The 72,089-nt window shown below is 40.5% G+C and overlaps 1 protein-coding gene, 2 long non-coding RNA genes and 1 pseudogene across 3 annotated transcripts; 2 read left to right on the top strand and 2 right to left on the bottom strand.

Moving 5' to 3' along the window:
- Positions 1 to 19,174: 19,174 nt before the first annotated feature.
- Positions 19,175 to 23,039, bottom strand: LOC134808738 (uncharacterized). Its single transcript, XR_010152281.1, has 3 exons — positions 22,915 to 23,039; positions 20,635 to 20,799; positions 19,175 to 19,483 (listed from the first exon to the last, which is right to left on the bottom strand). It is a non-coding gene; the product is annotated as an uncharacterized LOC134808738 (long non-coding RNA).
- Positions 23,040 to 24,016: 977 nt separating this feature from the next.
- Positions 24,017 to 56,397, bottom strand: ERCC4 (ERCC excision repair 4, endonuclease catalytic subunit). Its single transcript, XM_510831.8, has 11 exons — positions 55,946 to 56,397; positions 54,110 to 54,290; positions 49,570 to 49,765; positions 48,106 to 48,313; positions 45,459 to 45,639; positions 44,064 to 44,192; positions 42,063 to 42,173; positions 40,622 to 41,219; positions 38,500 to 38,592; positions 31,528 to 31,640; positions 24,017 to 28,758 (listed from the first exon to the last, which is right to left on the bottom strand). Exons 1-11 carry the CDS (start codon positions 56,150 to 56,152, stop codon positions 28,025 to 28,027), a joined length of 2,751 nt encoding a protein of 916 aa, XP_510831.2. The 5' UTR covers positions 56,153 to 56,397; the 3' UTR covers positions 24,017 to 28,024.
- LOC107968793 (uncharacterized) lies at positions 49,716 to 69,950 on the top strand. The gene is made up of 3 exons (XR_001710232.3): positions 49,716 to 49,801; positions 67,590 to 67,978; positions 69,819 to 69,950. It is a non-coding gene; the product is annotated as an uncharacterized LOC107968793 (long non-coding RNA).
- LOC107968792 (small ribosomal subunit protein eS26-like) lies at positions 53,564 to 54,058 on the top strand (annotated as a pseudogene).
- Positions 69,951 to 72,089: the final 2,139 nt, after the last annotated feature.

Genomic DNA, 72,089 nt, shown 5'->3' with positions numbered 1-72,089 from the left:
CGGCTCACTACAACCTCCGTCTCCCGAGTTCAAGTGATTCTCCTGCCTCAGCCTCCTGAGTAGCTGGGATTAGCGGTGTCCACCACCACACCTGGCTAACTTCTGCATTTTTAGTAGAGATATGGTTTTGCTGTGTTGCCCAGGCTGATCTCAAACTACTGGGCTCAAGCAGTCCACCCACCTCAGCCTCCCAAAGTGCTGGGGTTACAGGTGTGAGCCACCGCACCTGGCCCTAATCAGTATTATAAAAGCCTGCTATGGCTATAATTCCCATCAGGACCTGGGTCCTGCCGAACCTCTGTATTCTCTTTCCTCTCTGGGTTGCTGGGCACTGTTCCTGGGATTCTGTTGCTTCCTCCTTCCCACGTCTACTTTCATAGTTCCTTCTGCCAGGAGAGCATTCTCTCCTTTGAGCTCTGGATTGATCTGACAGAAATTAATTTGTTGAAAGCCAATTTATTGAATTAGTTTTCCAGAATGAACCGTTGGCCAAAATTACCCAGTTTGCCTATTCTCTAAAGCCAAAAGTTTTAATAGCTTTCACTAGAAAGTTTAACAACTTTACAGGAAATTTTGAGTTTTGGTTATTGGTAGTAAGAATATATTTTTAGCCTTTCTTATAGAAAATTTTTGATTTACATTAACTTTTTTCCTCCAACATATTTACAATTTTTAGACATACTGAAAAATTTTACAGCAAATGTCTGCATACTCATTATCTACATTGTAAAATGGTTTACATTGATTTTTAAAAATAATTGCTTTTTTTTTTTTTTTTTTTTTGAGACAAAGTCTCACTCTGTCACCCAGGCTGGAGTGCAGTGGTGTGATCTTGGCTCACTGCAACCTCCACCCGGCAGGTTCAAGTGATTCTCCCGTGCCTCAGCCTCCTGAGTAGCTGGGATTTCAGGCATGTGCCACCACGCCCAGCTAATTTTCTTGTCTTTTTAGTCAAGACAGGATTTTGCCATGTTGGCCAGGCTGGTCTCGAACTCCTGGTCTCAAGGGATCGACCTGCCCTGGCCTCCCAAAGTGCTGGGATTACAGGCGTGAGCCATCACCTCCAGCTAGTAATTGCTAATTTAATGTTCTGATCATGATCTTTGTTCACTCATTTGGTGTCTATGCAACTTAAGAGGCTTTTAAGTTGATTTTATTGATTGCTTCTTTTAAAATTCCTATTTATGGTTAATGCATGTCAGATATAAAGTACTAATAATATGATTCATTATAATAATTCATTCTGATGAAATTAATTTTCTCTCACTCATGTATTCCAAATTATCCTTGTTAGAAACCAGAATTTCAGCATTTTTCAGGAAAGGATTATTTCAGTTAGTCCTGATATTTTTAGTATGGTTTTAAATTTACAATTTCAGATTTCTTTGGGACATTTTGCATTAAAATTTAACATGTTTAACACTGAATTCCAACTAAATTCAATTTTAAATTTGATGCATTTAAATTTAAGCCTGATATGTCATTAAAGGAACTGGCAAAAGATTATTATAAATGTTTATAGTTTGAAGGATAGAAAAAGACATTCAAAAGTATCACAAAAGAATTTAGAAGAAACTGAAGAAAATCTGACATGAAAGGCTAAAATTTTGCTTGGTAAATACAGCACTTCATATGAAAAAACCCTTCATTTTAGGCTTATTCCGACTTTGTCACATTTTTAAAAGTATCATTTTATAAGATCCATTTGCCAACGATTGCATTATCAATTGTTTTTAGTTAGTGCCCAGGAAAGTATATCTCACAGTCGGAAACCAACTTGAATATCCCAGTGACAGCTACTCAGTAACTTTGGCAAATTCAGTATATAGGTCATTTGGCAAACTGGATTTCTGCACATTGATTTTCTGTGAGTTGATCAGGTGATGAATTCACCAAGAACTAAGTAAGTGCTCTACACAGATCATTTTATTTTGTTTTCCTAATAAACTTAGGTTCTCTGTACTACTATTCCCATTTTACAAATGACAACACACATGCTTTGGTTGGGTGGGGAATTTAAGATACGAACTGGGCTGGGCGTGGTGGCTCATGCCTGTAATCCCAACACTTTGGGAGGCTTAGGCGGGCAGATCACGAGGTCAGGAGTTCGAGACCAGCCTGGCCAACATGGTGAAACCTCGTCCCTACTAAAAATACAAAAATTTGCCAGGAGTGGTGGCGTGGGCCTGTAATCCCAGCTACTCGGGAGGCTGAGGCAGGAGAATTGCTTGAAACCGGAAGGTGGAGGTTGCAGTGAGCCGAGATCGTGCCACTGCACTCCAGCCTGGATGAAAGAGCGAAACTCCGTCTCAAAAAAACAAAAAGATACTAACTTAGGCTGTGTGAGCCCAGAGTTTGTATTCTTAACCTCAGAGCTAACTCTCTAGCTCCCCACCAGCTCTCTGGCTCTCTGCTGTTGATGGCAGTATAAACTGTTACATTAGGCATTGCTTCTTCCAGGGAGCCTCCCCTGACTCCCAAGACTTAGATAATCCCCTCTCTGTTCTCAGTGAACTCTGATCACGGTACGTCCATGTTGCTTTGAAAGCATCAGTATGTTCCCCATAGTACTGAGGGTGGGACCATTAACTGTTTCATCTTGGGTAGCCCTGGCACCCAGCAGAAGATTCTGGTGTAGAGGAGGTGATCAGTGAGGTTGTGCCAGATGCCACCGGATCACAGAGCTTATCCACCCTTGCGTATTCAGACAGAGAACGTCAGCTCTTTTCCCTCATGTTCCTGTAGCTTTGGTGTGGGGTCTGGGCTGCCGGCTTTGGCAGACATACCCAGACAGTGACTTAACCAGTTGTGTGAGGCGTCTGTTCCCTGTGCCCCCGCCACCCGCAACTTGGTTTCTCAAAATGGAAGGGTGGACTGGTTGTAGGCTGCTGTATTATTCAGCATCACTTTCAGGAAGGCAAACAAGAATAAAAGAGGCCTGAGGAAAATGGCTTTTGCAGTTTTTCTTTCTCTTTTACATCATCCTATTTTCTTCCCTGTGCTTAAAACAATCTGTACAAACAATCCTGCTTGTCTCCTTGTTCTCTCCCCTGATGAGAAAGTAACTCTAGGAAAGCTTAGATCTTGTCTGACTTACTCTGTACCATATTGTTAGGGTCTAATACAATACCTAGCACAAAGTCGGTTCTTGGTTAATATTTGTTGAATGAATAGGCTTTAGGTTCCTCAACGTTATCTCTAAAGCTTCTTCTAGCTCTAATGTTGTGTAACCCTGGGACTATTCTGGTAACCTAACCCAAAGCATCTTATCAAACTGCCCTACATATTAGGGAGAAAATGATGAGGAGCAAATAAAAGTTGATTTAGTATCATTTGTTTGACATTACTACTATGATTTTAACTGCTTATATTTTTAAATTATGTATAATTTATAAATATTTTCAGAATAATTTCTAATTTATTTAAATTTAAATAAATAAGCTCTAATTAAAAATTATCTTTAAACAAGCAAAATATAGAAAGAAATAAAAGAAACACGAGGTTATAAGTTATGAGGAATATGGAAAGCTAGGATGGGAATCCCAGATCCCAAAAGATTGGAAATATTCTTTTATAAATCAGAAAACAGACAAGGGTGTTTACTGTCATCCCATCTTCCCAACATTGTATTGGAAGTTCTACAGTGTAATAAGACAAGAAAAAGAAATTAGAGGCTTAGGAATTGGAAGGGAAGAAATAAAACAGTCATAACTTTCAGGTAACAGGATAATCATACAGAAAAGCCAAAAGAAGCCACAGTTAAGGCATTAAAAATGAGATTTAACTGGGCTCCTTGTGCCATTAAAGTGAAAAATTCCATTGCATTTACTACACCAACAGCAGAGTAGAAGATATAATTAAAGAGAATAATTTTCAATGGTACTAGAGAATATAAAATATCTTAGAATAAATCTAATAAAAGATATCCCTAATCCCTACATGGAAAGTTATAAAACTTTATTAAGAGATAGTAAAGAAGGTTAAATAAATGGAGAGAAATATGTTCATGGATAAATATTGGGAATAGGTCAATGCTCCCTAGATTGAGCTTTAAAGATAATTGCAGTTAAAATCCCAACAGAGATTTTATGGAACTTGATAAGATAATTCTAAAATTTATTTGGAACAGTAAAGGGCCAAGAATTAGTAGGACACTTCTGAAGAGAAAGAGTAGAGACAGGCCTGGCCTTACCACATATCAGAATTATTATTATTATTATTATTTTTTTTTTTTTTTGAGACAGTCTCACTCTTTTGCCCAGGCCGGACTGCAGTGGCACTATCTTGGCTCACTGCAAGCTCCACCTCCCGGGTTCACGCCATTCTCCTACCTCAGCCTCCCGAGTAGCTGGGACTACAGGCGCCCACCACCGTGCCCGGCTAATTTTGTGTGTGTGTGTGTTTTTTTTTTTTTTTTAGTAGAGATGGGGTTTCACTGTGTTAGCCATGATGGTCTTGATCTCCTGACCTCATGATCCGCCAGCCTTGGCCTCCCAAAGTTCTGGGATTACAGGCGTGAGCCACCGCGCCTGGCCATCAGAATTATTAATAAAGCTGTAGTAAGTGTATTGGTGCAGAGAGAAATACATTCATCAATAGAAGATAATTAAGCCCACGAATAGACTGTATATAAAGTGGAAATTTGGTATATGATAGACACGGAAAAAGATAAAATTTTAGCTCTTCCATGACATCATAAATAAATAAAATCAACTTTAAAAACAGTATAAGATACAGTTAAATATTTTAGATATTACAGTAGAATGGACTTATTAAACAATTTATCAAATGATATCTTAAACAAAAAAGATTAATTATAAAAGAGTGATACCTTTTGCTATATTAAGAACTTTTGTTCATCAAAAGATACCTTAAAGAAAGTGAAAAGAAATAAACAAAGGATTAGCATTGAGAACATATTCAGTACTCCTTTTAATAAGAAAAGCATATCAGTTCTAGGAGCTGAGAAACGAAAGAAAAAAAAAGAAAAGCACAAACAGCTGTAGAAAAATGGGCAAAAACCATAAACAGATACAGCTCAGAAAAAGAAAGGAGACATGTGGCCAATCCAGTAAAAGAGATGCTTGGCACTGAAGGTGAAAATGCAAATCAGAACCATAATGAGGTACTATATTATGCACAACTGATCAGCAAAAATTAAAAGGTCTGATAATATCAAGTGTTGGGAGAGAATGTGGATCTGTCAGTTCTCATAGACATTACTGACCTGAGTGTAAGGGCAAGCACTTCAGAAAACAGTTTGGCCCTCTACCCTGAAGTTGAACATACATAAACCATCCAACCCAGTAATTTCCTTTCTAGGTACATACTTAAGAGAAATGTTTGCACACACTTGTATAAGTCATAAGACTAGGCACAAGAATGTTGATAAAAGTACTGTTTAGAGTAATACTGAAAACTTGTGGAGGAGAGGAGGCAGAGGAAGATGGCCAAACAGAAGCCTCCACCAATTGTCCTGCCCACAGGAACACCAAATTGAACAACTGTGCACACAAAACAGCATCTTCAGAAGAACCAAAAATCAGCTGAGCAATCATAGTACCTGGTTTTAACATTACATTAAGGAAAGAAGCACTGAAGAGGGTAGGAAAGACAGTCTTGAATTGCCAATGCCACCCTTTCTCCTTCCCCCAGCAGTGGCTGTGTGGCACAGAGAATCTGTGCACTGGGAGTGGGACAGCACAGTGATTGCAGGACCTTGCATCGGAACCCAGTGCTGCCCTGTCACAGTGGAAAGCAACATGGGGGAGAAATCAGCCAGAGCCAATGGAGAGAGCATTTAGACCAGCCCTAGCCAGAGGGGAGTCATCCATCCCAGCAGTTAGAACCTGAATTCCAGCCAGGCTTGTCACCATGGGCTAAAGTGCTCTGGGGTCCTAAATAAACTTAAAAGGCAGTCTAGGCCACAAGGACTGCAATTTCTGCACAAGTGCTGGTGCTGTGCTGGGCTTGGAACCAGTGGACTTGAAGGGCGCATGACTTAGTGAGACACCAGGTAGGGCAGCTAAGGGAGTGCTTGCACCAACCCTCCCCCAACTCCAGGCAGTGCAGCTTGCAGCTCTGTGAGAGACGCCTTCCTTTCACTTGAGGAGAGGAGAGAGAAGAATAAAAAACAGGCTTTGTCTTGCAACTTGGATACCAGCTTAGCTACAGTAGGCCCCCATTCCAGGTCCTAGTTCCTGAATAACATTTCTAAACACACCGTAGGCCAGAAGGGAACCCAGTGCTATGAAGGGAGGGACCCAGTCTTGGCAGGATTTATCACTTCTAGACTAAGGAGCCCTTGGGTTCTGAATAAGCAGCAGTGGTAGCCAGGCAGTACTCACTGTGGGCCTTGGGTAAGACTCAGAGACAGGTTGGCTTGAGATGTGACCCAGCACATTCCCAGCTGTTGTGGCTATGAGAAGAGACTCCTGCTACAGAAAAGGAAAGGGAAGCATAAAGGGGACTTTGTCTTGCAGCTTAGGTACCAGATTGGTCGCAGTGTGGTGGAGCACCAGCTGGGCTCTTGGGGTCCCTGATTCCAGGCGTTGGCTCTTGGATGGCACTTCTGGCACTTCCCTGCCCTGGGCCAGAGGGAAGCCCACTGCCCTGAAGGGTGAGTCCCAGGCCTGGCAACATTCACCACAAGCTGACTGGAGAGCCCTTGGACTTGAGTGAACACTGGTGGTAGCCAGGCAGGACCCATCATGGGCCTGGGGTGGTGGTGGCCATGGGGAGAGACTCCTCTGCTTGAGGAAAGTAAGGAAAGAGTGGGAGGGACTTTGTCTCGTGGCTTGGGTGCCAGCTCAGCCAAAGTAGAATAGAACACCAGGTAGATTCCTAAGGTTTCTGACTCCAGTCCTTGGCTCCTGGCATCTCTGGAGCTGCGTGGGGCTGCAGGGGAGCTCATTGCCCTGAAGGGAAGAACATCAGCCTGTCTGGCTTTGTCACCTGCTGATTGTAGAACCCTAGGGCCTTGAGTGAACATAGGTGGTAGCCAGGCAGTGGTTACCATGGGCCTTGGGTGAAACTGAGCAGTGAGCTGACTTCAGGTCTGATTCAGCACAATCTCAGTGGCAGTGGACACAGAGGTACTTGTGTCACTCCTCTCCCAGCTTCAGATAGCTCAACAGAGAGAGAGAGAGAGAGAGAGATTCCATTTGTTTGGAGAAAGTAAGGGAAAAGAATAAGAATCTATGCATGGTAATCCAGAGAATTTTGGATCTTATCCAAGACCACCAAGGTGGTACCTCTATGAGTCCGCATGAGCCACAGTGTTACTGGGCTTGGAGTGCCCCCTAATGAAAATATGTCTACAGCGAACAAAAACTTAGCTTACAATACCCAAGTCCCTTTGAGTACCTGGAAAGCCTTCCCAAGAAGAATGGGTACAAACAAGCCCAGACTACAAAGGCTATAATAAATACCTAACTCTTTAATGTCTGGACACCAACAGACATCTACAAGCATGAAGACCATCCAGGAAAACATAATCTCACCAAACAAACTAAATACGGCACCAGGGACCAATCCTGAAGAGATGGAGATATGTGACCTTTCAGACAGAGAATTCAAAATAGCTATTTTGAGGAAACTCGGTGAAATTCAAGACAACACAGAGAATTAATTCAGAATTCTATCAGATAAATTTAACAGAGATTTAAACAGTTTAAAAGAATCAAGCAGAAATTCTGGAATTGAAGAATGCAATTGACATATTGAAGAATGCGTTGGAGTGTCTTAACATCAGAATTGATTGAGCAGAAGAAAGAATTAGTGAGCCTGAAGGTAGGCTATTTGAAAATACACACTCAGAGGAGAAAAAAGAAATAAGAATTAAAAAACAATGAAGTACGCCTGCAGGATCTAGAAAACAGCTTCAAAAGGGCAAATCTGTTATTGGCCTTAAAGAAGAAGTAGAGAAAGATAATGGTAGAAAATTTATCCAAAGGGATAATAACGAAGAGCTTCCCAAACCTGAAAGACATGAATATTCAATTACAAGAAGATTATAGGACAGCAAGGAGATTTAACCCTAATAAGACTACCTCAAGACATTTAATAATCAAACCTCCAAAGGTCAAGGATAAAGACAGGATCCTAGAAGCAGGAAGAGAAAAATGTCTGGCAGCAGACTTTTCAATGGAAACCTTACAGGCCAGGAGAGAATGGCATGACATATTTAAAGTGCTGAAGGAAAATAACTTTTATCCCAGGATAGAAAAATATCCTTCAAACATGAAAAAGAAATGCAGACTCTCCCAGTCAAACAAAAGCTGAGGGATTTCATCAACACCAGACCTGTCCTACAAGAAATGCTAAAGGGAGTTCTTCAATCTGAAATAAAAGGACGTTAATGAGCAATAAGAAATCATCTGAAGATACAAAACTCACTGGTAAGTACAAAGAAAACACAGGATATTATAACACTGTAATCATGGTGTATAAACTATTCATATCTTGAGTAGAACGGCTAAAAGATGAGCCAATAAAAAATAATAACAACTTTTCCGGACATAGACCGTATAATAAGATATAAATAGAAACAACAAAAAGTTTAAAAATGGGGGAATGAAGTTAAAGTGTAGATTTTTTTATTAGTTTTCTCTTTGCTTCTTAGTTTGTTCATGCAATCAGTGTTGTCATGAGTTTAAAATAATGAGTTATAAGACATTATAAGACAAAGAATATACAACTAATACACAAAAAATAAAAACGAAGAAATTTAAACATACCACCAGAGAAAAACACTTTCACTAAAAGGAAGACAAGAAGGAAGGAAAGAAAGAAGGAAGAGAAGACCACCAGACAATCAGAAAGCAAATAACAAAATGGCAGGATAAATCCTTAATAATAATATTTAATGTAAATGAACTAAAGTCTCCAATGAAAAGACACAGAATGGCTGAATGAATTTTTTAAAAAGACTCAAAGATCTGTTGCCTCCAAGAAACCCACTTCATCTATAAAGACACACATAGACTGAAAATAAAAAGATGGGAAAAGATGTTCCTTGAGAATGGGAACCCAAAAAGAGCAGGAGTAACTATACCTATATCAGACAAAATTGGTTTCAAGAGAAAAAAAACAAAAAGAGACAAAGACGGTCACTATATAATGATAAAAGGGTCAATTCAGCCAGAGGATATAACAATTTTAAATATATATGCACTCAGCAGTGAAGCACCCAGATATATAAAACAAATATTATTAGAGCTAAAGAGAGAGATAAGCCCCAGTACAATAATAACTGGAGACTTCAACATCCCACTTTCAGCATTGGACAGATCATCACAGCAGAAAATTGACAAAGAAACATCAGACTTATCTGTACAATTGGCCAAATGGACCTAACAGATATTTACAGAACATTTTATCCAAGAGCTGCAGAATATACATTCTTCTCCTCAGCACATGGATCATTCTCAAGGACAGGCCATATGTTAGGCCATAAAACAAGTCTTAAAAAATTTTAAAAAGTTGAAATTATATCAGGTATTTTCTATGACCACATGGAATAAAACTAGAAATCAATAACAAGAATTTTGGAAACTATACCAATTCATGGAAATTAAAACTATATGCTCCTGAATGACCAGTGGGTCAATGAAGAAATTAAGAAGGAAATTAAAAATTTTCTTGAGACAAATGATAATGGAAACAACATACCAAAACCTATGGGCTACTGTGAAAGCAGTACTAAGGGGAGAGTTTATAGCTCTAAGCACCTACATCAAAAAAGGAGAAAAACTTCAAATAACCTAACAATGCATATTAAAGAACTAGAAAAGTAAGAGCAAACCAAACTGAAAATTAGTAGATGAGAAGAAATAATAAAGATCAGAGCAGAAATCAATAAAATTGAAATGAAGAAAACATTGCAGAAGCTCAATGAAATGAAAAGTTGGTTTTTTGAGAAGATAAACAAAATCAACACACTCTTAGCCAGACTAAGAAAAAAAAGAGAAGAAAAAAAGAGAGAAGACTCAAATAAATGAAATTAGAAATGAAAAAGGTGATATTATAACCAATACTGCAGAAATTCAAAGAATCATTATAGGCTACTATGAGCAACTATATGCCAATAAATTGTAAAACCCAGAAGAAATGGATAAAGTTCTAGACACATACAGCCCACCAAGATTGAACCACGAATAAATCCAAAACCTGAACACACCAATAACAAGTAACGCAATCAAAGCCATAATAAAAATCCTCCCAGTGAAGAAAAGCCCAGGATGCAGTGGCTTCCCTGCTGAATTTTACCAAACATTTAAAGAACTATACCAATCCTACTAATCCAGACAAAGACACATCAAAAAAATCAGACAAAGACACATCAAAAAAAGAAAACTATATGCCAAAACCCCTGAAGAACATTGATGCAAAAATCCTCAACAAAATGCTAACAAAATGAATTCAACAATACATTAAAATGATCACTCATCGTGACCAAGTGGGATTTATCCCAGCATGCAAGAATGGTCCAACATATGGAAATCAATCAATGTGATACATCATATTAACAGAATGAAGGACAAAAACCATAAGATCATTTCAATTAAGGCTGAAAAGAATTTAATAAAATTCAACATCCCTTCATGATAAAAACCCTCAAAAAACTGGGTATAGGAGGAACATACTTCAACACAACAAAAGCCATATATGACAGACCCACAGCTAGTATCATTGTATCATACTGAATGGGGAAAAGCTGAAAGCCTTTCCTCTAAGATCTGGAACCTGACAGGGATGCCTACTTTCACCACTGTTATTCAACATAGTACCTGGATGTCCTAGCTAGAGCAATCAGACAAGAGAAAGAAATAAAGAGTATCCAAACTGGATAGGAAGAAGTCAAATTATCCTTGTTTGCAGATGACATGATCTTATATTTGGAAAAACCTAAAGACCCTGCCAAAAAACTATTAGAACTGATGAACAAATTGAGTAAAGTTGCAGGATACAAAATCAACATACAGAAATCAGTAGCATTTCTATATGTCAGCAGTGAACATCTGAAAAAGAAACCTGTGCGGGAAGTCAGGGACCCCAAACGGAGGGACTAGCTGAAGCCATGACAGAACAACGTGGATTGTGAAGATTTTATGGACATTTATTAGTTCCCCAAATTAATACTTTTGTAATTTCTTATGCCTGTCTTTACTACAATCTCTAAACATAAATTGTAAAGATTTCATGGACACTTATCACTTCCCCAATCAATACCCTTGTGATTTCCTATGCCTGTCTTTACTTTAATCTCTTAATCCTGTCAGCCGAGAAGGATGTATATCGTCTCAGGACCCTGTAATAATTGCGTTAACTACAAAAATTGTACAGCATGTGTGTTTGAGCAATATGAAATGTGGGCACCCTGAAAAAAGAACAGGATAACAGCAATTGTTCAGGGAATAAGAGAGATAACCTTAAACTCTGACCTCCGGTGAGCCAGGCAGAACAGAGCCATATTTCTCTTCTTTCAAAAGCAAATGGGAGAAATATTGCTGAATTCTTTTTCTCAGCATGGAACATCCCTGAGAAAGAGAATGAGCACCTAGGGGTAGGCCTCTGAACTGGCCCCCCTGGGGCGTACCTGTCTCTTATGGTTGAGACTGCAGAGGTGAAATAAACTCCAGTCTCCCATAGCGCTCCCAGGCTTATTAGGAAGAGGAAATTCCCACCTAATAAATTTTGGTCAGACCGGTTGATCTCAAAACTCTGTCTCCTGATAAGATGTTATCAATGACAGTGGTGCCCAAAACTTCATTAGCAATTTTAATTTCGCCTCGGCCCTGTGGTCCTGTGGTCCTGTGATCTCACCCTGCCTCCACTTGCCTTGTGATAGTCTATTACCCTGTTAAGTACTTGATGTCTGTCACCCACACCTATTCGTATACTACCTCTCCTTTTGAAACTCCCTAATAAAAACTTGCTGGTTTTTGTGGCTTGTGGGTCATCACGGATCCTACCAATGTGTGATGTCTCCCCCCGACACCCAGCTTTAATATTTCTCTCTTTTGTACTCTGTCCTTTTATTTCTCAAGCCAGCCGACGCTTAGGAAAATAGAAAAGAACCTACGTGATTATTGGGGCAGGTCCCCCGATAGAAACCCAGGAAAGTAATCCTATTTATAATAGCTACAAATAAAATAAAAATATCTAGGAATTAACCAGAGAAGTGAAAGAGCTCTACAATAAAAACTGTAATATACTTACGAAGGAAATTGAATAGCATGCCAAAAATGGAAGGATATTCCATGTTCATGAATTGGAAGAATCAATATTGTTAAATGTCATACTACCTAAAGCAATCTACAGATTTAATGTAATCTCTGTTGAAATACCAATGACATTCTTCACAAAAACAGAAAAAAAAAAATCCTGAAATTTAAATGGAACCACAAAAGACCCAGAATAGACAATGCTATCCTGAGCAAAAAGAACGAAACTGGAGGAGTCACATTACTAGACTTCAAATTATACTACAGAGCTTTGGTAACCAAAACAGCATGTACTGGCATAAAAATATAGGCACATAAACTAATGGAACAGAATAGAGAGCACAGAAGTGAATTAATATATCTACAGTCAACTCATTTTCAACATAGGTGCCAAGAACATACATTGATTGGGAAAGGACAATCTCTTCAATAAATGATGCCAGGAAAACTGGATATCTATATGCAGAAGAATGAAACTAGACTCCTATCTCTCATTACATAATCAAAAATCAAATCAAAATGGATTAAAGACTTAAATATAAGACCTCAAACTATGAAACTACTACAAGAAAACACTGGGGAAAGTCTTCAGGACATCGGATTGGGCAAAGATTTCTTGAGTAATACCCCACAAGCACAGACAACCAAAGCAAAAATGGACAAATGGAATCATATTAAGTTACAAAGCTTCTGCACAGCAAAGGATACAAGCAACAAAATGAAGAAACAACCCACAGAATGGGAAAAAATATTTGCAAACTACCCATCTGACAAGGGATTAATAACCAGAATATTTAAGGAGTTCAAACAACTTCATAGGAAAAAAAAATCTAATAATCCGATAAAAAAATAGGCAAAATACCTGAATAGACATTTCTTAAAAGAAGACATACGAGTGGCAAACAGGCATACGAAAAAGTGCTCAACAGCACTGATTATCAGAGAAATACAAATAAAAACTATGATGGAATATCACCTCATACCACTTAAAATGGCTTTTTTTTTTTTTTTTTTTTTTTTTGAGAAGGAATTTCAATCTTGTCACCCAGGGTGAGTGCAATGGCGTGATCTTGGCTCACTGCAACCTTCACCTCCTGGGTTCAAGTGATTCTCCTGCCTCAGCCTCCCAAGTAGCTGGAATTACAGGTGCTTGCCACCACTCCTGGTTAATTTTTTGTATTTTTAGTAGAGATGGGGTTTCACTATGTTGGCCAGGCTGGTCTTGAACTCCTGACCTCGTGATCCACCTGTCTCGGCCTCCCAAAGCGCTGCGATTACAGGCATGAGCCACTGTGCCTGGCCTAAAATGGCTTTTATCCAAAAGACAGGCAACAAATGCTGGCGAGGATGTGGAGAAAAGGGAACCCTTGTACACTGATGGTAGGAATGTAGATTAGTACAACCATTGTGGAGAATACTTTGGAGGTTCCTCAAAAAAACTAAAAATATAGCTACCATATAATCCAGCAATTGCCCTGCTAAGTATATACCCAAAAGAAAGGAAATCAGTTTACCAAAGAGACATCTGCATTCCCATGTTTATTGCAGCACTATTCACAATAGCCAACATTTTAGAGCAACCTAAGTGTCTAGGAACAGGCAAATGGATAAAGAAAATGTGGTACTTATACACAATGGAGTACTATTCAGCCATAAAAAAGAATGAGGTCCCATCATTTGCAACAACGTGGATGAAATTGGAGGTCATAATGTGAAGTGAAATAAGCCAGGCACAGAAATACAAACTTCCTGTGTTCTCATTTATTTGTGGGAGCTAAACATTAAGACAATTGAACTCATGGAAATAGAGAGTAGAATGATGATTATGAGAGGCTGAAGAGGGTAGTGGGGAATGGGAGTGGGACTGGGGAATTGGTACAAAAATACTGTTATATAGAATGAATGAGGGCTGGGCGCTGTGGCTCATGCCTGTAATCCCAGCACTTTGGGAGGCCGAGGCGGGCAGATCACGAGGTCAGGAGTTTGAGACCAACCTGGCCAACATAGTGAAACCCCGTCTCTATTAAAAACACAAATTTAGCCGAGTGTGGTGGTGGGAGCCTGTAACCTCGGCTACTCAGGAGGCTGAGGCGGAAGAATCGCTTGAACCCGGGAGGCGGAAGTTGCAGTGAGCTGAGATTGCACTATTGCACTCTAGCCTGGGTGACAGAGTGAGACTTTGTCTCAAAAAAATAAAATAAAATAAAATAAATAAAAATAAATAAAAATGACGAACTAAATGAATGAGAGCAGGTCATGCATGGGTCCGTGATGTGTTTGATAAACCAATAATTATAATTATTCTGATTCTAGGCACTAGTGGCCCAATTAAAAACAAAAACACCTATCTTAAACAAACAGTAGTGTATGATAAAAGAAACAAGATGATAAACTAGAGGAAATGCCGGAAGCTCAAATCTGGACTACAGATGGAAGACTCAGTTTGAAGGGATACATCAAAGGTTTGGAGCCCCAGCAAAAAACCACATCACAAAAGCTTCTCCAGGTCAGCTCTCAGGAAAACATTACAAAGATCTACCTGGAACATGTCTTTCCTTTTATAAACCTTTTCTCCCATTTCAAAACTGCCCTCTGACACCACTCCTCGAAACCGGCGAACAGCCTGAAGATCCGAACAGCTGAGGACATGGGTTCTTCGCTTTTCAAGACGACTGAACTTTCTCATCTGTTCGACTTGGGCTATCTTTTTCCTACAAGGCATTAAATGTGAAATAAGCCCTTGCTTGGCAGTCTGCCATGGAGAAGTATACTTTTACAACTCCTGTAACCTATGCTCTTAGCACCCAGAACTCTGTAATACAGATCACAGTGCTGTGACACTTTGGTCATTTCCAGGCAATGAGTGTTATTTTCAAAAAAATATATCTAAGGAGTACTTTACTGTAATTCCATCATTGCAAATACAAAAGCTGGCTTTGCTTTTTGCACTCTTTAAGACTTGGAGAAAACTACAACTTGTAACTCCAAACTATGGGCTGGGCTTTTCTCTTCCAGCACACAGAAGACGCTTCATGAATGTTTGTGGATAAACTGACATTGTTTTCCAAATAATAATTTTTAATACCCCGAATGTCAAGAGAAAATACTTGTTGAATGAAACATTCTTCCGATAGATCATATTTACATAGCAGAAAATGACCTACAAAGTATGAATGTATATTTATGGAGGGATGTCAAAGGAATTGTTAAAATTTGGGACTGTCTTTGGAAATTAAGGACATGTGAGATCAGCCACTGTGGCAAGGACATGCCTTCAAAATAGGTACAGAATCCAGAGGGTCAAAAAATACACACACACAAACACTACACATACAGATTTAGTGACAGTGACTGAGAGGTTAGGAGATTCAGAAAAAGACTGCCTATATTAATGACCCTCTTGTTTGTTTATTTGGAGACTGAGTCTCGCTCTGTTGCCCAGGCTGGAGTTCAGTGGCGCGATCTCAGCTCACTGCAACCTCCGCCTCCCGGGTTCAAGCAATTCTCATGCCTTAGCCTCCTGAGTAGCTGGGATTACAGGCGGCTGCCACCATGCCCAGCTAATTTTTGCATTTTTAGTAGAGATGGGGTTTCACCATGTTGGCCAGGCTGGTCTCAAACTCCTGACCTCAACTGATCCGCCTGCCTCAGCCTCCCAAAGTGCTGGGATTACAGGTGTGAGCCACCGGGCCCAGCTGACCCTCCTATTAAGATGGCAAATTCTCCAAATCACTTGCGTATGTTGAATTTGTTTGCCAAAAGATGGCAGCAGGAAAATGCTGGCCTCACCAGAGACTGAAGGGAAAATGAAAGAAATAATTAATTCCTTTTGGATGAAGTCAGCAGTCAAAATGAAAGACCTTTCCCACAAGGTTAGCAGTCAGAAGTAGATATTCCAGAATATCTACAGCAAGAGGAAGGAAAAGCCTCCTTTCCCATCATTAAGGGCATTTATCTGAAATAGAGAGATCATGTACTTTTCAGAAGATCATAAGCAAGTCCATGCATGGATACACGTTCATATTTTCCCACTTGAAGTTATTTACATTAAAAAAAAAAAAATCCGGGCCACTCCACCCTCATGGCTGCCTGCTCTTTGATTAACCTGGCTTGCCCAAAGACTTTGTTCTTTCTTTTGTGCCATCTAAGCACACACGTATTCATTTCTCCCTAAATTAATTTGCTCCCTGGTGTGCTGGTTTCCAAGCTTTAAGTCATTTCATGTGTGTGTGTTTTGTGGCCACAGCCCAATGGCACAGCTCTTGCATGCTGTCATGCTGTTGGCTTGACTCAACTTGAATTTGCTGAAACCTAAAGGCAAAAACAGCCTTCTCCTGTCCTGTGGCCGCCTGGGGTGGGGTACCTTGAAGGTGCTTCTTTTTCCTTTGCTACTAGGTTGGTGTAAAAGTAACTGCGGGCTGGGCACGGTGGCACATGCCTGTAATCCCAGTGCTTTGGGAGGCTGAAGTGGGTGGATCACCTGAGGTCAGGAGTTCGAGACCAGACTGACCAACATGGCAAAACCCCGTCTCTACTAGAAATACAAAATTAGTCAGGTGTGGTGGCACATGCCTGTAATCCCAGCTACTCAGGAGGCTGAGGCAGGGGAATCACTTGAACCTGGAAGGCGGAGGTTGCAGTGAGCCAATGTCACGCCGTTGCACTCTGGTGTGGGCAACAAGAGGGAAACTCTATCTCAAAAAAAAAAAAAAAAAAAAAAAAGGAATTGAGGTTTTTGCCATTGAAAATAATGGCAATAACTGCAATTACTTTTAAAAAATGTTTTATTTATTTTTTTATTTTCATTTTTTTTGAGACGAGTCTTGCTCTGTTACCCAGGCTGGAGTGCAGTGGTGCGATCTCGGATCACTGCAACCTCCTCCTGCTGGGTTCAAATGATTTTCCTGCCTCAGCCTCCCAGGTAGCTGGGATTACAGGCACTGGCCACCACACCCGGCTAATTTTTGTACTGTAGTAGAGACGGGGTTTCACCATGTTGGCCAGGCTGGTCTCAAACTCCTGACCTCAAGTGATCCGCCCACCTCGCCTCCCGAAGTGCTGGGATTACAGACGTGAGCCACCGCTCCTGGCATAATAACCACAATTACTTTTGCACCAATCTAATACCCAACAGCTCCCCCACCCTCCTCCAAATTTGTCACAACCTGGGTTTCACCTATCCCGACTGCCTTCATTCCCTTTTACCTAGTGAAATATGGAGTTGAGTAAAAATAAATGTTACCTACTAACACACACTCTGGGAGTCTGAGATCAGCATTGGATGCTGTGACCTCATGATCCCTTCAGGCAGGTACTCTGTGTGTGTTTGCACCCAAATACAAGCAATAGATCGGTATGGATGGGGAAGGGAGGAGGTAACACTGAGCTTCATGATAAATCATAATAATAATTAACCACCACGCAGGATGACCAGTGCTCTCTTCATTGTTGCGTCAAAGGCCACCAGGCTATCTGCGCTGATACTGCTCAGCTCCTGGTGTTGTGGGTCACTCCCTATAAATTCCCTCCTGTTTCATTCTGGCTGCTGGATGACTCAGTTTCTTCTTCTAATATTCTCTCTGTATCTTCCCTTCTTCTAAGTATAGGCATTTTTAGCATTCTGTTAGTCGTTTACGGTTTCTTTACCTTAACCACTTACTTATTCAACCAATGTCTTCAGTTCTCATTTCAATGCAGGTGCCTACTACATCTTTTTTTTTCCTGCTAAACTATGTTTCTTCTAAAAAAATATTTGAAGTATAATTTATATACAATACACTGCATGTATTGAGTGTATGCTTTTATGATTTTGACATCTATACATTGCAAAATCATCACCGCTAAAATTGCAAACATTTCTATCAATTCCAAATGAGTTTCTCTGTGAGCACAGCCAATTTTTATCCTTACTCTGGAAGCTCTATTGGTTTCGAAGGGATGTGACCTGATGCAGAAGCCCAGGGCTTAACATGGGGTCACTGATAATATTCAAGAAATCAACAGAACTCTACTCAAAAATCTACCTCTTTCTCAGGGGGAAAATTCCCAACAAGACTTGGGACTTCAAGTCTGACTCATGCTGTGTCCTGGGGCGCAGACTCGGGCTCTGATAAGAGGAAGTCAATCTGTCCTCTATTTGTTTATAATGAGTCATGCTCGAAGTCAGGCATCTACTTTTTGTCTCTCCTCTGTCATGGTTAGGCAAGAATTGGAGGCAGATACACCCCAATTCGGAGTGCAGTGATCCTTAAAGTGTCCGAGGGCTCCAGTGTAGTTCAGGACATGGGACTTAATGGGGACCCCTACCAATGGAGGCCGGGAGCACCAAGTCTTGGAGTTGAGGTCTACCTTCCTCCCACATCTCAAGGGCAGATGTTAGTGAGTTACAGATTTATTTGCAAGAGGAAAGGGAAAAGGCAGCTGAGTTTTCAGTAAGTCCTTGAGTCCTGTCCACTCTACTCCCTACCCCCATCTATTAGTGACAGAGGGCGGCATGAGTCACAACTCTCAGCCCAAGCCCACACTGGAGCAATTAACCACATAATTGCTTCAGTGATGAACCTTCCCCCAGCTGCAAGCCGCCCCCGGGGCAGCGCTCTAGGCTGTGAGCCAACAGCCTTCAGTTGCATGAATTGTGAAGGCCTGGGTTTAAAAAGCCGAAGTTGCAATTCTTTTAGCCAATGCCTTCTTGGCTCCAATTTAAAATTCTTATACATGAGTCCTGATGGGAGCACGGAGGATGTTTCAACTAGAATTAATGTCACAATCAAGTCAACATAAAGTAGATTTATCTGCTGTTTCCATGCATTGCAGCAAAGTGCTCTGTTTTGAGAACAAATTACCATAGCAACTCAGCCGCCCCAGTTACAGTAAGCTCAGTACGACCAAAATAAAAATCCTTACCAAGTTGTAGGATTGGCGAGTGAGAGTTGCTGAACATCGACTTTCAGTTTCCAGATGACATTAGCCAGCATATATTTTGGTTTTAAAAAATCGCTGAAAGGGAGGCTTTAAATAATAACAAAATTATAAAGCCAGGTTACAAACAGAGAGGGGTTCTAGGCTGTTCCACCGTGAGCTTAAACACAAGCAAACTTCAATGCCAAACAGCAGCGTTTTTTTGTTGAAACAGAAGGCTGCCGAAAAGGCTCATTACTATTTATCGTGGCGTGCCCATTCCGTTTCACATGGAGGGGAGCATGATCAGGTTGACGCTGGTCTTTAAGAAGAAGCAATTCAATACAAAAACAGGTTTTCTGTAGGTGTGAAAGGAAGAAAAGCAAAACCACGTTCGTTTTTTGCCCTCCACCCCCATCCCCCACAATACTAAATTTTGGTTCTGCCTAATTCTCTGTTCTCTCTCTAGTGCCTTCCTTCTCCCACTTTGCTCTGCTCCCTCATCCTGATCACCAACAAGAAAATCGCCCCTCTGTTCAGCCTGCCCATCCTCGTTTTCTTCATCCTCACCACCCCCCATGGCTTCCTCAGACCCCCAGGCGGGCGTGTGCCCCTAGGTCTCCTGGACGCACCACACAGGATGACCAGCGCTGTCTTCATTGTTGCCTTGAAGGCCGCCAGCGCTCACACGGCTCAACTCCTGATGTTGTGGGTCACTCCCTTGAAATTCCCTCCTGTTTTCATTCTGGCTGCTGGATGACTCAGTTTCTTCTTCTAATTTTCTGTCTCTATCTTGCCACCTCCTAAGTGTAGGCATTTTTAGCGTTCTGTTAGTCGTTTCAGGTTTCTTTACCTTAACCACTTATTTATTCAGCCAATGTTTTCAGTTCTCACTTCAATGCAGATGCCTACTACATCTTTTTTTTTTCCCCCTCTTTTGAGACAGTCTGTCTCTGTCACTCAGGCTGGAGTGCAGTGATGCAATCTCGGCTCACCGCAACCTCAGCCTCCCAGGCTCGAGAGATTCTCACGCCTCAACCTCCCGAGTAGCTGGGACTACAGGTGTGGACCACCATGCCCGGCTAATGTTTGTATTTTTAGTAGAGATGGGGGTTTCACTATGTTGACCAGACTGCTCTCGAACTCCCGGCCTCAAGTGATCCGCCCACCTTGGCCTCCCAAAGTGCTGGGATTACAGGCGTGAGCCACCACGCCCAACCCCTACTACATTTTGTATTGAGTCTGTCCCCTGGCTCTCTGCTATCTCAAAATCAACCTGATCAAAACTGTACTTCTCCTTTCCCATCAAAACTGTACTTCTCCTTTTCCAAATCAAGTCCTTCTCCAGACTTTAACTTTTCTCTTCAACAGTCTCATCATCTCCTGAGCCCAGGCTTAAAAAGTAGGCATTATTTAGACTCTTCCCGGGCATACATTTCATTTGCCACCTTCCAAAGATTGTCCTTCCTTCCATTTCGAAAGCTGTCATTCTAGTTCTGGCCTTCGTTACCTGTTGCTTAGATTGTTACAACAGCTTCTGAGGTGGTCTTTTCACCTCCAATCCTCCCTTCTAGACAGCAAGATCTGGCAGAAAGATGACAGGTTTTGGAGTCTGAATCTGCAATGTGCTTCCACTGTGGCTTTAGTCACTTAATCTCTCAGTATGTCTCTTTGTCTGTAAAGGTAGCATACATAACCCACATGGCACTCTGTAAATTAATATTAGTTCCTTTCCATTTCAAAATCTCTACTGCCAGACCAAAATTTTAAAAGGCTTCTGGTTCATTTTTTCCTTAATTGAACATTCGCTTTTCTACTGAAATGAGAACTCCTCATCCTAGCCCTTAAGAGACTCCTACAATATGGCCCTCGTATTGCTCCTACTTAGCGTTCACAACTCCCTCTTTAAACATCATTATTCTATTTCCCATCTGTTTCTTCACTAATGTGGTAGACCGGGGCTGAAGTGCAGAGCCCTGCATCTGTCTGCTGAAATCCTAGCTGTTTTTTAAGACCCATCTCGAATTCTACCTCCTCTCTGAGGCTATTCCTGTTCCCTGCAGGGATATGACCTCTTCCTCTGACCTCAGGAACACTTATATCTCTCTTGTGGATTTTTTATTCTTCCACCTGCTCATTTTCTGCCTCTGACTTCTCTTCACTGCAAGACTGAATGTCCCTTGATGGCGTGGACTGTTTGTTATAGCATCACACCCGGAGAGAGCCCTCTGCCTTATGCACTAATGCCTGACGCTGAAAATAAACCTGCCCGGTCACGCTTCTCTTGGTCTACTAAACTATCTTCTCTCCTAAGCTTCTGTTGGGTGTCACCCTTCCCAGAAATAAAGTTGCACAGGGAGGCAAATCTTTTACTCAGTTAAGAGGACTCTTTAATTGACACCAAGTTCTGGAGCTCATAATTATAGGAAAGGGTCCCTAAATATTATCATCTGAAATATGCCATGCTACCATTTCATTAGACCTGGTTTATATACTATTTTCATGAAACCAGGAAACTCTTTTATTTAAAATCTTGAGTTGATTTTATTTACCTTTCAGGCCTCAGAGAGCTGTGTTCTTCTCACGTAGAAATATCTTAGTCACACAAATAGATCCTTGGGATTATCAAAAATTCCTTTTCTTTCTCATTCATGAATCAGCCTCTTTAACACTGATAGTCAACGGCTACACAGAAAAGGAACTCAGACTAAATATTCAGCTGAGCTTTTGTAAACGGAATGAGGATGAGTCCATTGAAAAATGCCAGCATCTTAAAATTTGTAGTTCTTAAAATTAGTATCTAATCAATTTATAGTTTTCAATATGTTAATGTATTAGTACGTTATACTTCTTACATATTTAAGAAATATATATATTTCTTGATTTTATATATATACATGTGTATATATATTACCCTCTTCTATTTTATAACTTTAGGATGCATGAGGCTGGAAACAGGGTTTTATCATTATATGGGAGCTTCAGGAGCTCATGCCGGCAATACCATTATAAAGGACAATTTTCAAAAAGTTAAAACCATAGGCTGGGCGCGGTGGCTCACGCCTGTAATCCCAGCACTTTGGGAAGCCAAGGCAAGCAGATCACCTGAGGTCAGGAGTTCAAGAACAGCCTGGCCAACATGGCGAAACCCGGTCTCTACTAAAAATACAAAAATTAGCCAGGCGTGGTGGTGCATGCCTGTAATCCCAGCTACTTGGGAGTCTCAGGTAGGAGAATTGCTTGAACCCGGGAGGCGGAGGTTGCAGTGAGCCAAGATTGCACCATTGCACTCCAGCCTGGGTGGCAGAACGAGACTCCACCTCAAAAAAAAAAAAAAAAAAAAAAAGTTAAAACCATGCCTCTCATACAAAAAGAACAAAACAGAAGTCAAAGATTTTATTTGACTCACTCAATGAGGAAATCATTAAGACTGGTTCAGAAGAAAGTCAAGGACCTGGAGATTTGGAATTTGTTGGTCAAAGGAGTGCAGAAATACATTTGTGAAAAAATGCAAAACTGGTTAATGCTACACTAGGCAATGACCTTTGCAATGCAACTGGACAAGAATCATTTGCATGGCCAACAGTTTTATTTAAATTAACCTCTATTCTTATGAAGTTGCAAAATAGCCTTCCTAATCAGTGACCAAGAGGCATATGGCCCTAGAAAATCAGAGGCAGCCTAGGCAACTGCTAAATATCTAGCTCTACACAGAGAGGAAACTCAGTATTATTGTATCTAAGTTTTACATACTTCCTTTTGACACTTTAAGAGAGATATAAAAACATACCAATTTGCAGGCCGTGCATGGTGGCTCACGTCTGTAATCCCAGCACTTTGGGAGGCTGAGGCAGGCGGATCACAAGGTCAGGAGATCAGGATCATTCTGGCCAATATGGTGAAACTCCATCTATACTAAAAATACAAAAAATTAGCTGGGCGTGGTGGCATGCACCTGTAATCCCAGCTACTTGGGAGGCTGAGGCAGGAGAATCGCTTGAACCCGGGAGCCGGAGGTTGCAGTGAGCAGAGATCGTACGTACCACTGCACTCCAGACTGGGCAATGGAGTGAGACTCCGTCTCAAAAAACAAAACAAAAAACCAATTTGCATTTTCTATGACATATTTCTATGACATATTTGTAGTCAGATACATAGAAGTGTATAGAAATGTCTCCCACTACCCCCCATAACCCCCACTATTTCATTATGGGCTGTACATCAAGGTATCAAATCACGGTTCCACCATTTACTACTGGGTGACCTTGAGCAAATTACTTAGCGTCTCTGTGTCTCAGTTTCATCATGTAAAACAAGATTAAATAATAGTACCTTCATGGCTTCGTTATGAGGATTAAATGAGACAATGCATAAGTGATTTTTAAAAAATGTGAGTTACAGTGCCGCTACTAAGAAGGGGTTAGTCTGCCAAAGGTTTATTCAGACACTAAAACATGTTGAGAAATAACCTGTCTCACACCTTGTCAAAAAGGGATACAGATCTACATTTTGAAGAAGCAAACGTAATTAAATCATTGAAATGAGCCAATCAGTAACCAATAATTAAACTTGTTTGAAAGATTACAATAAATTCCAGAGGTGTTGAAAGGATAATTCATTTCTTCCAACTCTGACATTAAAGGAACAAAAATGTACGAGGCAGGAGTGGCAAGGAATTCACCTTTGTTGAGCTAAGATATCCCAAGCATTGTGTTTACCACACACTCATTACAAACTGACAAATGAATATTTTCAGAAGAAGAGTTTTCTAGTTTTGTTTTGTTTTCCTCCTTAAGGAGACATGATACAGAATGAAAAGCAGAAAGGAAAAATAACTAATAGTTTCAAGTCTTAGAAAGTAGGTTATCAAATGAATTAAACAGCAAAAGCAGTGGTTCAAAGAGCATTTCTGCCTTAATCGTTTATTCTGCATAACAAAAACGAAAAAAATGAAACATTTTCAGGATTTTAAATTATTACTGCTGGTAATATATGCCCTTTCACTATGCATTGTTATTTTTACTTTGCCCATAAAATACTGAGGAAAGTACTGAATAAATATATATTTTATTAAACACACACAAATACAACTCTGTTAAAATTCATATAAATCAGTTATGTCTCACTCCCATCCAAATTCTGGTTTATACATCTTTAAATTAAAAAAACAACAGCATAGCGGTTTAGGCTACCAAAAGCCTGGTTGATAAGGATTATTAAGTGCTGAAGTTCAGAACTGAACCAGAAATAGCTATAAACCAAAATAGAAAACAAAATAATGAAGAAAAGTGATAATTCACGTCAAAGCCTGGCTTAATTTTAATATACTCCATCCTGAAAAAAGAACTTTCCTAAAATGTTGGTTTTTCAAGAGGACATTTCTAGGTTAAACTGAACACAAAAGAGAATTTCCCCAAATGAGTTTTCTGAGCCAAAGGAAAATCAAAATATGCTTGCAAAACAAAAGGAAAGACCAGTAATGCCTCTTTCCCCCTGCCCCACTTCTTCGGATTTGCTTTAGTGTAGGTTTTCCTACTGAAGGCCATTTATTAGTTCTATATTGTGGGGTTTCAATGCGACCAAATCTAGACTTAACCCTTCACATCCTAGTGGGTTGATGAATGAGACTATTTTCAGTCCCTCATGAGCTGGGAAACTGTATCCAGGATGTACTCAAACACATGTAGACATACTGTCTACCGAGCTTCAGCCTGAATTAGTAATAGCTTACTGCCAAAAGGATAATATTTATGACCACTACTAAAAATGATTTCTTGCACAATTTTAAGAAAGTATCAAAAGAGGCACCATGATTTAAATGAAACTTAAAATGATTTCTCACAATATCTCATTTGTTCACATTTTTATACAAAAAACTTGTAAAATAGAATAATGCTGATCTAGCTTTTAGAAAAGGTTTTAAAAGAGCCAAACATGAGTTCATAAGTACACTGGATATTGACTAGAGAGAAAAAAAGTGAAGTTAATAAAATTATGCTGGAAAATAAATACATTAATTTTGCAACTGCATGCATCTCTAGTTCCTTTACCAAAGATTCTTAGATTGTAAAAAAAAATTTGTACAAAAATCTAAGTAAACACTTGATGGATGTATTGAAAACTTTCCAAAACTGGAAATACATTGAAATATATTTATGTAGTTGGAAGAGGAAGTGGTAGCGAGAGGCTTTCACTTACAATGACCGTTTTAGAATTCATTAGAAATTACTGTTCATAATTCAAATACATACGAGACAGTGCACCTGTCTTCAAGCGTCCAGCAGATACAAGAGCAAAGAACAGATTTGGAGAGCCATGGGGCACTGGTATTAGTGCAATTTTTAATACTGTTATTTATGTTGTACTAGATAACAAGGACTGTTGAAAATGGTAGCTTTAGGAAGACCTTTTTTTTGAAAACTCAACTTGGAATGAAACCCCTTTCATAGAATATGCTATGGGAAGATGTTCCTTTTATATAATGAAACAACAATTAAAGGCAAGTGGAATTATACAAGAGGAAAAAAATAGAAACCACATACTGCAAGCAGAAGTGCTAGAATAGGGTGAAGAGACATTATAATAATCATTATCATTTGAAGTGGTAGGTCTATTTTAATATACTCTGAACTATATTCAATAAAACAATAAATACAAAATTGAATGTTAACGATAATGTAATCATTCAAATTTTTGTTTTCCATTCTAGCAGGTATATTTTGAATCCTGGGAAAAAATTAGCAGCCCAAATCTTTATTCCATCTTAAACTAATTTTTATTTCTTCTCCTTTTCCTTACTCTCCACATCATCTTACAGAGTTCTACTGTAACCAATCTGGTTCTTGATACCCCTCAATTCATTCTGGTTATACCCTTGTGTAGAGTTCAAAATCCATATATACTGTTAAGTACCAATAAATCAAGATGCCAATGTGAGAGGTTCAGTTCAGAAACGACAGTTAAAAATAATTTTGTTGGGTGGGTGCGGTGGCTCACGCCTGTTATCTCAGCACTTTGGAAGGCCAAGGTGGGTGGATCACCTGAGGTCAGTAGTTTGAGACCAGCCTGGCCAACATGGTGAAACCTCGTCTCTACTAAAAATACAAAAATTAGCCGGGTCTGGTGGTGCACACCTATAATCCCAGCTACTTGGGAGGCTGAGGTGGGAGAACTGCTTGAACCCAGCAGGCGAGGTTGCAGTGAGCCGAGATCGCGCCACTGCACTCCAGCCTGGGCAACAGAGGGAGACTGTCTCAAAAAAAAAAATAACAATGACAATTTTGTTAAAGTTGAAGACAATTTTGTGTTACATGATCCACTGTCTATTAGTTCAAATAGTCCAGCAAACAAAAAAACAGCTGATGTTGGTGAAACATTAAAATATGTGATATGGCTAGCAGAACTGATGTCTATATCAGCTCCTGAGGTAGAAAATTTACTACCCATTACTCAACATGTGAACAAAAGCCAACTTAATAATGTTTAAATATAAAAGTTTAAAAACTGCACAAAGATGCTGTGAATATCCTATTTGTACACTTACGTAAAAAGCCAACTTAATCAGGAGGTTTAGACTGAGATTTTTTTCTTTATGGATTTTTAAACGTATATATTTCTTTCGTATTTTTATATATTCCATACATTGATCTTTCATTTACCTACACTCCTTTTTATCTCAAGGCAGGAAAATCAAATCTTAAAAGCTTAGTGGGTCACTCATTGGCTTGTATTTGAGTCCTCACAGAGAGAAGTAGCCACCCTGGCACAGGATGGTGAGAAATGAGGAATCACAGGCAGGTGAGCTTAGGTTGTATTTTTCTTTTCTTTTCTTTTCTTTTTGTAATAGAGACAAAGTCTCGCTCTGTCGCCCAGGCAGGGGTGCAGTGGTGCGATCTCGGCTCACTGCCAATTAGGTTGTATTTCTAGAGGATATGATGCTGGTGTCTTAGGATATAAGAGCTGGGAAACGAGGAAGTCTGAAAAAACTCTGTAACTAGCCAGCTGGACTTAGGGATCTCTGATATTAGGAGACTGAATATGTGCAAAAATTGAGAATTCTAAGAGCTCCTTCATCATTAACTTTTGCAAACAGGTAATTCATTTTGCTTTAAAAATACTAATTTGGAACAATGAAATTATAGTATATGCTACATATGTTAGGGTCATTAGAAGACTAGTCAACCAGTTTTTGAGGAGACTGTCTTGAATTAGTAGTAGGAAGGCTCCATGAAATTTCCTTAGAGCAGACAGGCAGAAGTATGGAGCTGAAGAAAATGTGGTAGAGAGAACTGGTCAGGAATGGCAAAGAGATGTTTCTTCTCAGTGTTCCAGAAGGCTCCTTTGTAGACAAAGGGTCAGAACATGATTTCCTACACAAACATCAGTTCAAGCGTCCAGCAGACACAACAGCAAAGAACAGATTTGGAGAGCCACAGGACAATGGTATTAAGTGCAATTAAGACTGTTATTTATGTTGCACTAGATAACAAGGACTGTTAAAAATGGTAGCTTTCTTGTGCCTGCTCTTTTCCCTCCCTGCACCGTCCATGCCAGGCTTAGCATATTCCTTTCTAAATGAGATCTGTTAGGATCAGGTAAAGTTTCTACCTTCTGTAATCACTTGTAGGAACTCTACCTGATCCTGACAGATCTCATTTAAAAAGAAACATGCTAAGCCCGGCATAGACAGTGCAGGGAGGAAAATGAGCAGGCACAGGCAAGTTCAAGTGATGCCTAACTGCAGAGTTCAGAGAGGAATCCTGGCTTCTGGTCCACCGTACAATCATTAAGAGCATTGGAAAAGAATGAAATAGCAAACCAATAATTAATAATGACCTATGCTGTCTGGCAAGGAGCCACTGAAAAGTACAGGCATGGGATAAGAAAACAGCCATCGCTGTTCACTTTTTCCCTTTTCCTTTTGATACGACTTCTGCAAAAGAGGTGTGAATGAAATCATAAAGCTGTTTGGCATTTGCAGCATTCCCCAGAATACTCGTGAGCTCGTCTTGTGACAGGGCTGCTAATTCTGCGATGTTCTTAACGTGGTGCATCAAGGAGCGGCAGTTTTTGGCATTCACCCCTGGCATTTTTAACAAGAAGTCTTGGGGACCAGGATTATACTTTTCTGATTCGGGAAGGGTTTCGGAATCTGCTGTAATGGCCAGTGCTGTCGCCGCATCAGGCTGTGGCTTACTTTGTTTCAGCTCCTCAAACAACTCCGCCGTTGCGTGAGGAGAGGGGCACCAGAGAATCCGTAGTCTGGGGAAGTGAAGTGTAAGAAGAGTGAGTTTGGAACTAATGTCATTGCTGGAGATCTCCTGAAACAAGGCACCTCGGGAAGTGAGAGAGAAAGGCTTGCTAGGGTCAAACTCAATCAGAAGCACGGGACGCTTGTAGTAGCGGGACATGGAGATGCACTGGCTGTAGAGGCGGCCGTTATTTAAAGAGCCGATTAAATCACTGATACTCTTGCGCTCCACGCACATTTCTGGAGTGAGGATGTAATCTCCAACCTCTAAAGTCACGGGTTCAATATCAATGCCCCGACGATGGATCAGAGATGGAAGCTCACTTCGAAATTCACGCATATCCACAACTATGCTTTGCTGTGTACCATTCTGTTCCTGGCCACCTACAGAGAAAAAGTAAGTAATGTCACTGGGGAAGAACTCTCAAAGAAGGAATATAACAAAATCTAAAAATCGATGTTTCTGTTGTTAACTCTGATGGATGGTTACATAATTCTATATGGTAATGTTCCATATAATTTCTATATTTTCAAAAAGATTTGTTTATAAAGTAGAGGCAATTTCCCTTGAACGAAACCGAGCTAATAGGAAAGTTAGACTGTCAGTAGTTCCTTACTTGCGATGATTCATAAATCCACACATATCTGCTAAGGTCTCCCCTCTGTAGTTTCCTCATAGCCCATTATTATTGCACTGACCACATTTTGTTGGTCAATGTATTCCCAATTCCTAGGACAAAGCCTGAGGATAGAGGCTTAAAATAGCAGCCACAGGAGATGTTAAAAATGCTCACTGAGCAAATCTAGTGATTTAGGGACTATTGTATTTATATCAGTGAGTCCAGAGATGGGGAAAGGGAAGGAGCTGGGAAAAACATGAACATCTTAGACCACAGCTTCTCACATTATAACATGCACATGAGCCACCTGGGGTCACATTAAAAAGCAGATTCGGGCTGGGCGCGGTGGCTCACGCCTGTGATCCCAGCACTTTGGGAGGCCGAGGTGGACGGATCACCTGAGGAAAGGAGTTTGAGACCATCCTGGCTAACATGGTGAAACCCCGTCTCTACAAAAAATACAAAAAATTAGCCGGGTGTGGTGGCGTGCACCTGTAATCCCAGCTACTCGGGAGGCTGTGGCAGGAGAATTGCTTGAACCCAGGAGGTGGAGGTTGCAGTTAGCCGAGACTGCACCAGTGCACTCCAGCCTGGACAACAAGGGCGAAACTCCGTCTCAAAAACAAACAAACAAACAAAAAACCAGATGTTGTATTTAGTAGGTCTGAGATCTAAGGGGTCTAAGAATCTGCATTCATAACAAAATCCCAGGTGATGCTAATGCTGCTTGTTTAAGGATCACATTTTTAAGTATCAAGGGCTGCTGTAGGCAGAATAATGGTACCCCGCAAAGATGTCCACATCCAAATCCCTGCAACCTATTAATACGGTCATGTGCTGTACAACAACGTTTTGGTCAATGACAAAGTGCATGTAAGACAGTGATCCCGTAAGATCACAATACTGTATTTTTATACCTTTCTATGTTTAGATGTGTTTATACACAAATACTTACCATTGTGTTACAGTTGCCTAGAGTATTCAGTACAGTAACATGCTGTGCAGGTTTGTGGCCCAGGAGCCATAGGCCATACCACATAGCCTAGCTGTGCAGCAGGCTAGACCGTCTAGCTTTGTGTAAGCACGTTCTCTGATGTTCATGTAATGATGAAATCGCCTAATGACACATTTCTCAGAATGTATCTCCGTTAAGCATTTTGAGATCGGGAGATTATCTGGCTTATCTAGGTAGGCTGAAGGATTCTCAGAAGTGAAAGATGGAGGCAGGATGATCAGAGAAGAGAGGATGCTATGCTACTGGCTTTGAAGATGGAGGAAGGGGCTATAAGCTAAGGAAATCAGGTAGCCTCTAGAGGCTGGAAAAGGCCAGGAAAGGGATTCTCCCCTAGAGCCTCCAGGAGGAATGCAGCCATGCCGATATCTTGATTTTAGCCTTGTGAAACCCATTTGGACTTTGAACCTGCAGAACTGTAACATAATAAAATGTGTGCTGTTTTGAGCCACTAAGTCTGGGGTAATTTGTTATAGCAGCCATAGGCAACTAATATGAAGGCGTGGAGAACTGACCTCTAAGGACAGACTTCTATGTGTGGTACCCATACTGCCTTACATTCTGTCGTTCTTCATGAAATGTCAACAACCTGGTTGATATTTCAAAGAATCTTCTTTGAACAAGACACAGAGGCTCTGAGGCAATGTTTCCCAAAGTATGGTCCAAAAACCACTTCCATCAGAAGCCCCCGAGCTGCTGGCTCCATTTCACATCCACTGAGTTGGAATTTCTATGAATTGAGGGTTATGAATCTACAGTTTTAATGAGCATCTGAGGTTATTCTAAAGTCTACTAAATTCTGACACCCACTGCTTCAACTGTACTTGGCCTCACCGAAGGTTAAACCAACTCAATCGTATTGCTTTTCTCATGCCACCTGGCTGAAATCAGCTGCTGGCATAGGAAAATAGAAATTTGGGGAATGGGAAAATGGTGACTTCTGGATCACAGTGCACTTGGAATTCAGCAGGTCTTGGTGGCATGCCACAGTTTGGACACTGCACAGCAATGCGTACCAGACACCAGGTATCTGGGGAGCTACCAAGAAGAAATGAATACAGAAGGAGAGGAGGAGTGTATGCACCCCACCTATGTATACAACTAAGGGGAGAGGCAGAGGAGGGAAGGAGAAACTTCCTTTAACTACTCTGAGTTAAACTGGCTTTTTAGATTGAGATAAGAACCTAATCACCGTTTACCAAAGTTTATTTGCAAAAGTACATTCTGAGTCTCAACCAACCAAATATAAAGGAAATGCTGGAACATAACCCATTCTAAGCTGGGGTGCCTAAAACTCAACCTCACATGATTTGCAGATGACACAGTGCCTTCACTCTGGGGAGGACACATGGTTAGTGAATGGCAGAGCTGAGATTAGAGTAGGGAAGTACACATCCTCTCCTTGGCCCAACCCTCATTTTTAAGAGTTTGTTAATACAGACCAAGCCTTGGCAGAGTAACTCTGAACTTCACAGCCCCCTTTGCAGGCAGTGGAGGTGCCTGACAAAGTGCAGGACTCACCGGCTTTCCGAGTGTCAGTGGAAACATCTGCAGATGCTGTGCCTCTTACTAGGTCTAAGTTTGTTTCATCTCTGCCTTCTCTTTCTTCAGGGACAACCATGCTCGCTTTTTCCCTGTGGGAGAAAACATTGTCAACACTTTTGAAACGAATTTCAAAATTCTAGATTTTATTGTGTGTAAATTGTAGTATTGAAAATGATCTACATGATGATAGCAGTAAGAGAAAAACAAAAACAAAAACAAGGAATATATTAGAAGTAAATATGCCAAGACAAATGATGGGTAAAGGGAGTAGAAAAAGTCAGTAAAAAGTACCTTGGTCGGATACTACTTCTTGATTTTCCAGAGTAAAAAAAGCAGTTGTTTATTTTGACTTTATATTCAAATATTTAAGAAATAACACAAGCATGTCAAAAAATGCCACATGTAAAAAATGCCACCAAGAGATTCTTGAGACTGTTTGTAAGGTTAAAGTGTTATTGATGTTAAAATGTAAATCATTTATATTCAAACATTTTCAGGGTAATCATAAATAGGGGTGGTTAAAAATCATTAAGAAACTAAAAAACATATATGATAGAATTTTGATGTTAAAAACTCCAGGTGGGAGGTCCCATTAAACACCCTGAGTTTTAAAGGAAAATCAAGATCAAGATTTTGAAATAGATATAAGAAATCAAATTTCTATCAGAGATTAAAACAAAAAATCAACAGCTCAGGTTATGCCTTGGGAGCAGCATTCATTACTCACTCATGCATTTATTGAAAAACATTTATGGAGTGTTCCTGTGTGGTGCTCTAGGTACTTTGGATATAATCGTGATCACGCAAGAATTCCTGTCTTCAAGGTGGCTCATATCTTATACGGTAGATCTAGAGGACAGTACAGTCATAACTAAGATTTGCAATTTGGAACTACATCATGACAAGATCCTCAATAATCACAGAAAGAGTAAGCCAGGTTTGCAGTCCCTTATTTTTCAAAATTGATAAAGTATGTTATAATTAATTCTGCCAGGTATGACAGAAAAGATGTATAAGCTGAGTCTCTTCCCTCCTTGGGTTCACAACTGATGTCGAGGGAACAAAGCAAACATGAGAAGAAAAAAAAAACAACTGGAACTGAGGAACTGCGATAAAACAGACTAAGGTGAGGGGAACAGAAGAGGAACCATCAATGTTAATTAATTTCAACAAGGGTTAAAACAACCAAGATTTTCCCATTCATATGGTCTGGCTGGGTCCCCACCCAAATCTCATCTTGAATTAATAGTTCCGATAATCCCCATGTGTCCTGGAAGGGACCTGGTGGGAAGTGATTGAGTCATAGGGGTGCTTTCTCCCATGTTATTCTCATGATAGTGAGTGAGTCCTCACGAGATCTGATGGTTTTATAAGTGTCTGGCATTTGTCCTGCTGGCACTCATTCTCTCCTGCTGCCATGTGAAGAAGGACAAGTTTGCTTCCCCTTCTGCCATGATCGTAAGTTTCCCAAGGCCTCCCCAGCCATGTGAAACTTGTGAATCAACTAAACCTCTTTTCTTTATAAATTACCAAGTCTGGGGTATTTCTTCATAGCAGTATGAAAATGGACTAATACACCCATTAGAGGAAATGAAATCAGAGGGTTCAATTCTTCAACCACTCTGGATAAATATTTTAGAGCAGGGTATCGCTAGAAGATACTACTAAAGAACAGAAATTGTAATTTAAAATTTTATACTATTTGAAACAACCTATAAATGCAAATATATTATTAGTACAAATTTTATAACTAGATCACAAGGGGGCAGACAATGGTTTCAGTTCCATGTTTTTCTCATTATTCTCAATACCAGACTCAAGCGCTACCTGCTGAAAAGCCCTCTGCAATGGCAATGGCTCTGGCTGCCACTCATTACCACTCCATTCTCTCTATTGCACTCTGGTTAGGACAAAGGGCAGACCATTCAAAAAAATTACTGCTCTTCTGTTTTTCCTTAACATTCATTTGGTATTATTATGTTGTGTCCCCCACTTTGTTTCTACTTGTTACACTGGCTAAACTGTATATCACACATGGGATCATCCCAATTTCTGATTAATTTGTAGTCTGTATAATCTTAGGGGGTTAGAGTACAGATTCCGGTTCCGAAGTGTGTGGATCTGCAACCATTTACTGGCCACGTGACCTTAGGCAAGTCATTTCATGGCTCTGTACTTCAACTTCTTTATTGGTAAAATGAGGATAATAATTTAAAAACTTACCTCAAAAGACTGTTACGAGGATTACATAACATATGCAAGGCGCTCAGAACAGTGCCTGGCACCTAGTAAGCACTATATAAATGTTAGGTGTTATTATTACTGTACTTATAACGTGGTAATCTCTTCGTCTAATTATCCATGATTATACTAAAAAACTGAAGATTTGCTTTCAAATAATTCCACAATTGTTTCCATTAATAGCTACAGAAAACAGCTAGTTTACCACTAAATGTTATAACTTAACCACAAGTCGAATGTGAGAAAAAATATATTCGAGATGAAACCTGGACTATGAAGAAAATAAGCCTTCCTAACCAGTAATTCAGTTTAACAGAAATGTATCATAATTATAAACAGCCAGTCTCTTGCTTTCAACATGTGGCATAATTATCCAAGTTCCCCTATGTGACAGACACAAAACAATTAAAAAATTCAGATTCCTATTTCTGCTTAAAGCACCAAGCTTTCCTATGTTTGCTTTAGTATCTTCAATGGTATTTTTATTAAAATTTATTTTATTTTAATTTTTAAACAAATTGAGATGGGTTCTCACATGTTGCCCACGGTGGTCTTGAGCTCCTGGGCTCAAGTGATCCTCTCGCCTTGGCCTTCCAAGGTGCTGGGATTACAGGCGTGAGCCACTGCACCCAGTCTTCAATGTTATTTGAATACCGTGTACAACATAATCCTATGCCAACATAGGAACGTAGCACTGAACTAGAAGTCTCTTCCAATGGGCATGTACTTAAGCCCTCATGCTAGCCCATTTTGTGATCATATTTTCAAAAAGTAAACTTTCAAATAATCTTACCCTTTCCTTTGAAAAGCAGTGACCTCCTCAAAGCTATGTATACTGAGGATGTTATTACTAAGTTTTCTACCCAGGGAGCATTTTATGTCCCTGGGTAGAAATAAAATTATTATGATATTTAGCAGTGTAATCTTTTCCTCTTTATCTGTTATCTATAATCTACAGATCTTTAATCCAGCTAAACAATCCTTTCACTGTCAGTTCACCTGATTTGTTCCTTTCTGGTTATTTTAAAGAGCCACAACTGCTTTTGTTCTTACAACATCACCCATGGAGGTCTTGGTAAAAGCACATTGTCTCATCTTCATATTAAATTTTTCTCTTAAGTACACAGTGCAAATGTTTTTTGAACAATGCACCTCAAATATGTTTTTGCTTTGCAAAAGAAGCACCTCTCAAATTTCCCAAGTTTCCTGGGAAAGTAAGTATCTTAAGATTCTAAACAGTGCAACTATCTGATTGACTGCTGGGTAAAATGGGAAGATCTTATTTATGACAAGTAGACAATCATCATTGAAAGCATTAAAAATTATGCAAGATAATAGATAAAATTATGTTAAAACCTGGTGCAGAAATTTTTCTATGGATTGAAATGTGGGAGAGAGTCCATGATCCAGGTTCTGCTGAGTGAGGTTTTCCAGTATGTATAAGGCTAATCCACATCTTGTCACTGAGTCCTTTGATGTGTAGAAGCAGGTGCATAAATCAGGAATGGCATGGGATCTGGTACCTTACTACTATCTACTAAAAGTGCTCTTTTCTAGATTAGATTCCCTGATGCACTGGAGAAGAGGCAGCTGCATGAAGACAGGCGAAGCAAGAAACTCACCTACTCAGGTGCTGTCTTCCTCCCATTCTATCAGGCTCCTCTGGCTCTAACACTGTGCAGGAAAGGATTCACTCAGCAGGCCTGGGCTGCTCAAACTCTGCATGTTTCCAAGAAAGGCTTCTCACCTCAACACTGGCTCTTGGTCAGCTCCTGGGAGATGAGCTCTGAGCCCCTGGAGTATTCTCCCTGATAAGGTTTTTATATGCCTGAGGCCTTGGGTCACAATGTGCCAGCTGGATCAGATAGTTTATGCTGACGATGTGATTTATGGTAAATGTCTGTTGCTGCTTTGGGGGCTGGAGTCTGAGGAGCTGTAGCCAGCCATGGAGGTACTCTGTGTCTATGTGACTCAGCTCAGTAAAAATGTGGGGACTCAAGGCTCAGGTGAGTTTCCCTGTTGACAACACTTTGCATGTGTGGTCACACACTGTTGCTGGGAGGACTCAGCACATCCATGTGACTCCACTGCGAGAGGACACCTGGAAGCTTAGGCCTCGTTTTACCTGGACTTTGCCCCATGTGCCTTTTCCCTTTGCTGATTTTAATCTTTTTTTTCTTTTTTTTTTTTGAGACGGGGGTCACTCGGTTGCCCAGGCTGGAGTGCAGTGGCACGATCTAAGCTCACTGCAACCTCCACCTCCTGGGGTTTGAGTGATTCTCCCACCTTAGCCTCCCGGGTAGCTGGGATTACAGGCATGCGCCACCACTCCTGGCTAATTTTTGCATTTTTAGTAGAGGCAGGGTTTCACCATGTTGGCCAGGCTGGTCGTGAACTCCTGACTTCAAGTGATCTGCCCGCCTTGGCCTCCCACAAGTGCTGGGATTACAGGCGTGAGCCACTGCATCCAGTCTTAATCTGTATCCTTTTGCTGGAAGAAACTGTATTGCGAGTATAACAGCTTTTCTGACTCATGTGAGTTCTTCTAGAGAATCATCGAGCCTGAGGATGATCTTGGGGAACCCTGACATGAACACTGAAAACCCAATCTGAGTATTTTAGCTCTGTGCACTCATTTCTATCTAGGTGACAATTATTTTAATGAGCGAAAACTTGGGCAAAGGCTGTTCTAAAAAGAGTGAAGGAATGGTCAGGAGGTACTGGCCCACATCCAGTATCACCAATTCTTTGATTCTATCTCCCAAATCTCTCTCAAATCTGTCTTCTTTCCTCCATTAACCTAATCTTGGCTACCACCTTCTCTCATCAGACTGCACTAGCATTCTGACTGGTTTCCACACTCACTCACTCTTCAGCTTGATGCCAGAGAAAGCCTTTACAAACATACTTAAGTCTCTTTCCTACTTAGAATGCTTCAGTGCGGTCTTACTGCCCGTGAAGCCCTAAATCCTTTACAGGGCCTCTTGTACCTGGGAGCCTTCATACACGCCTTTGTTCAACATAACCCCCTTTCCACCCCATCTGCCTAGTATCAGCTTGAATATCATTTCCTCAGGGAAGCGGCTCCCGATCAGCTTGTGGTCTGGGTGAGGTCTTTGATGTACTCTCCTATTACACCCTCTTCTTTTACCTTTGCAGCCAGCGATGCTCTGTATACCTCTACTTATTACAATATTTATAATAATTTAATGTCTGTCTTTTCCACTAAAGGGTAAGTTCCAGGAGGGCAGAGGCTTTTTCTGCACCACTTGTAACCTCAGCACTTTAATATCAGCACAGGGCCTGGCACATACCAGATGCTTAATAAATATCTGTTTACTCTTTGAGCCTTGTGGCGTGAAGGTCTCGAAGACAAAGAGTAAGACAGAGAGGAGCAAAGAGCCTGGAACAAGAGGCGGCTGGTATAATGCCTGGTCTGTTATAACACGATTTCTGAACTAGGTTTTTGAAAAATATATACACCCACATATACGACATAAACAATCCCATAGAGCACACTGGTAGGAAACATATTTTCATAGGCTGAGAGGACTGAGCAATACTTGTATGACTAGCAGCTGGATGAATCCATGGCCAAGGCATATCACCATTCGAGAGGATGTGAAGGGAAAAGAGGGGACCGCCCATGCACCATGCTGACCCCCATCGTGGGACTCCATGCCACTGATTCAGCAAATACCCCCATTTCCAAGAATTCTTCTCCTGGGCTATCCAGGTTATATGTATATTTTGCACATGCACTGAGAACCCGCAGCCACCACTGTAGAATGGTTATCCATTTTGAAATTCGGCCTAGGGTACTGGCAGGTTGACTACTGCTAAAAATAATTTCTGCCCTCCATTGCCAATGTCTGAGGCTTGGAAGTTTGCTCTGGCCCAGCCCACTCCGTCCAGGCCATGGTCTCTGCTGATCTAACTTTCTCTGGCTCAGCTCTGTGATGCCCCATCCAGCCCTTGCCCTGGCTTCTGAGGCCCTTAGAGATTATCTGGCCCATCTTCCCACACCAGGCTGCAATCTTCTTGACAATATCCCTAGTAGGTGGTTATCAGATTTATCGAATGCCTTCAGGGCAAGAGGTAGCCAACCAGTTTGTGAACATCTCACCATTTTCCTTTCGTAAAATGGAAGGGCATTTTCTGCTTGGATTTGGAATAGTACCAGATACTCATTCTTAAAAACATACGCATGTATGTCCAGACAAACAACACACTTCCTAAGAAATCTTTTCCCAGAGTGATTCTATTGATTGTGATCATAATTGGCTGGGTTGTAAAAGCATTTCCCAATAAACGGTAAAGCAGCCACCCACCCACGGACATATTGTGCATAAGGCAGGGAGGAGGGAGATTTACTAATGTATTTCTTAGAAAAGCAGTATTTTAGCTATATTTCTCGTGTTTCATCATACTGCTTCATAAACAGAAAAGCAGTTGTCTTTGTCACATTTCTAATATTCTATTAAACCACTGAAAAGCAACTGGAGATGAAGGAAGAGACGAGGAAGAGAAAAAGGAAGTATGTGCTGAGGTCTACACTGGAGGACAATTCAGACCACAGGTTTATCTCAATGTGATCCTCTCCAACGTCTTCCTTGCCCTATCCTTCCTGAGCAGGACTATCCGATATTCCCCCATCCAGAGGTTTCCAATGTAGCTGGGCTTTCATACTGATTTTCTATGTATTACCTTATGAGTTTTTCAAAAGCTTCCTTTTCTTTCCGCAAAGCAGTGAGATAGCGTTGTTCCTCAGTTGAACCTCCGTATATAAGAAAGTAAACCCTGCATGTTAAGACAGAACTTTTAGGTTGGAAAAACAGCATTTTTAATCCCTGAAAGGAACAGCAGAACATGTGAAATCAGCAACCTAGAGCGCTCAAATAATAAATATTTGACTAAGAATCAAAGGTTTCATTTATCACACACTAGCTCAAATTAAGCTGCCTAAACCCCACCTGTTAAAGGTCTCGTTACCACACAGGGCATTTTTTATTTTCTTTTCCCAAAAGGAAGAAAAGAGTTTAGGTAAACACTGAAATATAACTAGAGGGATAGAATAATTCTCTCCTCATAACTATAAACAAACAGAAAAAAACACAAATTTTAGAGGCTTCTCCAATTCTTTCTTTGCACCTCAGCCAAACAATCATTTAAAAAGTTGGACAGTAGTTATGAAAACCAGCCTATGAATGTTTTTTTTAATTCATGTCTTAACAGAATACAGCGGTCACACATTTTATATAAATACACGGGCATGGAAGACATATGGATTACATCAGGCATCTCAAAGAATAATTTGATCTACTTTCTCTTAGAAAAGTCCTGCTTTTTAGGCTGGGCATGGTGGCTCACACCTGTAATCCCAGCACTTTGGGAGGCTGAGGTGGGAGGATCATTTCAGCTCAGAAGATCAGCCTGGGTAATATACTGAGACCCCATCTCTACAAAAAAAAAAAAAAAAAAAAAATTAGTTGAGCATGGTGGCACATGCCTGTAGTCCCAGCCACTTGGGGCTGATGTGGGAGAATCACGTGAGTCGGGGAAAGGGGGAGGTGTTGAGGCTGCAGTGAGCCATGATTGCAACACTGCACTCCAGTCTGGGCATCTGGGCAAGACACTGCCTCAAAGAAAAAAAAAAAGGAAAAAAAAAAAAGGCCTGCTTTTCCATCTTGTTTGTTGCTAAGAGAGCTGAATTAAGCACCTCCTCTGTCCCTTTGCTTCACCTTCAATCAAAGCTATTTTCCTTTTTGAGCCTTGGTTTTTCTTTTAGCTGTTATCTTCCTAGATGATAATTCTTTGAAGTGTAAACAGAGAAAAGATCATTGGGTAATGAGTCAAGAGACTCAGCTCTCCCACGGATGTGTCATGTGGCCACCAAGGCCAACTCAGTCACCATTTCTGGGCCTCAGTTTCCCGTTGATAGACTAAGTGGTTGAACTCCCAGGTCCCTTCTGATTCTAACATTTTGCTCCCAAATATCACACTATTCTGTTCTCAGGCAAGAAAGAAGCTTGGTGTACATAAGCTATCTACAAAGTTGATCAACAGCACAGTACAAAAAATTTACCAGCCTATAATTATTTTACCAGCCTCATCAAATCTCTTCATCCTGCATTATTTCTGATCCAGCTCCTCCATTCATCTCTACTCTGAAAGGCTGTGTTAGTTAAAATGCTAGGGGAAGGTTTCTTTTGGCTCCGTTTTTGGTTCAGTCTGAGTTCAGGATATTAATTTTGCTGTTTATTTCCCCTCAGATAATTGGAAAGCTAGAACACTATCTTCTTTGGGAGGCATCATTTTCTCATCTGATATTTCTGTAGATGTTTCATCTGATATATCTTGAAACTCAAGAAAACCTGGTACAGTAATTCCCCCAACACTTAAGTTTTATGTGGATGTAATTTAGAGTCATTTCTTAAAATTTGTAGGAAAGATATTTTAGAAGATTAAAATTACTTAGCCAAGTCACAGTTATATTAACTTTTGTTAGAAATTAGAATATTATGCATTTCCCAGACTTTTTCAGATACAGTACCCCATACGATGCAAACCAATACCCAAAGAATAAAGGACAGAACGCACAGCAGCACGTAACGAGAACAAGAGCAGTCCCCTTGGTTTGTTGTTCTGCTGTGATACTTGACATCCTTCCTATCCAACTTCCCAGATTCATCAGGAAGCAAAATAAGGTTTCATAAACATAAGCAGCATCGTAACGGATATTAAAGAAAACTAACATGCAACTGGTATAGTTTCTGGGTTAAATCCTAAAGAACTGTGCAACTGAAAGCTGTGATTCTTTATAACTTGCCTCAGAGGTTTCCCAGGCCTACTCGCCCTGTAAATTTCAAGCTGCCGAACAAAGGTTAGCTCTGCGTCATAAAGAACCACGTATCTTGGCTCCACTTCATGTAGTACCCTTGTCAGAGCATAGGGGTCGCTGCAACCCAGAAGCGGATGGATGATAGTGAGGGGTTCTTTCAGGATTCCATAAGCAGCATCCGATGACAAATTTACATCAAATTCTTCATGCTTAATTTCTTCCGGGCAGCTTTCTGGGCTACTGCTTATTTCTCGACGATATCCTTCCTCGACATCTCCTTCCTCTTCCAGTTCTTCAGGTTTTCCTACCATTTGAGTTAAGGTCAACTTCCGTTTTTTCTTTTTGAGGGTTCTTTCTTTGGTAGAAGCCCGTTCTTTGTTTTGGGGGTCTTTAGGTCTTTTGTGAGGTTTCCTAATTCTCTTTGAACTGTCTTCCTTCCTAAATTTCATCCAGACTTCTTCAGCTTTGCTATCCTTCTCAAAGGTTTTCCTGTAGAGCCTCAATAAGAAGGCCTCCGCTCCAAGAGTGATATAGTCTCTCAGCTGGGAACATGTTCGGTCATCACTTGCACAAATCAGTACTTGACCTGAAAATAGAAAACAACATTATGTTACTATTACCTCACTTGTCCTCCTAGTTTCCCTGTGCCCCCTTATTCCTTCACCCGAAGGGAAGACATCTTACCCTTTGGTATTAAAGATCCACAATTTACAAACTATTTAAAAAGGGTCTTAGGTATTGATCAAATGCTTTCTCCTCTCTGGCAAGATTACTTAAATCTTTTCAGTAAAGTTGAAGCCAGACTATTTAATCTTATGAAAGTACAACTGTGGTGTAAATGGGGCTTTAAAGAAGTTCTTTTTAATTAATATTTTTTTCCAGAGGATCTCATATATGCCTAAATTAATTCCAAATGGATTTTTCCTCTTTTGTGAATTGTGTTAGTCTCCTCTGCCAATTTAGACAATGTCTTCAGTTTGTACCGGCTCATTACATATTGAAGTAATAGAAGAGTTGAGGCTTTTTTGGAAAGATACTTGGCTGAGGATATGAAACAGGAGGCCCATTAGTTTATTCCTTGGGGATTCCAGATTTAAAGCTTGGTGAATATGTGTAGAGATTAGCTCAATCTTTAAATAGAAGTCCTAAGAACCCAACTAGTGAAAAAACCTGCTTTCATGAACATACAATGATTCAACCTGGAGAAAATAACATCAAACGAACAGAAATGAGGTTGCCACTAGGATCTCAGTGTTCATTTGCCATTTATTTGTCTACATTTTACAGATAAAATAGCAGGGTTTTAAAATAGAGACAGGGTTTCACCATGTTGGTCAGGCTAGTCTTGAACTGCTTTTAAAGAGCTAATTAAATCAGGACTCATTTGATAGATTTTGGAAGCAAATGTTTTCATCTCCTTTTTTCCTACCTGGACCACCAAGAGCTTCACTCTCCTTATTTTCTGCCTCAATTTCTTTTAATACTTCAGTCAGTGCCTCCCACTTTGGGTTGCTTTCTAGGACCAGTTCCTTTTTTGTTTCTGTAGAGAAATAAAAATATCTCATTCTATGTGATAATATTTACCCATAAAGTCTTCCAAAGGCTTTTAAAACAACAGATAACACGAGCATCAGTACATATGCCCATTTATTTAAGCTTTCTTTATAATGTTAGATGGAATCTGCTTTCCTGAAAAAGATCTACTTAAGGTGTAAATGAAAGATACTTCAAACCATTAATATGGCTTTCAAAATGCCTTGGTAGAAAGTTATATGCATGGTCACTAATGAGAGACCATTCTGTGTTAGTTGTTTCTGTGACACTATATATAAGCGGCTATACAAAACAAAGGCATCGGTACACAATGACGGTATTTATTATTTCTAAAATCCCCATGACTTTCATAATCCTGAACATGGATAAAAGTAGACAACAATTAAATTTTTTGTTCCTATACGCATTCAAACACAAACACATCAATAATATATTCAATTAAGTTTTCTTTAAAAAGATTTTTTTTTAAGACGAAGTTTCACTCTTACTGCCCAGGCTGGAGGCAATGGCATGATCTCGGCTCGTTGCAACCTCTGCCTCCTGGGTTCAAGCAAGTCTCCTGCCTCAGCCTCCCAAGTAGCTGGGATTACAGGCATGTGCCACCACTCCTGGCTAATTTTGTATTTTTAGTAGAGAGAGGATTTCACCATGTTGGTCAGGCTAGTCTCGAACTCCTGACCGCAGGTGATCCACCTGCCTTGGCTTCCCAAAGTACTGGGATTACAGGCATGAGCCACCGCGCCCGGCCTCAGTTAAGTTTTGAAACAGACCTTTAAACTAGGCAGAAAGCAGGCATTAGCCCTAACCCATGCCTTAAAAAACTAGTGATATTTACGGTATCACTAGATAGATGCTAGAATAAAACCCATATTTGCCTCATTCTAGTATATTTATGTTGCTTAAAAATTAAAAAGGATATTCAAATATTCCATCCTGACTTTATTTATTAGTTTTGAGACACAGTCATACTCTGTCACCCAGGCTGGAGTATAGTGGTGTGATCATATCTTGGTGTAACCTTGAACTCCTGGGCTCACCTTAGCCTCTCAAGTAGCTGAGATGATAAGTGCACATCACCTCGCCAGGCTACTTTAAAAGTTTTTTTTTTTTTTTTTGAGACGGAGTCTCACTCTGTTGCCCAGGCTGGAGTGCAGTAGTGTGATCTCAGCTCACTGCAACCTCCGCCTCCTGGGTTCAAGTGATTCTCCTGCCTCAGCCTCCTGAGTAGCTGGGATTACAGGTGCCCACCACCACGCCTGGCTAATTTTTGGTATTTTTAATAGAGACGGGGTTTCACCATATTGGCCAGGCTGGTCTCAAACTCCTGACCTCAGGTGATCGGCCTGCCTCAGCCTCCCAAAGTGCTGGAATTACAGACGTGAGCCACTGAGCCCGGCCTTAAAATTTTTTTTTGTAGAGATGGAGTCTTGCTTTGTTGCCCAGGATGGTCTTGAACTCCTGGGCTCAAGCAATCCTCCTGCCTCGGCCTCCCAAAGGGCTGGGATTATAGGTGTGTGCCACCATGCCCCAACCTCATTCTGACTCAAAAATAATAATTACTTTGAAGTTTTAAAAAAATCAATATATAGTTCCTCATGTAGCATACTTTTGATCAATATTTGACATCTGTTATTTGGAACCCCTGGGCAATAGACTGCAAGACTTGCCATGCTGTATACTTCGACATACATTACACATATACTTTACATATATACTTTCAACATACATTACATGTTACATATAACAAACATACATACATTTATCTTCAAGGAACACACTTTTCACATGGCCAAAGAAGACTTTAAATTGCACTTTAAATTTCCATACCAAATACCGAAATAAAAAACACATTTAAAGACTTAACCCTACAAGATACCTTGCCCTTCTTTAATTTCCATTTTTTCAGATATTTTTTCTTTTTTACTCATTTTGGCATCTGGAAGATGATAAACCCTTGCTCGAGCATTTATAAACATCGAGGTGCTGGAGTCAAGAAACAGCCAACCTAATATGAAAAGTTAAAAGAAAAAGTGCCATCAATTTATGGTTAATTTAAAACAGTCTCTGATGGTCACATGACCTACATATGTAACTGGCTGTTATCCTGTCTTCCTACCAACCACACCTCCTCCCACTACTGTGATCTGTCGCTGTTCAGCTAGACCAGTGGTTTTCTGGGTGTGGTCCATAAACTCCCAGGGGTCCCCAAGATGTTTTCAGGGCTATGTGATGTCAAAACTTTTCTCGTAACAATACTATGACATTATTTGACTTTTTTCACTGTGTTGACATTTCCAGTGATGGTGTAAAAGCAAGTTATTTTAATATTTGCAATGTTGTTAATAGGAATTTGCTGTTATTTAAGAATAAAATTGGAGGTCATTTAAAACATAGCTTCTTTGGTTTACTGGAAAGTAATAATTTATAGTAAAATATGTGGATTGGCATATAAGCATCACTAACTTTTGCAGTTATATAGTAAGTGGTTATCTCTTATTTTAACTATAATCAAGAGGAAAATAAATAACATTTTTTACTTTGAAATGACAACATTTGGATATCTACAGGTACAAGAGTTTTACATAAGAATGCTCCATAATTGTACATGCTGGTGCTGTAGCATGAACCAAGGCAGTGCCATGAAAGTGTACTGGCATTCAATGCATTCTTTACTGTCATGCTTCTGCAGTTCATCACTTAAGAATGTCCCTAAAGAAGCATCAGAATTATTAACTGTATTAAATCTTGACCCCAGGGGTTCATGGACCACACTTTGAAAACCGCTGGTCTGGTCAAACAGTGACAAGAGGCCAAAACAGTGGTAGCCAAACAAGATGGTGGCCAGCTGTATATGTATATTTCCCTACAAATCTCTTCTGCTCTTCAGTCTTTGGCACTCTAGCTGATGGAAACCCCATACTCCCTTGCTTTTGCTTTGAGGAAAATGAATTTTAAGTTCTTAACAACTAAACTTCCAGAACACAACCTATTTCTAAGTTGAGGACTGCCTGTACTACACACAGTCTTTTCTAGAAATAAAATTGCCCGGAACGGATATGAATATTTATTATTATACAGAACAGACGTTAAGTAGGCGGAAACATTAGCTATCAATAAAACCTACATCTTTGTGCTATGAACATAAAACATAATTTGAAATCTCAGTATAACATATAGTTGAATATAGCACTTTTCACACCTGATTCCCCCTAAAACCTAACACTTTATTCAAATCAGCTCTTAGAATATTATTAGTATTTTAATCTCCCACCTGAATTCTGACCAAAAGCTTTTTCTGTTGCTCTCAGAGATTCCAGAAGATTAAGAAATGTGACACAATCATACTGAGAGAGATACTGCAGCAAAGTTCGTAATATCTTCAAATCCTGAACTAAGGATTTAGTCTTGGCTCCAAGCTGGTGCCACAAAGGATCCAGATAATGGCGGATTGTCTAAAACAAGAATAAAATTTGGTATTGCTAAAATATGTTAAGTATAGTTATTCTTAATACAAATCATACTTTCAAAAGGATTATTTCCTGTGTATCTAAAAATGGTTAAAATGGTAAATTTTATGTCATATATGTTTTACTACAATAAAAAAACTGCAAACATTATTCAAGGAAGTGGCTAGAACATTTCAGTTAATAAAATTCTAATAATAATGTTTAAATTTTCAAATATAGAAGAATGTCTTACTGCTAGAATCTTTATGATCAGATAGAGTCAATCTATCATCCAAATATATATTACTGTCAGGAGAGAAAAGACCTTATAAACATCAGATAATCAATTATTTGTTTTTATGAGCAGAATCTAAGCATGTAGCTCAGATATGTTCAATTCCTGCCAAGTTTGACTCTGACTATCCTGGATGGATAAAGACACGGGATCCAAATGGACCAAGCAGAGGGCATACACAAGCACGATGGCTTACTAACAAATTAAGGAACATTGCTATTTAATTTGTACATGAGTATCATGTTTTTTGACCTTTAAAATAAGGTATAACCAAGAAATGAAAAATTTAGTTTGATGCCCATGTACAAATTAAATAAGAATTATCAAATTAAATAACAACGTACCATAATTTGTTGGTGTAAAAATTTCTTTAGTGTTTTTTCTAAAGTGGATTCATGATAGGAAAATATTTGTTAAATTAACAATGGACTAAGTTTGATTATTATTATTATTTTGAGATGGAGTCTCACTCTGTAGCCAGGCTCGAGTGCAGTGGCACAATCTCGGCTCACTGCAACCTCTGCCTCCCAGGTTCGTGCCATTTTCCTGCCTCAGCCTCCCAAGTAGCTGGGACTACAGGCGTTGCCACCACGCCCAGCTCATTTTTTGTATTTTTAGTAGAGACGAGGTTTCACCATATTAGCCAGGATGGTCTTGATCTCCTGACCTCATGATCTGCCCGCCTCAGCCTCCCAAAGTGCTGGGATTACAGGCGTGAGCCACCGCACCCGGCTGATTATTTTTTAAGATTCCAAAATGCTGTCTAAAACAAAGAACAGCTTTATGTATACACTATGTAGGTACCTACATATCCACAGCTATGTATATGTAAGTTTCCTTCACAGACTGATTCTGTTACTTTTTAGGTACAGAATTATCTGATTTTTAATCAGAAATTTGTAGCCTGATATAAAAGCAGTACCATTGCACGGAATCTTATCTAACAAATTTAATAATGAGCAGGAGAAGTATCTGGATGACTGTATAGTTTATTGTCTAAACCAGAATACTTGTGGAAAAAGAAATGATACACTATTTATAATCACTGCAGGACAACAGGTAGATACTGGGACTATCCTGAACAAACTGGGATATATAACTACATGCCTTTTTTGTAAAATCATCTACAAAATATTAAACATTTTAACAAGACACATGGGATATCTATATTTAGATATGGTTACTAAAAGAATATCTAAAACAATGAAGTGACTGTTACTAACCGGGGGATAATCAACAGAAATTCAGTGTGAAACATGTTAGGCTACAATTTTATTTTTCTAGGGATATACACATTCTATTAAAAGATTGTGTGGGATTTAAAAAAAATCACCATGGACTAAATCATAAAAAACTTTAAGCACAGAGGAACAGAATATATAAAATTAGTTTTATGTATCAATATTCATAGTCAACTGACTTTTTTGAAGAATCAGAGAAATAAGTCAATTTTTTCCTTTTTTATAATCGCCACGCATTATTGCCAGTGACATAGAGATTGACTCAGAGTTTAAAAGACAGAAACTTTTTCTACCAGAATATGACAAAAAGGCTGCCAAGAATTTCTAAAAGGTCAGCATTTTCTGGATCTCCAATTCAATACTAGACATTTATGTATCTGTAATAATATTAATCTATAATGAAAAACTAGACATTTATATATCTGCAATATTAATCTATAATAAAAAATTAGTTAGAATAAAAATTCCTGGAACTGATGTCTTACCATTTCCTCAATTCAGAATGTAATTTTAAGACAGAGCAAGTTTCACACTCCTCAGTAATGAAAACTCATCCAAATTATTTTTTATTCCATAAAAGAGATCATAAATTCATGTACAATTATGGAGCATTCTTATGTAAAACTCTTCTACCTGTAGACATCCAAATGTTGTCATTTCAAAGTAAAAAAAGTTAATTTTCTTCTTGATTATAGTTAAAATAAGAGATAATCACTATATAACTGCAAAAGTCAGAGTGATGCTTATATGCCAATCCACATACTTTACTATAAATTATTACTTTCCAGTAAACCAAAGAAGCTATGTTTTTAAATGACCTCCAATTTTATTCTTAAATAACAGCAAATTCCTATCAACAACATTGCAAATATTAAAATAACTTGCATTCTTTAAAATTACAACATAATAAACTGTGCTTAAAAGGAAAAAGAGTACCTTGTCAAAAGGTTTTCCAATAGCATTTTCTAAAGATAAATCTTCCACTTCAAGCGATGGGTTATGGCATTTTAGTTCCTTTAGACATGCATTTAAAATGTCCAGTATAGCAGTCTGTATAGCAAGCATGGTAGGTGTCATAGAAACATGGATTTCTACAACTTCAGGTTTGTGCTGTTCTAAAAATGAGTTTACTGCTACATGGAACCTAAAGAGACAAATATTTTTCAACAATTTTCTAGAGTTTCAGCAGCTATATATTTCTGGTCTTGGTTTAACACCCCATTTTTATAAATGCTACAAACAACACGAAAAGCAAAACAACAAACAAACGAAAAGCAAAACAACAACGTTTTCAAAAACACTTTGAACCTCAATGAATAGAAGCATTGTATTATTCAGATAGGGTAAGGGTCAGCAAACTACAGTCTGGGCCAAATCCTGTACCTGTTTCTATAGTCTCACTGGAATGCAGTCACACCCATTACTTATGTAAGCAGTCTATACTTGTTTTTGGGCAATAACAGAGTTGAGTAATTGTGACAGTCTATATGGCCTGCAAAGCCCAAAATATTTACTACCTGGCCATTTACATGAAGAGTTTGTTGACTCCTAAAACAAGGTATAATCAAGAAAGTTAAAAATACTACTCTTTTTTTTTTTTTTTTTGAGATGGAGTTTCGTTCGTTGCCCAGGCTGGAGTGCAATGGTGCGATCTCGGCTCACTGCAACCTCTGCCTCCTGGGTTCAAGTGATTCTCCTGCCTCAGCCTCCCAAGTAGCTGGGACTACAGGCATGTGCCAACACGCCTGGCTAATTTTTGTATTTATAATAGAGACAGGGTTTCACCATGTTGACCAGGATGGTCTCGAACTCCTGACCTCAGGTGATCCGCCTGCCTTGGCCTCCCAAAGCTCTGGGATTATAGGCGTATGCACCCGGTGTACAACTACTCTCAAAATAACATATATTATAACCAAAATACATGGTAGCATAGGTTGCAAAAATGTTTGAAAACTGAAACCTTAATGTTATTCCTAGAAATTAATAAAACTTCTTCAAAACCTTTGTGCTTTATTTCCCTGTTGAGTAATTTTCAAAGCAGAAGTGGTAATCTTAGCCAATAAATCTGCAGTACACCTAAAGCTGTTGTATATGTGGGTCTCTAGATCCCTGGGAGTTTCCCTAAATGTGTAAGAAAGAATAAAGTGGCTGTCTTGGATGGATGTGATGGACCAGCAGAAAAGTAACCATCAAATTGCTCTCGACTTAAATAAAACCACAAACTTGGTGAATACATATTTATAGCTGGATGCGTTTGTTATAAACCTGACTAGGTTCTATCAAACAAAATTACAATGAATTTTACATTATATTACATCAAAGTGCAATTAAGTTACAGTAGATCTCACAAACAAAGATGACAAATAATATCATCATTATTTGTCACATAATGTTCTTTACCTTGGCCACAGATACAGTTTCCTCACAAAAAGATTTCTCATCACTCTTTCCACATGACAAAAACCAGTATCAAAGGCAACAGCATTGTCTGTGAAAGCTTTAATAAAACCACGTTTGTTTTTCTGGCGAAAGAGGCGCAAGATGAATGCTTCTTGACAAGACTCGATTATTCTGTGGGCTCTATACACCAAGATGCCTGAGGGGGAGAAACGTAATTTAAACTACAGAACAGGTAGGTAATTTCCATTCATTCATCACATTTTTCTTAAGGACCTACATGAGAATGAACAAGCACCATTCTAGACTGGGCATACAGCCATGCACAGAACAGACATAAATCCCTGTCCTCAAGGAATTGACTATAAACAATATAAATACGTAAAATATTTAGGATGTTACAAGTGCTGAGAAGAAAAAATGAATCAGAGAAGGAGGAGAGGGAGTATGTATGAGGGGTGGTCTCACCAAGGTGATATCTGAATAAAGGCTGGATGGAGCCTTGTGACCATCTGGGCCAAGAGAGTTCCAGGCTGCCAGGCTGAGGGGACAGTGAGGGCACAGGCCCTGGGGTGGGGTGTTTCTGGCATGTTAGAGGAAGAATTTCTGAAAGCAAAGTAGGTCATGAATTTTTTTTTAATATATGAATCAGATGTGGACTATACAAAATAGCCACATTTTAGAAGTCTGGGCAACATCTACATTACCTATTAGATGAATTCAATTTTCAGAATCAGAAGATAGTCAATTCAGAGGTAAATTAGTCCATTTAAAACAAAAACCTTCAATCGACATACTTATACATGTCTTTGGGGGTGTACATGATTATAACACCTCAGAATCTCAAAAATAAGAACAATTATACGTGCTTTGTTATTTATGAAATGAGACTACTGACCCAGATCTTTCATATATATTGTGTCATCTGATGCAGTGTCATTAGTGCTAAGTTAGGGAGAAACATGAGATGACATAAAGGCATACAGACATGCTTTCTAGATCAAAACCACAATTACTCCAAGACAAGTCTGTCTTTTAGACCTAAATCAAGCTGGTTACCTTATATATATTTGGCATAATGGTACTTGCATGCTTTTGATCCAGTTCTCATATCTGGAAGGGTATGGACAATAATACTAACAGTGATTTATGACCCTTCTAATAGTTCAATAAACTAAACTCAGATTTTACTATTTTAATGTTTAAGTTTTGGATAGAGGTGGATGGAGCTAAATTTACTCTAGCTCAGCAAATTATATTCCAAATATAGTAAAAATTAATAATGTTATTTAGGAATTTATAGACAAAGGATTTTCAATAACCCCCCAATACACATACATAACTAATTTACTACTCAGAAAATATTCTGTACCTACTTGGTGGGTTTTCCCAAGGACTCTAAGAGGCCACATTTTGTTAGCCTGGATTGAAATATTACGTAGAGTCAAGAATAATAAAAATGAACTTCCAAAGAAAAGGAGAAACTCAATTTAAGAAAATGTTGCGCTCCAAAAAGTTGTCTTTATTTTGGTTGGAACCCAGGAGGAAGAAGAGAACTGATACTACATCCCAGGTAACTGGGTTAGGTGTTTCTATAGATTTTTATTTCATTGAATTGTTATGATAATTCCATGCAGTAGGTATCATGATGAGACCAAGGAAGGGAAGCAACTTAACCAAGGTCATCCAGCAAGCAAGTGGGAGGCCGAAGGTTCCAAATCATGTGTAAAATCATGTTATTCCTATTTAGTCACACCAACTCAAGACACTCCTTTTTCAAAAAATAAAAATAATAGAAGCAGGTTAGGTTTTTGGGAGGAGTTTTAGCTCCACAAAAGCCTACTTTAGTTTTTTTTGTTCCTATGACATTTTGTACCCATACTGTACTATAACTACTTCTTTACTTGTCTCCTCCATTAAACTGCCCGAGAACAGGAACATCGTAACACCAACAGGCAGAGATCACAGAGATCATAGAATGCTGACTATGTGCCATGCTACCAAGTATTTTACATATAAGCATTTCATTTCACCCTGACAATCCTAGGAGGAAGGTACTATCTTTATCACCAATGTACGGGTGAGTAAGCTGAGGCATAGAGAAATTAAGAAACTTGCCTAAAAATACACAGCTGGTGCAAGATGAAGATAACTCAAACCCAGAAGCAGTCTAACTCACGAGTTCACCATACTGTCCCATTCATCTGTCTATCTTCAGCACCCTTCCTGCCAAACAAGGGACCCTTAGTGAGTTAAATATTTGTTGAATGAATATAAAGTGGAGGCACAGCACTGGGTACACAAATCAAAAGTGTAACTGAAAAATACATATATATTTCCCAGAAAGTGTGTTCTTAGTTCTGTCTGGAGATGTCAGGGTCAGTTTTGGCAATGAAAGCATCCTCCTGTCCTGTTCTTTTCAAGGTACAACCTCACCAGATATTTATATAGTTCTCTCACGTGTTAGGAGTTCTGGTTAGCAGGGACTCCCAGGGTGGGGTGTGGTGGTAATAATGGGTGGTGACAGGTGAAGAAGTTGGGGCTGGGGTATTCAGCCTTTCCAGAGGGTTACCTGCACTTCACGCACTGCTCTTTGGTCAGCCCTGGGGGATGATCCCAGGGGATGAAAGAATTCAAAAGAATTCATTTTTGGCATTCATTTACATTCCACTCAGCCAAGCATCAGTAACAGCTCCAGCTTCATTATTCGCTGGGCTTTGATCAGAAAGGAGGAGGGAATTTGGCATTTTTCATTAGGAGCTACAGATAAGCCAGACTTCAACGTTGCATAAATTCACATTGCTCTCTGCCTAATTAGGTTGCACTGTAACTGAAAGTCACAGGATATTACTGCCACCTAGTGGTAGTTTTAAACACAACAAAAAATTTTTTAAATCAATTTGAAAAATAAAGTAAAACCAAGCTTGTAAGAAAGCAACAAACAGTAAAAGACTGGTGTATCAAGATTTCTGGTTATAAAAGGCCAATTTTATTTGGTATGAATTACTAAGAGTTTGTTGTGTACCAGGCACTATACTAAGAAATTATTTTATTAACTTAATCCTTATAATAACTTCAGGAAGCACTGTTTTCTTAATGAGAAAACTGGGGTTAATGAAAATTAAGGAGTTTGCTTTGTAAGCAGGGTGTTAGCATTCAAAATCAGGTAAGCCTATGATACTGTTTATAACAATTATAAAAGTTATAAAAGAGTAACCAAACTTCTTCAATCGGTTTACCATTGAAGCATTCATTGACACATTTATTTATCAAATTTTTCTTGAGGGTCATCTAGGTTCAGGGCAACATGACAGATACAGTGGGAAGTAAGATTATGAATTTCAGAGTCTCTCTGCCTCCAGAAGTTCACTAATGATCACAGTACTATATCCATCCATCATTCACCCAACAAATATGTCTTTAGTGCCTACCATGTACCAGTTATTTAGCCTGGGATGAACAACTTGTTCCTTGTGCTTCAGCTTATCTTGTGAGTGAGATAGACAAACACATAAATATAATGTAGTGTTGTGAGCACTATGACTGGGGAGAAATACAGGGTAATATGAGGGCACAGAGGCACAGCCCCTACATTAGCTTTGGGGACATCAGAAAAGGTTTTGAAAGGATAATGAAAATGAATTTCTTTTCTATTTAATTCTAGCTAAAATAATTTTTCCTCAAAATAAGCAAGCAACTACTTGATTTAATTTCAAATAATGCCAAAAAAAATCTTAAAGAGGAAAACTAAACATTTTAGGAAATATACAAGGATTATTTATAAACATTTCAAATCTGATTAAGTTCTAAAAGCAAATGCTAACAAATTGCAAGTATTTACTGAATAAGAGCTTAGAAAACAATGAAAAGTTAATCTAACATTTAGTTACTTATTCAGGTCACAGATATTTATTGAGCATCTACAATGTGTCAGGTATCATGCTGAAAGTTGGAAGCATAATGTTGAACAAAAGGATCCAGTAGTGCCCACTAGAAGGTTCTAGTAGAGCGTTCAGCAGAGGAGACAGACAAAAATAAAAATGTAGAAAATACCCTCTCCGGTCCGTGCCTCCAAGATGACAAAGAAAAGAAAGGACAACGGTCATGCCAAAAAGGGCTGCGGCCACGTGCAGCCTATTTGCTGCACGAACTGTGCCTGATGTGTGCCCAAGGATAAAGCCATTAAGAAATTCGTCACTCAAAACACAGTGGAGGCCACAGCAGTCAGGGACATTTCTGAAGCGAGCATCTTCGACGCCTATGTGCTTCCCAAGATGTATGTGAAGCTAAATTACTGTGTGAGTTGTGCAATTCACAACAAAGTAGTCAGGAATCGATCTTGTGAAGCCTGCAAGGACCGAACACCCCCACCCAGATTTAGACCTGTGGGTGCTGCCCCACGACCCCTACCAAAGGTGATGTAGGGAGCTGAGTCCTTCAAGACTGAAGACAGACTATTCTCTGGAGAAAAATAAAATGGAAATTGTACTTAAAAAAAAAAAGTACAAATTTACATACAAATAATAAGATTTCAAATTCTTACCAGTAATTAAATCTGAAGGTATTCTATCAGTCAAGAAGTCAACCACAAGTATCCTACTTGTCGCAAATATAACACCACCTTGTGTGTAAACTTCATAGCGACTGTTGCTTGTGATTTCATTTGTTACACGGCGAGGGAGGTGTTCAACTCCTTCTATCTTCAGCTGATTGATAAAATACTCCTAAATCAAATCAAACTTGATTAGTAGGCTATTTAATACAGGGCAGTTTTTAATAGGTCACAGATACTTAAAATAATGTGCTGTCTTTCTCTGAGATAATGAACTTAATAATGAATATACACACTAAGTTACTTCTTTATAGTAACTTCAGCCAACCAGTCTACATTTAATGAGGTTTTCTTGTTTTGGGGTTTACACTAAGGAATAATTGCACTTCAGTCATTATCAGCACTCAACTACAATAACATATGCACACACATACAAAACCTCAAACTTTTAAAAGCCTGGATTAAAAGATTTCTGCTACCTAGAAAATACTTCCCACCAAAGCCAGGTTTGTAGCCAAGCACATTCTATGAGATGATAACAAGGGAATCCTTTCCCCAGACAATGTTTTAGACTATCAGTTCTGTGCTAATCCATCCTAGAGGGACTTCATGTCACTGGGTCCCTTGGCTTGGTTTATTTATATCCCCAGTTTAAAACCATCTTTACTAGGCCCTGTGTGTTGCCTTAGGCCCTATGCCAAGCACTGGGGATACCTAGATGAATCAAACAGGGTCCCTGCCCTCAAAGAGACTGTAGTCACTCTTCTCAGCTGACATTTTTCTCCTGGCCACCTGATATACCTAGGGGATCATCAGACTTGTCAGAACAAGCTGTGTCCCCTCTCAACACCCCTCAGACCCATGTGTAGTCCCATTCCATCTTTCTCAGTGTTCTCCATTCTCCTTAACTGTAGTTAAACTTTGCCAACATCCTCAGCGTCCAGCTCCAATCCCTTTCTGACCCTATGGCCCTCTTAACACAGCCTTGGTGAATGTCCTATTTCCTGGTCCCTCCTTTTCCCTATTGGGTTTTTCCAGCCTCAGCATCTCCTTTCATGTCTCCCCATCACCCTCAGAGACCTTCCATCCTCATCACTGTTCCCTTTCAGGGACCTTCCTTCTGCCCCCAGAAACTCCCTTAATGGCCAACTTCAGGACTCTCCCGTTATTCCTATCCAGATCCTCCTTCCGACATCTCCCCCTCCCCTGCAGCGACCTCCGATCCTCTCCTACCACTCAGAGCCCCTTCACCTTTCAGTGCCCTTGCACCCATGTCAGGGACCTGCATCCTTCTGGGGACCCCTCCCATCCCTCTTAGTGTTGTCAGGGAATTGCATCCTTCTCGGGACCCCTTCCATCATTCTCACTGTGCCTGCACAGTGTCAGGGACCCGCATCCCCTGGGGACCCCTCCCATTTCTCTTAGTGTTCTTGAACTCTGGTCAAAGACTTGCATCCTTCTTGGGACCCCTCCCTTCCCTCTCAGAGTCCCCGCACAGTGTCAGGGACTGGCATTCCTCTTAGTGTTCTTCAACTCCTGCCAGGGACCTGCAGCCTTCTCGGGGCCCCTCCAATTCTTATCAGTGTCCCCGCACGGTGTGAGCGACCGGTATCCTCCTAGCGACCCCTTACATACGTCTGTGTTCCCGCAGTGTGAGGGACCTGCATCCCCCTGGGGACCCCTGCCATCCTTCTCTGTGTCATCGCGTAGTGTCAGGGGCCTGAATCCCCCTCAGAGCCCCTCCATCCCTGTCAGAGGCCTCGCATTCGCTCAGGAGGCCCTCAACACTCTCGGAGTCCCCTCACTCCCGCGCCAGCGCGGCCGCACCTCCTCGGCCGGCTGCGTGTTGAGCACCAGCACCAGGCAGGCTGGGTGGCAGTGCAGCTGGAGAAAGTGGTAGAGGAGCCGGTCCGCGCCGAGCCCGCGGGCGCACACTACTAGCCCGTCAGTGTCGAGCAGTTCCAGCACCAGCTGTCGCTCGTACTCCAGCAGCGGCGCCATGGCAATCCGTCGAGCCGGCAGCCCTGACTCCATGGAAGCTCTTCCGGGTCGCAGCCGAACGCAGCCGAAGGAAGCCGACTCCGAGTGGAGAGTAGGCCGAACTCAACCGAAGAGAGCCGAGTCCGAGAGGACGGCAGCCAGCCGAACGTAGCCGAGGAGAGCTGAGACTGAGATCATCCTGGGCCGAACGCAGCCGAAGAGGAGCCGAGGCCACGACAAGCGCGCTCTCAGAAAGCCGAAGAGAGCCGAGCCTGAGAAGGCAAGCGTTGGCCGAACTCAGCCGAAGAAGAGCCGAGTGGAGCCGAAGATTCATAGAGTCACCTGTAGGGGCTGGCGCCCCCTGTCGGTGTAGCTTGCAGATATCAGGCTCCATTCACGTCTCTTTTGAGGTTCCACATCCCCTGGCACCCTAGCCTCAAGCTGCCAAAAAGCAAGGGAAGGGGAAGTAAGCCTAAGGAGCTTAATCCCCCGACATCGACAGTTGAAAAAGTTACTGGTCAATATTCCAAATGCGCCAAGAGTTAGTAGCACCTGTTTCCTAGGGTGGTTTTTGGCCCTTCCTTTTGCGATTACTCCCCATCCCTCTTTTAATTTTTTTTTTCTTTCCCGAGACAGGATGTTGATATGTTGCCCAGGCTGGAGTGCAGTGGCTGTGGAATAAGCAGAATCATTTACTAACTTCAGACCTCTGTTTGCCTCCCAAAGACTTCAATACAATAAACTATTTTTAAGAATCCCTCCTTCCACTAGAGGGACACCTCCCGCAGTGTTTGTTCTATACCTAGAAATGCCTGATAGTTGAACTAGTAGAGGAATTGTTTTGTATAGAAACCCCCCACCTTTGTTATTAGAAAATAGAAAATACAAGTAAACAAAAATGAAAATCGCTTGTTTCCATTACTTGGAAATAACCACTGTTAACATCACGAAATCTATTTTATTTAGTCCTTTTTTTTCTATCTATATACACATTCTCTCATCACACGGAGTTCTTTTACCGATACGAGATAATTAATATCCCTGATTTAAATCCCCAGCTTTGTCATTAACATTTGGCAAACCTCTGAACATGATGTTTCATATTCTTTTACAAAGTCCTTTTATATGGCTGATGAGATTTTCATTATGTGGGTGTACTTACCTAATTGCTTATTAGAGGACATTTAGTCTGTTTCTGCTTTTTCCCTTCCAGTAATATAAATAATATTTCACTAAACATCTTTGTATGTAAATTCAACCGTGGCCTTCAGATACACGTCTAGAAATGAATAATCACTGGGATAAAGAGAAAAAAATTTGTAAGGCTTTTCATTCCATTCACATTGCCACATTGCCCTCTAGAAAGCCTATACCAATTCACATTCACACTAGCCGTTTCCAAGAGGATCTGTTCCTCTACCTCTTTACTGCTTAATCTGGTATTTTGCTTACATTTTGTCAAGATGAAAATAGCATATAATTCCTGAATGCTGTTTAAGTGGAAAGGGTTGCCGGCAGACACTTTACATACAGCGTTTCCTGTGGGCAGATATTAATCTCGTCAGTTCTGCCAGTGAGAAAAATGGAGGTGCAGGGAGGTTATATAACTTGGGCAAGGCCACGGGAGCTAGTTAGTGTATTTCTTAGATCTATTTCAGGACGTGATATGGGGGTACTCAACACATATTTAGGAAATGAAGATTGAAATGACAAAGCTGAAATTCAAACCTGACTCCCAAGCGGTGGTAGGCAGAATATCGGCTTCCCAAAGATGTTCATATCCTAATCCCTGGAGCCTGTAGGTTGTTTTATGTGGCAAAGGGGGGTTTGCAGATGGGAGTATGTTAAGGTTCTTGAGATGGGGGGATTATATGGATTATCCAGGTGGGCTCAATGTATCACAAATGTGCTTATAAGAGAAAGAGAGAGGTAGGAGGGTCAGATTCAGAGATGTGACAGGAGGCCGAGTTCAGAGTGATGTGGAACGGGCACTGAACCAAGGAATGCAGCCCTTACAAGCTGAAAAAGGCCAGGAAATGGATTCTCCCCTAGGGCTCCCGGGAGGACTGCAGCTTTATCCACCCATTTTGGACTTCCGACCCCCAGAACTGGAAGATAATGAATTTGTGTTAAGTCCGTTTGATCAGATGACGTCCCCAGCTGATCAAAACAAAATAAAATTTAAAAACTGTAGATAGGGCCGGACGCGGTGGCTCACGCCTGTAATCCCAGCACTTTGTGAAGCCGAGGCAGGCGGATCACCTGAGGTCGGGAGTTCGAGACCAGCCTGACCAACATGGTGGAACCCCGTCTCTACTAAAAATACAAAAATTAGCCAGGCGTGGTGGCGCATGCCTGTAATCTCAGCTAAGGCTGAGGCAGGAGAATCGCTTGAACCCAGGAGGCAGAGGTTGCGGTGAGCCGAGTTGGCGCCATTGCACTCCAGCCTGGGCAACAAAAGTGAAATTCCGTCTCAAAAAAACTAACCAACCAACCAACCAAACAAACAAAAACTATACATAGGAGTATACAGTGAAACAATCTTTTTGGAAGGCGATTGGTCAATCTACATAGAAATTTTAAATACATGTATAGATACATATACACATACAGTCATCTGGTGAATGTTTATGGGGCACCCAACGTGTCAGGTACTGCTCTAAGCGCTGGGAGCTTACTAGTGCGCAAAGCAGGCATAGCACTTATATTCTAGTGGGGAGCTTGTATATGAAGATGTGTATTCATTATATCATTGTGTGGACTATTGTTATTTCTTGGATATTTCTCCTAAATGTCCAAGAATAGGAGAGTAGTTAAAATTTCTTCATGCATCTCTGATAGGTAGAATATTAGCCATGAAAACCTGTTTGTGGAAAGATACTCAATATGTATTATTGTATACTGAAAAAAGCAGTTGCAAAACAGTAATGTATAGTATGGTCCCATTTGTATAAAAACAAAACGGTAAATGGTATGTGCATAGAAAAGTCCTAGAATAAACAGATCTTAACCACAGCAATTACTTCTGGGGAGTTGACATAAGTAATGGGTTTCAGGATCAGACCTTTGTATTTCAGTATATGCCTTTCTGCTCTGTTTGACTTTCTTATCATGAACTTATATTGCTTTTATAATAAAAATGAAAGAAAAAAACTTCCCAGCTACTGTATAAATACTTCATCAGCACTAAAAAATATCACCTTGTGAATTCTAGATTTAAATGTATGTGGTGGGCAACATTTAATGTCAAATGTTGGTATCTGGGGAAGTAGACTTTTATAAATTGTGACAGGTTGTGGCTACACATTTTATTTTTGTCCCTGGGTAAAAGCTTTCAATTTGAGGTGAAGATTTTTTTTTTTTTTTTTTTTTTTTGAGACAGGGTCTCACCCTGTCGCCCAGGCTGGAGTGCAGTGGCATGAACTTGGCTCACTGCAACCTCGGCCTCCTGGGTTCAAACAATTCTCGTGCCTCAGCCTCCTGAGTAGCTGGGATTACAGGCACACACCACTATGCCCAGCTAATTTTGTATTATTAGTAGAGTTGGGGCTTCGCCATGTTGGCCAGGCTGGTCTTGAACTCCTGACTTCAAGTAATCTGCCTGCCTCAGCCTCCCAAAGTGCTGAGATTACAGGCATGAGCCACCGCTTCCAGCCTAAAGTTTGTTCTTTATATCTCTTATGGTTTTTGATGTCCTTTCTGCTTTAAATTATCTCCAATGAGGATTTTAATTATTCTATTAGAATTTAAATTTCTTCATTATTCTTTTCTTAATTTGGCTTTTTGTTCTGCATTTCTGTCTTTACCTTTATAGCTCCCTACTTTTGTTTCATAGACGCTTCTTGATTTTATGTTTATTTCTCTATCTATCTCTACATAGATTTAGATATATGCAGATTTTCTATATATCTACCTAGATATATTTAGATATAAATACACATTATCTTTACCTAAACTATAGATATAGATAGATAGAAACTTACAGTTGGCCCTCTGTGGGTTCTGCATCTGTGGATCCAACCAACTGTGATTTGAAAATATTGAAAAGAAAAACCAATTAAAAAATAACAATACAACAACAAGATAATTTATAAAATTAGAAAAGTTAAATTTTATTTGAGGTTTTCCCAATATTCTACTTAAAATTTGATATTTTTGTCCTAATCCATAACATTTAGGGATTTAAGAACATAAAGCAATTTGGATATTTACACATTTGTTTAGTGAAGAGCTCTCAAGCAAAGCAATGCTTGGTCGCAGTTGTCCTGCCTCTCCCTACTTTTCTCTGGAACAGAGAATTTTAAGGGCATCATCACCAGAACTTTATAGACATACAAATATCTATGCCCATACATCAGACTTATAGCAAGACTCTTGTAAAAGTGGAATGACTTCATATAAGATGTATGCAGCTTTCCAAATGCTGTTTGTTTCTAAGTGTTCCTATATAGAAATATGAGAGGTGCCTATTTTTACAGTCTTAGAAGGCACACACATTTCAGGCGCCAGGAGTGAGAAACACCTGCTGGTGTAGGAAGAGCCAGAGATACTCTATTTAGATATCAGACCAGCTATCAATATTCCACAAGAGCGCCTGTGCTGAGAATTAGTGAGTTTCTGCCCTCAGACTCCCTGCTGCATGATTCTCAGCAGTGGTAACTCCCTCTTGTTGCTGGCATTGCAGGCTGAGCATGCTGAATTTAAAGAATTTAAGTACTAAATATAATATTTACACATCTGGAGGAATTCTGCCAATATGCACTAAATGACTGTGAACCAGAAGTCCCTCTGAATCCACTGCTTTGGCATGGCTCAGTGTCTGCAGTGGCTGCATGCTCTAGGGGACAGAACATGGCCTTTAGTCACGTAGACCTGGACTGAGGTCCAGCATTGCCCGAATAACCACTTGGCCTTGGTAAGTCACAAAGCCCATCATTTATTAAACAATGTGTCTTAGGTGGCGGGTGCTCATGCCTGTAATCCCAGCACTTTGGGAGGCCAAGGCAGATGGATCACTTGAAGTCAGGAGTTCAAGACCAGCCTGGCCAACATAGTGAAACCCTGCCTCTACCAAAAAATACAAGAATTAGCCCAGCACGGTGGCGTGCACCTGTAGTCCCAGCTACTCAGGAGGATGAGGTAGGTGAATTGCTTGAACCCTGGGGGGGCAGAGGTTGCAGTGAGCTGAGATTTCACCACTGCACTTCAGCCTGGGTGACAGAGTGAGACACTGTCTCAAACAAACAAACAAACAAACAAACAAAAAAACAAGAACCCAATTGTCTTAGGTCATATTCCCCAGAAGCAGAGCCTAAGAATTCCTGTGTGTATCAGCCAGGGTTCAATCAGAGAAACAGATCTACAAGGAGTAATATGGAATAAGGGATTGATTACAGGGTTGTGGCCTAACACAATGATGGGAGATGGTTGAATTGTTTATGGTCATTGCTTCTGTGTTTGGTGCTGGGCTTGAAGTCAGCAGGGCAGGCAGACAGGAAGGAAAGATGGGTGTAGAATAGAGGAGGGGAGGAAGAACTGAATCCTATGGGGATGAGCTGGAACTCACATTGGTTTCTTAACCACTTGCATGCTTCCGACTTCCATGATGTGGAGTCTCTTGCAGGGGAAGGTGGTGCCCGTCATCATGGGTTTAGACACTCACCTTGGCAAGGAAGCAGAGTTGAGGAAGGAGGAGAAACTAAAAGGGGAGAGGCTGAAGGGGGAGGGCTGTCAGGAGATGGAGTAGCTGTGGACCTGCTCACCACCCCTCACCAACCAGGTAAGCCTGGGAACCAATGACAATATAGATGAGTTGCAACACTGCGTACTGCTCACCTGCTTTTGGATGCTGCTTCACTCTTGCCCTCCCCATTGGATGCTAAATCCTCCTGTGGCCAAACCTAATCCAGAACTGTATAGGGAAGGGAATTCTAGGTTATGTGGTTCCAGCTTGGTTAAGTGGACATGGTGAGGTAAGAGGCGAGACTCAACTCAGGAGGTGGGACTCAACTCTGTAGGTGGGACTCAGACACCGGACCAAATTGAGGACTAGCTAAAACAGGGATGGGGTGGAAGCAGCTTTCCATAAGATATGTCCACCAGTGTGCCATGTCAGCTTACCATTGCCATGGCAACACCCAGAAGTCACTGCCCTTTTCCATGGCAACAACCTGGTAACCTGGAATTACCACCCTGGTCTAGAAATTTCTGCATAAACTGCCCCTTAATTTTCATATAATGAAAAGTGGGTATAAATATGACTGCAGAACTAGGCATTCTGGGCACACTGCCTACAGGATAGCCCTGCTCAGCTAGGAGCAGTCCCTCTGCTGCTGCTGTGAACTGCTGCTTTAATAAAAGCTGCTGTCTAATATCACCAGCTCGCCCTTGAACTCTTTCCTGGGTGAAGCCAAGAACCCTCCTGGGATAAGCCCCAGTTGTGGGGCTTGCCTGTCTTGCATCAATAGTGCAAATCACTGTGCTGTGCAAGTGATTTAGGAAGGGAGGGATCTCAGGAGAAACTGGTAAGGAAGTGGGGGAAGCAGAACAGGAAAGGGAAAGAAGCCAAGCAAGGTGTGATTTTGGGCAAAGCCTAGGCTTATCCCACGGGTACAAGGGTCGAAGTTACCCCTCATAGTTATCCTGCCCTGAGGCAAGGGAGCTGGGCTTTCATAAACTTGCACTGTCAGTTATTTTCTACTGGCCCAGGGGTGGGGAGTAAACTCCCAGGCACATTTTGTTCTCTGCAAATACAGGCACAGCAGCTCCTCTGGAGGAGTGGCAGGGGCAGGTTTTAGGAAGCAAAAGCAAGCTGCAGCCAAGCTAGCTGAGTGCCATGGACACACAGGTTGGTTTCATACCTTGGCTATTGTTAATAGTGCTACAGTGAACATGGGAATGCAGATGTCTCTTTGACAAAATAATTTCAGATCTTTTGGGTAAATATCCAGAAGTGGGAGTGCTGAATCGTATGGCACTTTTATTTTCAGTTGTTTGAGGAATCTCCTTATAGTTTTACATATGGCTATACTAATTTACATTCCTACCAATAGTGTACAAGGGTTCTCTTTTCCCCACATCCTTGCTAACACTTGTTACCTTTTGTCTTCTTTATAATAGCCATTCTGACAGGTGTGAGATGATCTCATTTTGGTTTTAATTTGCATTTCCCTAGTGATTAGTGATGTTGAGCATTTTTTTTTCATATATTTGTTGGCCATTTGTATGTCTTCTTTTGAGAAATGCCTATTTGGGTTGCTTGCCCATTATTTATTTTTAGTTTTAGTTTTTGAGACAGGGTCTTGCTCTGTCAGCCAGGCTGGAGTGGAGTGGCATGATCATGGCTCACTACAGCCTCAACCTCCTGGGCTCAAGCGATCCTCCCACCTCATTCTCCCAGGTAGCTGGGACTACAGGTGCATGCCACCATGCCCAGCTAATTTTTCTATTGTTTTTGTAGAGGTGGGGTTTCACAATGTTGCCCAGGCTGGCCTTGAACTCCTGGGTTCAAGTGATGTGCCCATCTTGGCCTCCCGAAGTGTTGGGATTATAGGTGTGAGCCACCTGGCCCAGCCTTGCTCATTTTTCAATTTTGCTTGTTTGTTTTCTTGCTATTGACTTGTCCAACTATCTTCTATATTTTAGATATTAACTCCTTATTGGAGTATGGCTGGCAGACATTTCCTTTTAATCCATAGGTTGTCTCTACATATTGTTAATTGTTTGCTGTGAAGAAACTTTGGTTTGATGTAATTCCATTTGTCTATTTTTGCTTTTGTTGCCTGTGGGGTCAAATAAAAAAAGTCATTGCCTATACCAATGTTATATAGTTTTTCTTCTGTATTTTCTTCTAGTAGTTTTACAGTTTCTGGTCTTACGTATAAGTCTAATCCATTTTGAGTTGATTTTTATATATGGATATGAGATAAGGGTCCAATTTTATTTTTTTTATATGTGGATATCCTATTTTCCCAACACCATTTGTTAAAGAAACAATCCTTTCCCCATTGTGTATCCATGGCACTTTTGTTGAAAATTGACTATACATGCATAGGATCATTTCTGGGCTCTCTATTCTGCTCCACTGGTTGGTGTATCTGTTTTGTTTTGTTTTGTTTTTGCCAGTACCATGCTGTTTTGATTACTATAGCTTTGTAGCATAGTTTGAAATCACGTAATGTGATAACTTCAGCTTTGTTCTTTTTGCTCATAATTGCCTTGGCTGTTGAGGGATTTTTTTTTTTTTTTTTTGTGGTTCATCATGGAATTAAATTAATGTAATCCATGTAGAACATTCAGCACAGTTCCTGACAAGACTAAGTACTCAACAAATGGTGGCTCTATCTAACTGTAATATTGGAAATTGAGGCTCATAACTGAGGGTTATATAAACTGATAAGCTTTACCCAGTAAGTCAGGACTCAAACTCCTAGTCCGGGGCTCTTTCTAAAATTGTTCTGCCTCCCCAGATATTCTCCAACTATTCATTTACTATCCTTTTACTACATTGCTACTTTTGACTTGCTAATATTTTATGAAGGGTTTTTACATTTGTTTTCCTAAGTGAAGTAGGGTTTGGGTTTTCTTGTATGTGCTATGTTTATTTGAATTAGATGTCAAGATTACAATAATTTTGCAATGGGAGTCAGGTAGCTTTTTATTTTTACTGTTGAAGAGGGAATCTATTGTTTAAGGATTTGGGAGAACTTGTCTGTCAAACTCTATGGGCCTTTTTCTCTTTCTTTCTCTCTTTCTCTTGTGATAGACCTTTGACTACTATTGAAATTTCTTTTATGGTAATGAGTTTCTAACTTTTTTATTTTGTCTTGGGCCACATTACATAAATACATCTGGAAACTGCATTTCGTTTAGGATTTAAAATTTAATAGCACATAAAGTCCATTGTAATCTCTTTTGATTTTTAAATCATGGCAATGCCCACTGGTATGTCATCTTTTACATTGCTAATATTGTTTACTTGTCACTTCTTTGTTTTTCTGAATCAAAATTGCTGAGAGTTGTCTATTTTATGTGTCTTTTCAAAGACCCAGCTTATGTCTTTGTAGGTCAATTCTAGCACTTTTTATATTGAATTTCTATTTTTATTTTTTTTTCAGTGATCTTTGGCTCTATTTTGTTGTTCTTTTTCTAAGCTCTTCAGATGAATGTTTAGTTCACTCTTTTCTCAATTTTTAAATATGCAATTCTAGTATATTAAGGTATGTGGTTGTAAACATCTGTCCAAATACCACTTTGTCTATATCACACACAGTGCTTTCACTGTCATTTGGTTCTAAATATTTTGTAGTTGCTACTTTGATTTGTTGTTTAACCCATTAAATAAAAAGAGCATTTTTAGGTCCTTTTTTTTTTTTTTTTTTTAAGATGAAGTCTTGCTCTGTCACCCAGGCTGGAGTGCAGTGGCACGATTTCGGCTCCTGAGTTTGCGCCACTGCACTCCAGCCTGGATGACAGAGCAACGTCTGCCTCCTGGGTTCAAGCAATTTTTACCTGCCTCAACCTCCTGAGCAGCTGGGATTACAGGCATGCACCACTACCCCAGATAATTTTTGTATTTTTAGTACAGACAGGGTTTTACCGTGTTGCCCAGGCTGGTCTTGAACTCCTGACCTCAAGTGATCCACTCGCCTCAGCCTCCCAAAGTGCTGGGATTACAGGCATGAGCCACCAAGCCCAGATGGTGTTTTTAGGTTTCTAAATGTATGGAGGCTAGATAATTTTTTTTTGGTAGATTCATAATTTTATTACACTGTAGTCAATATGAGATCAATTTTTATGAAATTTATTGAGGCTTCCTTTGTGGCTTAAACACACGGGCTTTTTGTGGGTACATATTATATGTGTATTTGAAAAGAAAGTATAAACTGTTGGGCTTTGAAAATCTTTTATGCCTTGACAAGAGTTTTCAGTTTCTGAGCATGGTGTGTTACAATCTGTTCTGACTATGGCTGAAAGTACAGATAAGCAGAGTCAACAGTTCTGCAAAAACATTTGAATGGCAAAACCCCAATGATTCCTCACTTAAGAAGAATGTGAAAGCCCTGGACTTTTGTACTGGTGGTTGTGGCACTGCCAGGTGGCTCGATTCTGCACAATGACATTTCCCTGGCTGAGAAGCCCGTGCATTATCCAGAGAGAAGGGCATGTACTCGCCAGCCAGACACAAGCTGATTGGATGGAGGCATTTAGACAGTCAGCCACTATTTCTTTTACTCCCAAGAACAGGCTTTTGCTCTGCTCACTCTTCTGTGGGTAAATGAAACCTCTGGTGGCAGACTTCCATACTTCTAGTCTTGTCTATTGGCAGCCTTTCCTGGGTATTTTGCCGGGTACTCACTCATTGCTATTAATTTTGTGACCAATCTGCTTCCCACTTCTACTCCAGCCCCGTTTCTGTTGAACAATTTGTCTTTTTTCCCCTCCAAAATCTGTCCTTGCTAAAGTCCAATCCATTGAACATTTGCAACTATTGTTATCTTTATGCATACTTTAAGATACAATTTGTGGGCTGGGAGTGTTGGCTCATGCCTGTAATCCCAGCACTTTGGGAGGCCAAAGCAGGCAGATCACTTGAGGCCAGGAGTTCAAGACCAGCCTGGTCAAGATGATGAAACCCCGTCTTTACTAAAAATACAAAAAAATTAGCTGGACGTGGTCATGGGTACCTGTAGTCCTGGTTACTTGGGAGGGTGAGGTAGAAGAATCGCTTGAACCTGGGAGGCATAGGTTGCAGTAAGCCGAGATTGTGCCACTGCACTCCAGCCTGGGCGACAGAGCCAGACTCCTTCTCAAAAATGAAATGAAATGAAATAAAATAAAATAAAATAAAATTTGTTAAAATTCCAATGTGCTGGGGTTGCATTCATGTTCTTAAATCAGGCTCTGCAGTTTACTATTGCCATGTTCATTACTAAGTGGATTTTAAAAAACATTTTAAATAATAATATTAAAATACTAATATTTTACTATTTTTATTTAAAGTGTACAATTTGGTAAGTTTTGACATATGTGTACATTTTGAAACCATCATCAAAACTCATGAATCTAGGCAATACCCTCCAAACGTGTCCTTGTGCCCTTGTAATCTCTCCCCGTATGAGTGCCTGACACTGGTCCCACTAATTCTTCAGCCTGGTTCTTCCCTGGCCTTGAGCTAACCCTAATATGCATGCATCCATCAGTCCACAGCTGATTTCCCAGGGAACCACTCCAACCTTCTCTCTCAGGCCACGCTCTTTCCTACAGGACTGTTTTCTGCCTTGGTCTTCCCTAATTTGCAGATCCATCTCCTCGACACAGGGCATCTCCTGGGCATTCCGTCCCTGGAAACTCTAGTTAGAAAGCTGGAGCAATCACAGTTTGGGCTCACCTTATTTGTTTTCCACCCTGAGACCCCTGTCCTTCATTGCCTGAAGTCTACTGCCTTGAAACTGCCATTTCACACACTTTGCCCGTATTTTTGTTGTTTCAGGTGTGAGGGTAAATCTGGCCCCCATTCCTCCATCTTGGCTGGAAGTGGAAGTCCCAGTGGATATTTTTGAGCCCCTGATGTATGCCAGGCACTGCTGTAAGCACTGAGTATTCAAAGATGAACAAAATGATGTGGCCCCAGTCTCCTAAAAGAAGAAGACAACAAGTAAATAAATACACAAAATTATTATAGATGGTCATGCATGCTAAGAAGTAACCATGGACCAACATGAGAATGATGGGGACAGGAGTTGCTGCACACTAACAGGTGAGGTAAAGTCTGAAGAAGCAGCCAGTCATATGAGGAGGAGGAGGACAAGCATCCCAGTCATGGAGAACAACTGTGCAAAGAACGTGGAAAGCTTGGCATGCTCTAGGCACAGATGGAAGGTCAGTGTGCCTGGGAGATGTAGGATGACATGGTGTTGGAGAGGAGGGTAAGATCCAGGTCATGGGAGCCTATGAGGCCATCCTAGAGTCTGGGCTGACTTCCAAGCACAATGGAAAGTCATGGAAGGTTTTAAGGAGGAGCACTCCATGACCTAATTTAATTATAGGAAGGTTGGCCAGGCATAATGGCTCATGCCTCTAATCCTCGTTCTTTGGGAAGCTGAGATGGGAGGATTGCTTGAGGCCAGAAGTTCAAGACCAGCTGGGCAACATTGCAAGACCCTGTGTCTATCTTATTAAAAAGAAATAATTGCAGGAGGGTCAGTCTGACTATTGGTGGAGAATGAGTTAGATGGGACAAAAATAGATCCAAGGGGACCAGACAGGAAGCTGATATATGATTCAGCTGACAGATGATGGTAGACTTGAAAAAGGCAATGCTATGGAGGGATGAGAAGGGAATGGACCTGAGATATATCTGGGAGAACAGTAGACAGATTTCTTGATAGATGGGATGTGAGAGGAGGAGGGGAGGAAAGGAAGCATTAAGAATGACTCCTAGGTTTTTGACTAAAGCAACCATGTGGTTGGTGGTGCGTTTGGTGGGGATGAGGAAGGCTAGTGAGGGGTTGGACATGAGCTGGAGGCTGGAGAACAGGTTTGGGATGGGAAATCAGTAGGTTCATTTAGAATCACGAGTTTCATACAGGAAACCACTGAAAAGTGGAACAATGGAGACATTATAACCAGCAGCAGTGTCTTCTGAGTCTCTGTTGCCTTATCTGTAAATGTGGAATAATAATACCTTCCTCCTCGTTGTTGTAAGGAATGAATGAGGAAATATGCTGAGCATCACTGCATGGCTGCTCAAAAAAGTAAATTTCCTTATACAATTAAAGCAAGCTCTAGGCAAAACCATTAACTAGGTCAGTGGCTCCCAGAATTTGAGTTTATAGACTGAGACAGTAACTTAAAACAATGGATACAATTACGGGTGGCTGCCAAATTCTTATTTTGCCAAGGTAGGACATTAGATAAACAACTAGTAACCATGATCATCATCACTTCATAAAAGAAATGACGTTCTAATACCAAAAAAATGTAGGAAGGTTATTTGTTATTTCCAGCTTAACAATAATAAAGGATAATATTGTCAACCTCTATTTTCTTTTTCTTTCTTTCCTTCTTTCTTTCTTTCTCTCTCTCTTTCTTTCTTTCTTTTTTTTTCTCTCTCTCCCTTCCTTTTTTCCTTTTCTTTCTTACAGGATCTCACTATGTTGTCCAGGCTGGTCTCAAATTGCTGGCCTCAAATGATCTTCCCACCGCAGCCTCCCGAGTATCTGGGATTAGAGGCATACCCCACCATGCCTGGCTATATTGTCAACTTAGCTTTCTAATGACCACTTCCTGTTTCATTTTCCCCTTGCACCACAGGGCAGTGAACAGTATCATGAGCAGGCATTGGGTACCTGGGTGCCTTTTGAGGAACCACTGAACTGAGCAGCAGCTGAATTCAGCTTCCTCTCCTTCACTTGTTTGCATCCCTGATTCCTCTCTACGTTTTTCTCCCTGGTTTGCAAGGATTATGTTGTCCTTTCATCCCTCCTGATGGCATCTATGGATGGTATCCCATTGTGGTTGTCACTATTTCCCATCATCCCCCTCTTCCGGGCCACCTAAAAGCCTACATTTTCCAGCTCCCTGCAGTTGACAAAACCATGTGACTATTCTGGCCAATAGGATGGGAGTACAAGCATTATGTCACTCAGAGGTGGAAGCATTTAAGGGCCAGCATGTGATTCTCTGTGATGTTTTCTTTTTTTTCTCCCTCCATCCATAGTGAAGCATCTGTTGAAATGGAGGTGCCACAGATGGAAGCAACCATGGCACGGAGGGCAGCTTCCCCAGAAAACTGCCCAGACTCACAGAGTTCTTTGTGGGAGGAAGGAATAAACCCATGTAAAGCTCCCGAGATTTTCGCATTGCTTATTACTGCAGCATCACTTGGTCTGCTCCAGCCAATGGCAGCATCAAGACGTGTTTGACTTGAGCAAACTTAACATCTGATTTTGATAAATATCAGTCTGAAAAGAAAACAATTCCTGCTTTTCAATTTTTAATTTTTTAAAAAACTTAAATTATCTTGCATTTGCCTCCGTTTGACCCCTACTGGGATGCTAGGTTGAATTCTTTGTTGATGATTTAAATTAAAATCTCATAACACTAGGATGGAAAACAATCAGATATCCCCCAGTGCCCTTTATTACTGACCAGATTGCCTTTAAAGCTGCTTTCTTTCTGGGCATTCTCAGAGAATCTGGATAAATGACTTTTCTCTCGCATTTTCCTCAGGGTCTTGTTATTCTTTTAAAACTTCTGTTATATAAAGTGCTAGGTAAACACAGCATAGTATGTTGTTTTGGGTTATGCTCAAACAGCGAAATTGACGGTTCTCTAGTTAACTGGATCCAAGCAAGAAGCCAAGCCCACTTATTTGGATATCTTTAAAAGTAAATTGTTGATTACTACTCATTTGTTCTTAAGGCATTTGTGGTTCATCTGCTGAACACTTTTCTCTGGTGAAAAAAAAAAAAGATGAAAGATGGCAGATACGTGTAGGGACCAGCCCCACAGGGTTGTGGGTCTCTCCTCGTGTGTGGCAACAAGAGAGTGTAGAGATAAAGACACAAGACAAAGAGATAAAAGAAAAGACAGCTGGGCCCGGGGGACCACTACCACCAATGCGCAGAGACCAGTAGTGGCCCCGAATGTCTGGCTGCGCTGTTATTTATTGGATACAAAGCAAAAGGGGCAGGGTAAAGAGTGTGAATCATCTCCAATGATGGGTAAGGTCATGTGGGTCATGTGTCCACTGGACAAGGGTCCCTTCCCTGCCTGGCAGCCGAGGCAGAGAGGGAGAGGAGACAGAGAGAAAGACAGCTTATGCCATTATTTCTGCGTATCAGAGACTTTTAGTACTTTTACTAATTGACTACTGCTATCTAGAAGGCAGAGCCAGGTGTACAGGATGGAACATGAAGGCGGAATAGGAGCATGACCACTGAAGCACAGCATCACAGGGAGATGGTTAGGCCTCCGGATAACTGCGGGCAAGCCTGACTAATGTCAGGCCCTCCACAAGAGGTGGAGGAGCAGAGTCTTCTCTAAACTCCCCCAGGGAAAGGGAGCCTCCCTTTCCCGGTCTGCTAAGTAGCAGGTGTTGTTTCTTGACACTTTTCACTACCGCTACACCACGGTCCGCCTGGCAACGGGCAGTCTTCCCTGACGCTGGCGTCACCACTGGACCAAGGAGCCCTCTGGTGGCCCTGTCTGGGCATAACAGAAGGCTCGCACTCTTGTCTTCTGGTCACTTCTCACTGTGTCCCCTCAGCTCCTATCTCTGTATGGCCTGGTTTTTCCTAGGTTATGATTATATAGCGAGGATTAATATTGGAATAAAGAGTAATTGCTACCAACTAATGATTAATGATATTCATATATAATCATATCTAAGATCTTTATCTGGTATAACTATTTTTGTTTTACATTTTATTATACTGGAACAGCTTGTGTCCTCGGTCTCTTGCCTCGGCGCCTGGGTGGCTTGCTGCCCACAGGTATGTGCCTGCATTTTGGGATGCCTTGGAGACATGCAAAGGACTTTGGGTTTTATTCTGAAGGCAACAGCTGCAGCCTCACATTCTCATAACTATAGTTCACTGGAGAGAGAATGCCTTTCCCCATTTGTTTGGTGCAAGTTCTGACAGTCACCCTAATTGGACTTACCTGAGTTGGCTACCCATATTGCATCATTCTGGGTAGAGGAATAGAATCATGCTGATTGGCCAGGACAGAGTCACATGCTCAGTTTTGTACCAATCAATAAGGGCAGGAGTCAGCAAACCACAGGCTATGGGCAGGTTGTCTATTTTTGTTAATAAAGTTTTATTGAAACATGGCTACACCCATTTATTTAAAGTAATGACTATGGTTTCTTTGCCACTACAGTAGCAGAAGTGAGCAGGTGTAACAGAGATCATATGATATGTTGGGCTCTGTGTTCCCACCCAAATCTCATCTTGAATTGTAATCTTCACGTGTGGAGGGAGGG

Source organism: Pan troglodytes, chromosome 18, assembly GCF_028858775.2.
Source record: "Pan troglodytes isolate AG18354 chromosome 18, NHGRI_mPanTro3-v2.0_pri, whole genome shotgun sequence".
In the NCBI taxonomy this organism is placed as follows: domain Eukaryota; kingdom Metazoa; phylum Chordata; class Mammalia; order Primates; family Hominidae; genus Pan; species Pan troglodytes.
The sequence above is the reverse complement of the archived record's forward strand: the minus strand, read 5'-3'. Positions and strand labels throughout refer to the sequence as shown.

What these genes read in the sequence shown, in the direction of transcription:
- ERCC4 (XM_510831.8), bottom strand. Translation starts at nt 56,152, where the DNA reads ATGGAGTCAGGGCTGCCGGCTCGACGGATTGCCATGGCGCCGCTGCTG. An exon ending in TGAAGCTCTTGGTGGTCCAG is followed by an intron (nt 41,220 to 42,062) that starts GTAGGAAAAAAG and finishes TTCTATTTTCAG; the next exon opens with GTCAAGTACTGATTTGTGCA. An exon ending in CACTGACACTCGGAAAGCCG is followed by an intron (nt 28,759 to 31,527) that starts GTGAGTCCTGCA and finishes TTTTCTCTGTAG; the next exon opens with GTGGCCAGGAACAGAATGGT.